The sequence below is a fragment of the Eleutherodactylus coqui genome, chromosome 10, assembly GCF_035609145.1.
Source record: "Eleutherodactylus coqui strain aEleCoq1 chromosome 10, aEleCoq1.hap1, whole genome shotgun sequence".
NCBI lineage: Eukaryota > Metazoa > Chordata > Amphibia > Anura > Eleutherodactylidae > Eleutherodactylus > Eleutherodactylus coqui.
In genome coordinates, this window is record NC_089846.1 from 73517549 (window position 1) to 73589637 (window position 72089).

General features: G+C 52.9%; 1 protein-coding gene across 3 annotated transcripts; it reads left to right on the top strand.

The window, feature by feature from the left end:
• Positions 1-8680: 8680 nt before the first annotated feature.
• Positions 8681-57235, top strand: LOC136580590 (zinc finger protein 569-like). 3 transcript variants are annotated; one of them, XM_066581251.1, is made up of 10 exons: positions 8681-8732; positions 43208-43260; positions 43502-43634; positions 44714-44812; positions 46861-46929; positions 48438-48530; positions 49844-49939; positions 51889-51981; positions 52302-52391; positions 55112-57234. In XM_066581251.1, exons 2-10 carry the CDS (start codon positions 43258-43260, stop codon positions 57082-57084), a joined length of 2649 nt encoding a protein of 882 aa, XP_066437348.1. In that variant the 5' UTR covers positions 8681-8732; positions 43208-43257; the 3' UTR covers positions 57085-57234. The 3 variants fall into 3 exon arrangements, with proteins under 3 accessions (XP_066437348.1, XP_066437350.1, XP_066437349.1); XM_066581252.1 differs by lacking the exon at positions 8681-8732 and adding an exon at positions 40913-41240; XM_066581253.1 differs by lacking the exon at positions 52302-52391 and having other exon boundaries at positions 55112-57235.
• The last annotated feature ends 14854 nt before the right edge of the window (positions 57236-72089 follow it).

The window sequence follows — 72089 nt, forward strand, 5'->3', positions numbered from 1 at the left end:
GAATCTGGAGGCGAACGCCCGCTTAGGATTCCATGATGCAAATCTAACATAATATTGAATTTTCCTGAACTTATTAACGTCAAATGGGTTTTCACTGCTGACATGGTGCTGCTCACTTAAAAGAGAAACATGTACAATTGTTATTCAGGTCTTTTTTGAAAAGACACAAAATACAAGTAAATATTTGGATTTGGGACAAAAATCAGAACCTTGTAATATTTTAAAGGCCCGTTTAGACAACGATTAGCGCTCAAAATCTTTTAAGCGATAATTGTTGTGTCTGAACGTGTTGCCATCGTGAACTGTTCGTTCATCGCTCCTTTCTAGCCAGCTAGAAATTAGCAATGAGATTTATCAGCGCAGCATGCTGATTTTCTCAGCGGGCGGCGCTGATAGCATTCTTTCAGCTGCTATGGCGTTGGGACATTCATTCAGCTGCTGTCACTTTGGGACTTCCCAGACGGATACCAGCTGAAAGCGCTCCTGCTGTTTCTCAGAGCTATCAGCTCAGCAGGACACTGCTGATAACTGCGTGAACTAAGCAGCCGTTTGCATATACAAAACAGCCGCTGTTCTCTGAGCTCTATCCCAGGCAGTATACCACTCCATCTGCATAACACTTTAAATAGCTAATTAGCTACTTACAAGTTATGCGAAGATGATCATTCAAAACTGTCACTCAAACTGCCGTTTGAGCAATAATCTTTCAGTCTAAATGCACCTTTACATAAAATCCACATATATTGCTGTTAAGGGAGGGATGAGCCGGATGCTCTGACAGCAAATGTTAATATTTGGCTTGTTAGTGAGGTATCGTCTCACTTCGCCACCTCCAGTGATTTGCAAGCAATTTCTTCTTGTCATGAGAAGGTTGGCACCGCGCTAAAACCCCTTTCCACAAGGTATGAAGATGGAAAAGCTTGCGATAGTCCATAATGCAGGATAAGCAGCAGGTGCGCATGTGATGTGTTGCTGCCGGTATGAAAACTTGTAAAAGCTTACATATGAACATAGCGAACCCCAACAGATGGGTAGAGTTCGCACAAAACCTTTTGGGCTCTGACGAAGCACGTGAAAACGATGTGCAGTAGAAACGTTCTAGGTAAGTTATCTACCGCGCAGGTCTGTTGTGTCTATCGCCAGAGCCCAAGAGTTTTGTGTGAAATCTACATAAATGATTTTAGGAAATATCAAAGAGGTCAGTCATTTCTGTGTCTATTATAAGTATTATGTATAAATCTGTGTGAGGTGTATTATGTCATTTACAGAACATCTAAATATTGATGAGGATTTACCTACATGGGGTCCGCTCACATGGACCCCAATTTATCTCTTGCTGACATGGACCCTCAGCAAGTCAAAAATTGAGCCCTAGGTGTCCATATAGACCACTTTGGGAACCACTGATGTAGATTTGTTATAACAGCGGTCAGCGGGGATGTTGGGCAAGAGCCCCGGGTGAGCCCGTCTGTATGGCAGCACTGCCGCCACCGCTCAGGAACAGTATAATTAGTACAAAGTAAATCAAATCTAAAGGCCCATTTAGACACAACGATTATCGCTCAAAATTCGCTCAAAGCTGTCTTTTAAACGATAATCGTTGTGCGTAACTGCAGTCACATCGTGCAGTTTTCTTTTTCCTATCGCTCATGGTTGTCTCAGCGTGCTGAAAGACGAACAGCCTTAACAGGGAGTCACAGCGGGATACAGATGATACTATTGTTTCAGCTGTATCCCGCTCCCTGATAACGGGTTGAGTATGAAGAACAGAGCAGTCCAGCTCTGTTCTTCATACCTGGCACGGAGCGCTCGGCTGTATAACAGCCGGGCGCTCCGTGCAGAAGACATCTGGATGCCCCGCTTGTCTTCTGCATTCTCCACTCCAAGCGCTCGGCTGTATAACAGCTGGGCGCTCGGAGCGGGAAAGCAGCTGGATGCAGAAGACAAGCTGGAACACCCCGCTTGTCTTCTGCATCCTCCGCTGGCAGTGCATGGTGATCGCTCATCTAGAGCGATCATCTTGCGCTGTAAATGACACAACGATGATTGCTTAAGCGTCATCTTTTGAGCGATTATCGTTGCGTCTAAACCAGCCTTAACTTGGGTCTCCTGCTAGTCATGTAGACAGAGAGGAGCCGGCATTTAGACCGCCAGGTCAGCGCCGCAGGCTTGTTGTAAAGCATTACTGTAACCTGCTCCACCCAGATACATCCCTTGTACCGATAGCGGCCATCTACACCGCCAGGTCAGCACCGTGGGGCTTGTAAAGCATTACTGTAACCTGCTCCACTAAGATACATCCCTTGTAGCCAGAGCTGCCATCTACACCGCCAGGTCAGCGCCGTGGGACTTGTTCTAAAGCATTACTGTAACCTGCACCACCCAAATACATCCCTTGTACCGAGAGCAGCCATCCAAACCACCAGGTTAGCACTGTGGGGCTTGTTGTAAAGCATTACTGTAAGCTGCTCCACCCAAATACATCCCTTGTACCGAAAGCCGCCATCTACACCACTAGGTCAGCACCGTGGGGCTTGTTGTAAAGTATTACTAAAAGCTGCCCCACCCAAATACATCCCTTCTACCGAGAGCCGCCATCTACACTGCCAAGTCAGCACTGCGGGGCTTGTTGTAAAACATTACTGTAACCTGCTCCACCCGATACATCCCTTGTACCGAGAGCCGCCATCTATATCGCCAGGTCAGCACCGCGGGGCTTGTTGTAAAGCATTACTGTAATATGCTCCACCCAGACACATCCCTTGTACCGAGGGCCGCTATCTACACCGCCAGGTCAGTGCTGCGGGGCTTGTTGTAAAGCATTACTATAACCTGCTCCACCCGGTACATCCCTTGTACCAAGAGCCGCCATCTAGACCACCCCGTCAGCGCCGTGTGGCTGGTAAAACATTACTGCAAACTGCTCCACCTAGATACATCCCTTGTACCAAGACTGGCAATCTAGACCACCAGGTCAGCGCCATAGGCCTTGTTGTAAAGAATTACTGTAACCTACTCCACTCGAATACATCCCCTGTACCAAGAGCCACCATCTACACCGCCAGGTCAGCGCCACGGGGCTTGTAAAGCATAACTGTAACCTGCTCTACTAAGATACATCCCTTGTACCGAGAGCGGCCAGCTGCAGCACCAGGTCAGCGCTGCGGGTCTTGTTGTGAAGCATTACTATAACCTGCACCACCCAAATATATCCCTTGTACCGAGAGCCGCCATCTACACCGCTAGGTCAGTGCCGCGGGGCTTGTAAAGCATAACTTACCTGCTCCTCTAAGATACATCCCTTGTACCGAGAGCGGCCAGCTGCAGCACCAGGTCAGCGCTGCAGGGCTTGTTGTGAAGCATTGCTATAACCTGCACCACCCAAATATATCCCTTGTACCGAGAGCCGCCATCTACACCGCTAGGTCAGCGCCACGGGGCTTGTAAAGCATTACTCTAACCTGCTTCACCCAGATACATCCCTTGTACCGAAAGTGGCCAGCTGCATCGCCAGGGGGCTTGTAAAGAATTACTGTAACCTGCTCCACCCGAATACATCCCCTGTACCGAGAGTGGCCATCTACACAGCGAGGTCAGCGCCACAGGGTTTGTAAAGCATTACTGTAACCTGCTCCACACAGATACCGAGAGCCGCCACTTACATCGCCAGGTCAGCGCCGCAAGGCTTGTTGTAAAGTATTACTGTAATCTGCTCCACAATTAAAGATAACTACATTACCCAACTTGTGCGGGAGCCAACTATAGGGAGGGCCATCCTGGACTTCTTATAAACTAACAAACCGGACCGTTTAACCCCTTGAGTGGCATGCCCGGAAATTTTCCGGGACGAGCTCCACTGCTCATAGCGACATAGCCTGGAAGATTTCCGGGCTATGTATCACTATGGGAGCTGCAGAGCACAATGCCACAAGCTGTGACAGTGTGCTCTGCCTGCACAGACCCACAGAGAACAAAGCAAGGGCTTTGAAAAACCAGCAGAAGATATTGCCGATATGCCGTCAATCTCCTGCTTTGTTTACAGGTTGCCATGGAGACCATCGGCTTGTCAGAAGCAAGCCGATGGTCTCTGTGGCAGGGAGAGCTTGGTGCTTGGCTGTGAGAGGACAGCTAGGTACCTGCTCTTACAGCAGAGATCAGAGAAAACCTCCGATCTCTGCTGTGTTACATGCGGCAGTCTATGTGACTGCAGCATGTAAAGGGCTGTCACTGCAGCATGTAAAGGGCTGTCACCATCGGACCCCCAGAATGTGATATGGGGGTCCTGATGGGTCCCTGTGGAAGTCCCCTAAAGGGACAAAAAAATAAATAAATTAAAATTAAAAAAAAAAAAAAGTTAAAAAATTATTTAAAAAAATAATAAAAACACTTGTCTCCCTTTACTTTGTAAAAAATCTAAAATACAATCACACATGTGGTATCCATGCGTCGTAATGACCCAGAGAAGGAAGTTAATGCATTATTTAACCCTTTAATGACATGGCCCCTTTTTTTCTTTTTTCCCCATTTCTTTTTTTCTTCCCCCGTTTAAAACAAATCACAACTTGTCCCGCAAAAAACAAGCCCTTATATGGCCGTGTCAATGGAAAAATGAAAAAGTTATGGCTCTTGAGACGCAACTGCAAAATTAGTTGAAATTGAATGATTAGACCATTTTAAAAAACCTGCCCTGGTGGGCACGACAGGGTGGTAGGAAACCCGCCACTCAAGGGGTTAATGGGGGTGCAGGTTGAGGGACGCTTGGGTAATAGGGACTACAATATAATTAACTTCCAGCTGTCATTCAATAAGAAGCCTTATCAGGGAGCGACAAAAAAAACTTGACTTTAGTAAAGCAAAATTTGATCAGCTCAGAACTGTTATCGGTAACATTAATTGGGATGATGTCCTCATAAATAACAGTACAGATGGCAAATGGGAAGTTTAAAAACATCCTAATTACCTCATGTGAAAGGTACATACCCTTTAAAAATAAAAGAACCACAAGTAGAAGGAAACCAAAGTGGCTCGACAAGACTAAGGGGGGCAATAAACAAAAAAAAGAAGGCGTTTAAACTACTCAAACAAGAAGGCAGCGAAGAAGCAAATCATGTAAAGATCAAAATTCCTAAGGAGGAGGCAGAGAGGCTGACTGCGAAAGAGAGCAAAATTAACCCTAAAATATTCTTCAATTATATAAACAGTAAAAGGTTTTGCACTTAGAGCACTAGCCCTTTAACAAATAATGCAGGAGAAACCATAGAAGACGATGGGGAGGAAAATCTATTAAATAGTTTTTTCTCTAGTGTATTCACAAATGAAAATGAAATGTCACATGAGATGCAGGGAACATTCCCCTTCCCCCTGCTAAATATTGCATGCCTAACACAGGAGGACGTGCAGAGCCGGTTAAAGAGGATCAAAATTGATAAATCGACGGGCCCGGATAAAATACACCCAAGGGTCCTAAGTAGAGATGAGCGAACGTACTCGGATAAGCACTACTCGTCCGAGTAATGTGCCTTATCCGAGTACCGCTGTACTCGTGCTGAAAGATTCGGGACGCGCTGCGGAGCGGGGAGCTGCAGGGGAGAGCGGGGAAGAACGGAGGGGAGATCTTTCTCTCCTTCTCTCCCGCCCGCTCTGCCCCGCTCCGACTCACCTGTCAGCAGCGGAGCGTCCCGAATCTTTCAGCACGAGTACAGCGGTACTCGGATAAGGCACATTACTCGGACGAGTAGTGCTTATCCGAGTACGTTCGCTCATCTCTAGTCCTAAGGGAATTGAAGGGGTTGTCCCGCCGCCCGAACTGAATTTTTTTCCCCTATTAATGCCCTGTAGAGTAAAAGCATCACACACTACAGCATTACACATAAAAATCAATATTTTGCTAACCTTTTTATTCCTTTTCTTCCCCTTATAAAGCTGGCCTAAAGAACTTTTTTAAAGATGGCGCTGCTGGGTAGTTCCCATGATGCACTGCTGTCTCTCTCTCCTCAGCGTGTGCGCTCCCGACTGGAGGACCGGCGTCATAATGGAGACGCATGCTTCACTGCTTTGAATGGAGCTGGCAGCCGGCCGGCCCCATTCAAAGAAATGAGAGAGCAGTGAGAGCAGTGCACCCTACCTACAGGACCAGTAACAGCCCGCCCCGGACCCCAGTGACAGCACCCACATTCTCCCCCTCTCCCCCGCACGGCCAGTGACAGCCCCACACAAACAACACCCCCCCCCCCCCCCCCCCGAGACCAGTGGCAGCGCGGCACTCCACCCCCCTTTTCCCAGATCAGTGACATGCCAGCACCCCCACCCCGACCAGTGACAGTCCAGCACCCGCAAGACACCCCCCCCGACCAGTGACATGCCGGACAATCTGCCGGGGGAAGCTACTCCTCTTCTTCTGCGGGAGCCAGGTGGTGAAGCCATTGCCATGGAGTGAGAAGACTCCGTATGCACCTGCACCGGGCACCTTCACGAGGACCCGACCAGCCGGCAAGAGCTACTGCGCATGTACAACTATTGGATGAGGAGACACCGCTGGAAGAGTCTGGTCCAAGGACAACGGACACGTAAATATAGGGGGGCACCTGATCAGGTAAGTAGTATATATCTTCTGTATCGCGTATTTACAAAGCACATATTTTATTACAAAGTGCTTTGTTATGGCCATACAGAAGTATATAGATCCAATTCGCACGGTGGGACAACCCCTTTAAGGAACGTTATAGACAGAGCACTATTTCTTATATTTATGAACACTATTGAGACTGGGGTTGTACCACTGGATTGGCGCATTGCCAATGTGGTTCCAATATACAAAAAGGGGTCTAAGAGAGAGCCTGGTAACTACAGGCCAATAAGTCTCACTTCAATAACTGGAAAACTATTTACGGGGGTTTCTGAGAGACGCCATCCTAGAATACCTCAAGAAGAACAACGAAATAACTCCTCACCAGAATGGGTTTATGAGGGGTCGCTCATGTCAGACCAATCTGATCAGCTTCTACGACTGAGTAAGCTCTAGGCTGGACCTGGGAGTCTATTGATCTCGTATATCTGGACTTCTCTAAAGCATCTGACACCATGCCGAATAATAGGTTGATATATAAAATGAGGCAGCTCAGATTGGGTGAAAACGTGTGTAATTGGGTCAAGAATTGGCTCAGAGATAGAAAGCAGAGGGTGGTAATAAATGGTTCGTACTCTGATTGGGCCACCGTTGCTAGCGGGGTGCCACAGGGTTCAGTATTAAGTCTCATTCTGTTCAATATATTTATCAACGACCCGATAGAGGGGCTGCACAGCAAAATATCAATATTTGCAGATGACACAAAATTATACAAGATAATTAATGCAACGGAGGACAATGTGCGGCTACAAACGGACCTAGATAAGCTGGGGACTTGGGCAGAAAAATGGCAAATGAAGTTCAGTGTTGATAAATGTAAGGTTATGCACATGGGCAGGAGAAACGGATGTCACCAATATACACTAAGGCCACCTGCAGACGGCCGGGTCGGTTCCGGCTGCGAGAATTCTCGCAGCAGGACCCAACCCGAGCGTCTGCAAAGAGCAGCGCGGGCACTCACCTCTCCCACAGCCCCGGCTCTTTCATGTGTCGGCTGACGGGCGGCCAGTGAGAAAATTCCACGGCGGGATTTCCCGTGGAATTTCCGCCCCTGGAAGCTGCCATAGGATTGCGTTAACAAACGTAATCCTATACAGACGGCTGTGATTTGGCCACGCTAAATATTGCGCGGCATGCTCTATTTCTGTGCGGGTCTCCAAGAGCCCCGCACAGAAACGTCACTCGCCGGCCACCGGCTCCACTCTGCGCATGCGGCGGCTGCCAGCACATAAAAGAGCCGGGCCGCGGTGAGTGCCCGCGCTGCTCTCTGCAGACACTCGGGTCGGGTCCCGCTGTGAGAATTCTCGCAGCCAGATCCGACCTGGCTGTGTGCATGTGGCCTAAGGGGCGACCAAATAACTATGTATAAATATAATAGGGGACAATACAAGGATCTCTCCCAGGATCTGTTTATACCCAGGACTGCGACGGTAACAAGAGGGCATCCGCTGCACCTAGAAGAAAGCAGGTTTCATCACCAACACAGAAGGGGGTTCTTTACTGTAACAACAGTGAGACTGTGGAACTCTCTGCCTGAGGACGTGGTGATGGCAAAATCCATAGAGGAGTTTAAGAGGGGACTAGATGTCTGCACACGATATAGACATTATGTGACCAGAGTAGTTGATCTCAAATTTGCTCTCCTCTGGACAAACAAGGGGGTTGATACAGGCTTAACTCAATGGACATTGTATTCATTCAGCCCAACATACTATGTAACACCTCCCTCACACCACCACAGCCACCAATAGGGCGGCCTACATCTCCCCCTCACAACACCACAGCCACCAACAGGATAGCCCACGTCTTCCCCCATCATCAAGCACACCGCCAGGGAGTACTGCGGCTCTGACTGCTGCCCACCAAAACAGATCAACCGCCGAGAACAGAAGCGCCAGCGCTGATTGGCTCCTAAAAGTCATCTGATCGCTAACTCGATTGGGGTTTCTGGGAAGTGTAGTCTATGTAGCGATCTTTAATTACAGAGTCTTCCGTGACTTCAACTACCTTTCCCAGAGTTCCGTGCGGCCATGGTGTCGTCACGGGATGGCGAGCCAACCGGGAGGCCCCGGAATCACGTGACGCAGTGATTTGCGGCAGCAGTAAGGTATGGCCTCACCGCTGGTATGATTGTGTGTGTGCGCCGCGTGCCGTGCAGCATGTGACCGCCGCGCTGATGGCTGCCCTGCCAGTGAGCCCAGCGGTCCCCGCTAGTATACGAGGAAGTCTGCAGGTCTCGCCGCAGTCCTCACACTGCAAACTTGGTGGTGGAGGCGAGAAACTGCCCCCTGCATTACATGGCCACAGGATGGCTGCTGCAAGTTGTAGTCCTCCTGATTGAGTTGCTCGGATGCTGTAGAGGCGGCTTGTCTCACTGCCAGGTTCTGGTCCGGCGACGCTGCTGCCGACTGGGAGTTGTAGTCCTCCTGGTCCGGTGGCATTGCTGCCTGCTGGAAGTTGTAGTGCTCCTGGTCCGGTGGCATTGCCTGCTGGGAGTTGTAGAGCTCCTGGTCCGGTGGCATTGCTGCCTGCTGGGAGTTGTAGAGCTCCTGGTCCGGTGGCATTGCTGCCTGCTGGGAGTTGTAGAGCTCCTGGTCCGGTGGCATTGCTGCCTGCTGGGAGTTGTAGAGCTCCTGGTCCGGTGGCACTGCTGCCTGCTGGGAGTTGTAGAGCTCCTGGTCCGGTGGCACTGCTGCCTGCTGGGAGTTGTAGAGCTCCTGGTCCGGTGGCACTGCTGCCTGCTGGGAGTTGTAGCGCTCCTGGTCCGGTGGCACTGCTGCCTGCTGGGAGTTGTAGCGCTCCTGGTCCGGTGGCACTGCTGCCTGCTGGGAGTTGTAGCGCTCCTGGTCCGGTGGCACTGCTGCCTGCTGGGAGTTGCAGCGCTCCTGGTCCGGTGGCACTGCTGCCTGCTGGGAGTTGCAGCGCTCCTGGTCCGGTGGCACTGCTGCCTGCTGGGAGTTGCAGCGCTCCTGGTCCGGTGGCACTGCTGCCTGCTGGGAGTTGCAGCGCTCCTGGTCCGGTGGCACTGCTGCCTGCTGGGAGTTGCAGCGCTCCTGGTCCGGTGGCACTGCTGCCTGCTGGGAGTTGCAGTCCTCTCCGTCACCAGAGTGTAAAGCGGGAAGCAGTGTAGTAAGTAGTCTTGGATGTCTTGCTGCTTGGTGTATACAGCCCCTGTGCGGAGCGGTGTGTCGTCACAGTTCCTGTTGTCCACCTCACCTGTCTCTGGGCTGCCGGTGGTAAGAGCCTACCGGAGCTGTTCCTTTTTTGCGCCAGAGCCGCAAGCATAAATACATTGTCACCAGAACTGGCTCATCACCTGTTTCATGGAAGACGTGTTGAGAGCGAGACCCCCAGAGAACGGGGCCCCCAGTGGGGAGGAGAGGTTAACAGAGTAACAGGCACACAGCGGCCCCATCATCTTCAGCGGCGCTGCCGGGGACCTCCAAGCGCTTGTACGCCGATGTTCCTGTCGGCACTGTTGAAAGGAAAGGTGCCGCGCGGCCGTCGCTTTAATCTCACGAGGGAGGGGTACATGGGGCCCCCGTTCTGAGGACATTAGCCATGAGACCTCCACCCATCAGACGGATCGGGGGTAATATTCTGGGGGCGCCCTCTATTGTGTGCAGGTGACGTTACATGGACAACTCTCCTTTAGTTAGCTGGGAGTCGTCTCTGCGGCGTTTAGATGTCTGTTCACACAGCGGTCCTCTGCTCAGTCTGACGGCCGCTGGAAGACCAACGATGGCAGTTCGCACTAACGAGAATCAATTGAGCAGAAACTGGTCACGGGACCTTTACCCGTCACCCGGTTTGTGGGAGTGTTCGCGGGGGGCCGCTCGGGCTGTAACCCCCTCTTATAACGTCACATACTGTGACGCGTCTGACGCTTTGTTAGGCGCCGGGGCTGAGACCCCACTAAGACGGGGCAGGCACACTCAGGCGAGCGCCGGGGGCTGAGACCCCACTAAGAGGGGGCAGACATACGTGCGAGCGCTGGGGGCTGAGACCCCACTAAGAGGAGGGAAGACACACTCAGGCGAGCACCGGGGGCTGAGACCCCACTGAGAGGAGGGGCAGAGACACACATGCGAGCGCTGGGGGCTGAGACCCCACTGAGAGGAGGGGCAGACACACTCATGCGAGTGCTGGGGGCTGAGACCTCACTGAGAGGAGGGGCAGACACACTCATGCGAGCGCCTCGGGCTGAGACCCCACTGAGAGGAGGGGCAGACACACTCATGCGAGCGCCTTGGGCTGAGACCCCACTGAGAGGAGGGGCAGACACACTCATGCGAACGCTGGGGGCTGAGACCCCACTGAAAGGAGGGGCAGACACTCATGCGAACGCTGGGGGCTGAGACCCCACTGAGAAGAGGGGCAGACACACTCATGCGAGCGCCTCGGGCTGAGACCCCACTGAGAGGAGGGGCAGACACACTCATGCGAGCGCCTTGGGCTGAGACCCCACTGAGAGGAGGGGCAGACACACTCATGCGAACGCTGGGGGCTGAGACCCCACTGAGAGGAGGGGCAGACACTCATGCGAACGCTGGGGGCTGAGACCCCACTGAGAGGAGGGGCAGACACACTCATGCGAGCGCCTCGGGCTGAGACCCCACTGAGAGGAGGGGCAGACACACTCATGGGAGCGCCTCGGGCTGAGACCCCACTGAGAGGAGGGGCAGACACACTCATGCGAGCGCCTCGGGCTGAGACCCCACTGAGAGGAGGGGCAGACACACTCATGCGAGCGCCTCGGGCTGAGACCCCACTGAGAGGAGGGGCAGACACACTCATGCGAGCGCCTCGGGCTGAGACCCCACTGAGAGGAGGGGCAGACACACTCATGCGAGCGCTGGGAGCTGAGACCCCACTGAGAGGAGGGGCAGACACACTCATGCGAGCGCTGGGGGCTGAGACCCCACTGAGAGGAGGGGCAGACACACTCATGCGAGCGCTGGGGGCTGAGACCCCACTGAGAGGAGGGGCAGACACACTCATGCGAGCGCTGGGGGCTGAGACCCCACTGAGAGGAGGGGCAGACACACTCATGCGAGCGCTGGGGGCAGAGACCCCACTGAGAGGAGGGGCAGAGACCCCACTGAGAGGAGGGGCAGAGACCCCACTGAGAGGAGGGGCAGAGACCCCACTGAGAGGAGGGGCAGAGACCCCACTGAGAGGAGGGGCAGAGACCCCACTGAGAGGAGGGGCAGAGACCCCACTGAGAGGAGGGGCAGAGACCCCACTGAGAGGAGGGGCAGACATACTCAGGCAAGCGCTGTGCACTTAGATTCCGTGGTCGTCTCTTCTCGCGAGCGTTGAGAGGAGGGGCAGAGACACACATGCGAGCGCTGGGGGCTGAGACCCCACTAAGAGGAGGGGCAGACACACTCAGGCAAGCGCTGTGTACTTAGATTCCGTGGTCGTTTCTTCTCGCGAGCGCCAGGGGCTGAGACCCCACTGAGAGGAGGGGCAGACACACTCATGCAAACGCTGGGGGCTGAGACCCCACTGAGAGGAGGGGCAGACACACTCATGCGAGCGCCGGGGGCTGAGACCCCACTGAGAGGAGGGGCAGACACACTCATGCGAGCGCCGGGGGCTGAGACCCTACTGAGAGGAGGGGCAGACACACTCATGCGAGCGCCGGGGGCTGAGACCCCACTGAGAGGAGGGGCAGACATACTCATGCAAGCGCTGTGCACTTAGATTCCGTGGTCGTTTCTTCTCGCGAGCGTCAGGGGCTGAGACCCCACTGAGAGGAGGGGCAGACACACTCATGCGAGCGCTGGGGGCTGAGACCCCACTGAGAGGAGGGGCAGACACACTCATGCGAGCGCTGGGGGCTGAGACCCCACTGAGAGGAGGGGCAGACACACTCATGCAAACGCTGGGGGCTGAGACCCCACTGAGAGGAGGGGCAGACACACTCATGCAAACGCTGGGGGCTGAGACCCCACTGAGAGGAGGGGCTGACACACTCATGCGAGCGCTGGGGGCTGAGACCCCACTGAGAGGAGGGGCAGACACACTCATGCGAGCGCTGGGGGCTGAGACCCCACTGAGAGGAGGGGCAGACACACTCATGCGAGCGCTGGGGGCTGAGACCCCACTGAGAGGAGGGGCAGACACACTCATGCGAGCGCTGGGGGCTGAGACCCCACTGAGTGGAGGGGCAGACACACTCATGTGATCGCTGGGGGCTGAGACCCCACTGAGATGAGGGGCAGACACACTCATGCGATCGCTGGGGGCTGAGACCCCACTGAGAGGAGGGGCAGACACACTCATGCGAGCGCTGGGGGCTGAGACCCCACTGAGAGGAGGGGCAGACATACTCAGGCAAGCGCTGTGCACTTAGATTCCGTGGTCGTCTCTTCTCGCGAGCGTTGAGAGGAGGGGCAGAGACACACATGCGAGCGCTGGGGGCTGAGACCCCACTAAGAGGAGGGGCAGACACACTCAGGCAAGCGCTGTGTACTTAGATTCCGTAGTCGTTTCTTCTCGCGAGCGCCAGGGGCTGAGACCCCACTGAGAGGAGGGGCAGACACACTCATGCAAACGCTGGGGGCTGAGACCCCACTGAGAGGAGGGGCAGACACACTCATGCGAGCGCCGGGGGCTGAGACCCCACTGAGAGGAGGGGCAGACACACTCATGCGAGCGCCGGGGGCTGAGACCCTACTGAGAGGAGGGGCAGACACACTCATGCGAGCGCCGGGGGCTGAGACCCCACTGAGAGGAGGGGCAGACATACTCATGCAAGCGCTGGGGGCTGAGACCCCACTAAGAGGAGGGGCAGACACACTCATGCGAGCGCTGGGGGCTGAGACCCCACTGAGTGGAGGGGCAGACACACTCATGCGATCGCTGGGGGCTGAGACCCCACTGAGATGAGGGGCAGACACACTCATGCGATCGCTGGGGGCTGAGACCCCACTGAGAGGAGGGGCAGACACACTCATGCGAGCGCTGGGGGCTGAGACCCCACTGAGAGGAGGGGCAGACACACTCATGCGAGCGCTGGGGGCTGAGACCCCACTGAGAGGAGGGGCAGACACACTCATGCAAACGCTGGGGGCTGAGACCCCACTGAGAGGAGGGGCAGACACACTCATGCAAACGCTGGGGGCTGAGACCCCACTGAGAGGAGGGGCTGACACACTCATGCGAGCGCTGGGGGCTGAGACCCCACTGAGAGGAGGGGCAGACACACTCATGCGAGCGCTGGGGGCTGAGACCCCACTGAGAGGAGGGGCAGACACACTCATGCGAGCGCTGGGGGCTGAGACCCCACTGAGTGGAGGGGCAGACACACTCATGTGATCGCTGGGGGCTGAGACCCCACTGAGATGAGGGGCAGACACACTCATGCGATCGCTGGGGGCTGAGACCCCACTGAGAGGAGGGGCAGACACACTCATGCGAGCGCTGGGGGCTGAGACCCCACTGAGAGGAGGGGCAGACATACTCAGGCAAGCGCTGTGCACTTAGATTCCGTGGTCGTCTCTTCTCGCGAGCGTTGAGAGGAGGGGCAGAGACACACATGCGAGCGCTGGGGGCTGAGACCCCACTAAGAGGAGGGGCAGACACACTCAGGCAAGCGCTGTGTACTTAGATTCCGTAGTCGTTTCTTCTCGCGAGCGCCAGGGGCTGAGACCCCACTGAGAGGAGGGGCAGACACACTCATGCAAACGCTGGGGGCTGAGACCCCACTGAGAGGAGGGGCAGACACACTCATGCGAGCGCCGGGGGCTGAGACCCCACTGAGAGGAGGGGCAGACACACTCATGCGAGCGCCGGGGGCTGAGACCCTACTGAGAGGAGGGGCAGACACACTCATGCGAGCGCCGGGGGCTGAGACCCCACTGAGAGGAGGGGCAGACATACTCATGCAAGCGCTGGGGGCTGAGACCCCACTAAGAGGAGGGGCAGACACACTCATGCGAGCGCTGGGGGCTGAGACCCCACTGAGTGGAGGGGCAGACACACTCATGCGATCGCTGGGGGCTGAGACCCCACTGAGATGAGGGGCAGACACACTCATGCGATCGCTGGGGGCTGAGACCCCACTGAGAGGAGGGGCAGACACACTCATGCGAGCGCTGGGGGCTGAGACCCCACTGAGTGGAGGGGCAGACACACTCATGCGATCGCTGGGGGCTGAGACCCCACTGAGAGGAGGGGCAGACACACTCATGCGATCGCTGGGGGCTGAGACCCCACTGAGAGGAGGGGCAGACACACTCATGCGAGCGCTGGGGGCTGAGACCCCACTGAGAGGAGGGGCAGACACAGTCATGCGAGCGCTGGGGGCTGAGACCCCACTGAGAGGAGGGGCAGACACAGTCATGCGAGCGCTGGGGGCTGAGACCCCACTGAGAGGAGGGGCAGACACAGTCATGCGAGCGCTGGGGGCTGAGACCCCACTGAGAGGAGGGGCAGACACAGTCATGCGAGCGCTGGGGGCTGAGACCCCACTGAGAGGAGGGGCAGACACACTCATGCGAGCGCTGGGGGCTGAGACCCCACTGAGAGGAGGGGCAGACACACTCATGCGAGCGCTGGGGGCTGAGACCCCACTGAGAGGAGGGGCAGACACACTCATGCGAGCACTGGGGGCTGAGACCCCACTGAGTGGAGGGGCAGACACACTCATGCGATCGCTGGGGGCTGAGACCCCACTGAGAGGAGGGGCAGACACACTCATGCGATCGCTGAGGGCTGAGACCCCACTGAGAGGAGGGGCAGACACACTCATGCGAGCGCTGGGGGCTGAGACCCCACTGAGAGGAGGGGCAGACACAGTCATGCGAGCGCTGGGGGCTGAGACCCCACTGAGAGGAGGGGCAGACACAGTCATGCGAGTGCTGGGGGCTGAGACCCCACTGAGAGGAGGGGCAGACACACTCATGCGAGCGCTGGGGGCTGAGACCCCACTGAGAGGAGGGGCAGACACACTCATGCGAGCGCTGGGGGCTGAGACCCCACTGAGAGAAGGGGCAGACACACTCATGCGAGCGCTGGGGGCTGAGACCCCACTGAGAGGAGGGGCAGACACACTCATGCGAGCGCTGGGGGCTGAGACCCCACTGAGAGGAGGGGCAGACACACTCATGCGAGCGCTGGGGGCTGAGACCCCACTGAGAGGAGGGGCAGACACACTCATGCGAGCGCTGGGGGCTGAGACCCCACTGAGAGGAAGGGCAGACACACTCATGCGAGCGCTGGGGGCTGAGACCCCACTGAGAGGAGGGGCAGACACACTCATGCGAGCGCTGGGGGCTGAGACCCCACTGAGAGGAGGGGCAGACACACTCATGCGAGCGCTGGGGGCTGAGACCCCACTGAGAGGAGGGGCAGACACACTCATGCGAGCGCTGGGGGCTGAGACCCCACTGAGAGGAGGGGCAGACACACTCATGCGAGCGCTGGGGGCTGAGACCCCACTGAGAGGAGGGGCACACACACTCATGCGAGCGCTGGGGGCTGAGACCCCACTGAGAGGAGGGGCAGACACACTCATGCGAGCGCTGGGGCCTGAGACCCCACTGAGAGGAGGGGCAGACACACTCATGCGAGCGCCGGGGGCTGAGACCCCACTGAGAGGAGGGGCAGAGACATACATGCGAGCACCGGGGGCTGAGACCCCACTGAGAGGAGGGGCAGACATACTCAGGCAAGCGCTGTGCACTTAGATTCCGTGGTCGTCTCTTCTTGCGAGCGTTGAGAGGAGGGGCAGAGACACACATGCGAGCGCTGGGGGCTGAGATCCCACTGAGAGGAGGGGCAGACACACTCATGCGAGCGCTGGGGGCTGAGACCCCACTGAGTGGAGGGGCAGACACACTCATGCGAGTGCTGGGGGCTGAGACCCCACTGAGAGGAGGGGCAGACACACTCATGCGAGCGCTGGGGGCTGAGACCCCACTGAGAGGAGGGGCAGACACACTCATGCGAGCGCTGGGGGCTGAGACCCCACTGAGAGGAGGGGCAGACACACTCATGCGAGCGCTGAGGGCTGAGACCCCACTGAGAGGAGGGGCAGACACACTCATGCGAGCGCTGGGGGCTGAGACCCCACTGAGAGGAGGGGCAGACACACTCATGCGAGCGCCGGGGGCTGAGACCCCACTGAGAGGAGGGGCAGACACACTCATGCGAACGCCGGGGGCTGAGACCCCACTGAGAGGAGGGGCAGAGACACACATGCGAGTGACGGGGGCTGACACCCCACTGAGAGGAGGGGCAGACATACTCAGGCGAGCGAAGGGGGCTGAGACCCCACTGAGAGGAGGGGCAGACACACTCATGCGAGCGCTGGGGGCTGAGACCCCACTGAGAGGAGGGGCAGACACAGTCATGCGAGTGCTGGGGGCTGAGACCCCACTGAGAGGAGGGGCAGACACACTCATGCGAGCGCTGGGGGCTGAGACCCCACTGAGAGGAGGGGCAGACACACTCATGCGAGCTCTGGGAGCTGAGACCCCACTGAGAGAAGGGGCAGACACACTCATGCGAGCGCTGGGGGCTGAGACCCCACTGAGAGGAGGGGCAGACACACTCATGCGAGCGCTGGGGGCTGAGACCCCACTGAGAGGAGGGGCAGACACACTCATGCGAGCGCTGGGGGCTGAGACCCCACTGAGAGGAGGGGCAGACACACTCATGCGAGCGCTGGGGGCTGAGACCCCACTGAGAGGAGGGGCAGACACACTCATGCGAGCTCTGCGAGCTGAGACCCCACTGAGAGGAGGGGCAGACACACTCATGCGAGCGCTGGGGGCTGAGACCCCACTGAGAGGAGGGGCAGACACACTCATGCGAGCGCTGGGGGCTGAGACCCCACTGAGAGGAGGGGCAGACACACTCATGCGAGCGCTGGGGGCTGAGACCCCACTGAGAGGAGGGGCAGACACACTCATGCGAGCGCTGGGGGCTGAGACCCCACTGAGAGGAGGGGCAGACACACTCATGCGAGCGCTGGGGGCTGAGACCCCACTGAGAGGAGGGGCAGACACACTCATGCGAGCGCTGGGGGCTGAGACCCCACTGAGAGGAGGGGCAGACACACTCATGCGAGCGCTGGGGGCTGAGACCCCACTGAGAGGAGGGGCAGACACACTCATGCGAGCGCTGGGGGCTGAGACCCCACTGAGAGGCGGGGCAGACACACTCATGCGAGCGCTGGGGGCTGAGACCCCACTGAGAGGAGGGGCAGACACACTCATGCGAGCGCTGGGGGCTGAGACCCCACTGAGAGGAGGGGCAGACACACTCATGCGAGCGCCAGGGGCTGAGACCCCACTGAGAGGAGGGGCAGACACACTCATGCGAGCGCCGGGGGCTGAGACCCCACTGAGAGGAGGGGCAGACACACTCATGCGAGCGCCGGGGGCTGAGACCCCACTGAGAGGAGGGGCAGACACACTCATGCGAGCGCCGGGGGCTGAGACCCCACTGAGAGGAGGGGCAGACACACTCATGCGAGCGCCGGGGGCTGAGACCCCACTGAGAGGAGGGGCAGACACACTCATGCGAGCGCCGGGGGCTGAGACCCCACTGAGAGGAGGGGCAGACACACTCATGCGAGCGCCGGGGGCTGAGACCCCACTGAGAGGAGGGGCAGAGACATACATGCGAGCACCGGGGGCTGAGACCCCACTGAGAGGAGGGGCAGACACTCATGCGAACGCTGGGGGCTGAGACCCCACTGAGAGGAGGGGCAGACACACTCATGCGAGCGCCTCGGGCTGAGACCCCACTGAGAGGAGGGGCAGACACACTCATGCGAGCGCCTCGGGCTGAGACCCCACTGAGAGGAGGGGCAGACACACTCATGCGAGCGCCTTGGGCTGAGACCCCACTGAGAGGAGGGGCAGACACACTCATGCGAACGCTGGGGGCTGAGACCCCACTGAGAGGAGGGGCAGACACTCATGCGAACGGTGGGGGCTGAGACCCCACTGAGAGGAGGGGCAGACACACTCATGCGAGCGCCTCGGGCTGAGACCCCACTGAGAGGAGGGGCAGACACACTCATGGGAGCGCCTCGGGCTGAGACCCCACTGAGAGGAGGGGCAGACACACTCATGCGAGCGCCTCGGGCTGAGACCCCACTGAGAGGAGGGGCAGACACACTCATGCGAGCGCCTCGGGCTGAGACCCCACTGAGAGGAGGGGCAGACACACTCATGCGAGCGCCTCGGGCTGAGACCCCACTGAGAGGAGGGGCAGACACACTCATGCGAGCGCTGGGAGCTGAGACCCCACTGAGAGGAGGGGCAGACACACTCATGCGAGCGCTGGGGGCTGAGACCCCACTGAGAGGAGGGGCAGACACACTCATGCGAGCGCTGGGGGCTGAGACCCCACTGAGAGGAGGGGCAGACACACTCATGCGAGCGCTGGGGGCTGAGACCCCACTGAGAGGAGGGGCAGACACACTCATGCGAGCTCTGGGGGCAGAGACCCCACTGAGAGGAGGGGCAGAGACCCCACTGAGAGGAGGGGCAGAGACCCCACTGAGAGGAGGGGCAGAGACCCCACTGAGAGGAGGGGCAGAGACCCCACTGAGAGGAGGGGCAGAGACCCCACTGAGAGGAGGGGCAGAGACCCCACTGAGAGGAGGGGCAGAGACCCCACTGAGAGGAGGGGCAGAGACCCCACTGAGAGGAGGGGCAGAGACCCCACTGAGAGGAGGGGCAGAGACCCCACTGAGAGGAGGGGCAGAGACCCCACTGAGAGGAGGGGCAGACATACTCAGGCAAGCGCTGTGCACTTAGATTCCGTGGTCGTCTCTTCTCGCGAGCGTTGAGAGGAGGGGCAGAGACACACATGCGAGCGCTGGGGGCTGAGACCCCACTAAGAGGAGGGGCAGACACACTCAGGCAAGCGCTGTGTACTTAGATTCCGTGGTCGTTTCTTCTCGCGAGCGCCAGGGGCTGAGACCCCACTGAGAGGAGGGGCAGACACACTCATGCGAGCGCCGGGGGCTGAGACCCCACTGAGAGGAGGGGCAGACATACTCATGCAAGCGCTGGGGGCTGAGACCCCACTAAGAGGAGGGGCAGACACACTCATGCGAGCGCTGGGGGCTGAGACCCCACTGAGTGGAGGGGCAGACACACTCATGCGATCGCTGGGGGCTGAGACCCCACTGAGATGAGGGGCAGACACACTCATGCGATCGCTGGGGGCTGAGACCCCACTGAGAGGAGGGGCAGACACACTCATGCGAGCGCTGGGGGCTGAGACCCCACTGAGAGGAGGGGCAGACACACTCATGCGAGCGCTGGGGGCTGAGACCCCACTGAGTGGAGGGGCAGACACACTCATGCGATCGCTGGGGGCTGAGACCCCACTGAGAGGAGGGGCAGACACACTCATGCGATCGCTGGGGGCTGAGACCCCACTGAGAGGAGGGGCAGACACAGTCATGCGAGCGCTGGGGGCTGAGACCCCACTAAGAGGAGGGGCAGACACACTCAGGCAAGCGCTGTGTACTTAGATTCCGTAGTCGTTTCTTCTCGCGAGCGCCAGGGGCTGAGACCCCACTGAGAGGAGGGGCAGACACACTCATGCAAACGCTGGGGGCTGAGACCCCACTGAGAGGAGGGGCAGACACACTCATGCGAGCGCCGGGGGCTGAGACCCCACTGAGAGGAGGGGCAGACACACTCATGCGAGCGCCGGGGGCTGAGACCCTACTGAGAGGAGGGGCAGACACACTCATGCGAGCGCCGGGGGCTGAGACCCCACTGAGAGGAGGGGCAGACATACTCATGCAAGCGCTGGGGGCTGAGACCCCACTAAGAGGAGGGGCAGACACACTCATGCGAGCGCTGGGGGCTGAGACCCCACTGAGTGGAGGGGCAGACACACTCATGCGATCGCTGGGGGCTGAGACCCCACTGAGATGAGGGGCAGACACACTCATGCGATCGCTGGGGGCTGAGACCCCACTGAGAGGAGGGGCAGACACACTCATGCGAGCGCTGGGGGCTGAGACCCCACTGAGAGGAGGGGCAGACACACTCATGCGAGCGCTGGGGGCTGAGACCCCACTGAGTGGAGGGGCAGACACACTCATGCGATCGCTGGGGGCTGAGACCCCACTGAGAGGAGGGGCAGACACACTCATGCGATCGCTGGGGGCTGAGACCCCACTGAGAGGAGGGGCAGACACAGTCATGCGAGCGCTGGGGGCTGAGACCCCACTGAGAGGAGGGGCAGACACAGTCATGCGAGCGCTGGGGGCTGAGACCCCACTGAGAGGAGGGGCAGACACAGTCATGCGAGCGCTGGGGGCTGAGACCCCACTGAGAGGAGGGGCAGACACACTCATGCGAGCGCCGGGGGCTGAGACCCCACTGAGAGGAGGGGCAGACACACTCATGCGAGCTCTGGGAGCTGAGACCCCACTGAGAGAAGGGGCAGACACACTCATGCGAGCGCTGGGGGCTGAGACCCCACTGAGAGGAGGGGCAGACACACTCATGCGAGCGCTGGGGGCTGAGACCCCACTGAGAGGAGGGGCAGACACACTCATGCGAGCGCTGGGGGCTGAGACCCCACTGAGTGGAGGGGCAGACACACTCATGCGATCGCTGGGGGCTGAGACCCCACTGAGAGGAGGGGCAGACACACTCATGCGATCGCTGGGGGCTGAGACCCCACTGAGAGGAGGGGCAGACACAGTCATGCGAGCGCTGGGGGCTGAGACCCCACTGAGAGGAGGGGCAGACACAGTCATGCGAGCGCTGGGGGCTGAGACCCCACTGAGAGGAGGGGCAGACACAGTCATGCGAGTGCTGGGGGCTGAGACCCCACTGAGAGGAGGGGCAGACACACTCATGCGAGCGCTGGGGGCTGAGACCCCACTGAGAGGAGGGGCAGACACACTCATGCGAGCTCTGGGAGCTGAGACCCCACTGAGAGAAGGGGCAGACACACTCATGCGAGCGCTGGGGGCTGAGACCCCACTGAGAGGAGGGGCAGACACACTCATGCGAGCGCTGGGGGCTGAGACCCCACTGAGAGGAGGGGCAGACACACTCATGCGAGCGCTGGGGGCTGAGACCCCACTGAGAGGAGGGGCAGACACACTCATGCGAGCGCTGGGGGCTGAGACCCCACTGAGAGGAAGGGCAGACACACTCATGCGAGCGCTGGGGGCTGAGACCCCACTGAGAGGAGGGGCAGACACACTCATGCGAGCGCTGGGGGCTGAGACCCCACTGAGAGGAGGGGCAGACACACTCATGCGAGCGCTGGGGGCTGAGACCCCACTGAGAGGAGGGGCAGACACACTCATGCGAGCGCTGGGGGCTGAGACCCCACTGAGAGGAGGGGCAGGCACAATCATGCGAGCGCTGGGGGCTGAGACCCCACTGAGAGGAGGGGCACACACACTCATGCGAGCGCTGGGGGCTGAGACCCCACTGAGAGGAGGGGCAGACACACTCATGCGAGCGCTGGGGCCTGAGACCCCACTGAGAGGAGGGGCAGACACACTCATGCGAGCGCCGGGGGCTGAGACCCCACTGAGAGGAGGGGCAGAGACATACATGCGAGCACCGGGGGCTGAGACCCCACTGAGAGGAGGGGCAGACATACTCAGGCAAGCGCTGTGCACTTAGATTCCGTGGTCGTCTCTTCTTGCGAGCGTTGAGAGGAGGGGCAGAGACACACATGCGAGCGCTGGGGGCTGAGATCCCACTGAGAGGAGGGGCAGACACACTCATGCGAGCGCTGGGGGCTGAGACCCCACTGAGTGGAGGGGCAGACACACTCATGCGAGCGCTGGGGGCTGAGACCCCACTGAGAGGAGGGGCAGACACACTCATGCGAGCGCTGGGGGCTGAGACCCCACTGAGAGGAGGGGCAGGCACACTCATGCGAGCGCTGGGGGCTGAGACCCCACTGAGAGGAGGGGCAGACACACTCATGCGAGCGCTGGGGGCTGAGACCCCACTGAGAGGAGGGGCAGACACACTCATGCGAGCGCCGGGGGCTGAGACCCCACTGAGAGGAGGGGCAGACACACTCATGCGAACGCCGGGGGCTGAGACCCTACTGAGAGGAGGGGCAGAGACACACATGCGAGTGACGGGGGCTGACACCCCACTGAGAGGAGGGGCAGACATACTCAGGCGAGCGAAGGGGGCTGAGACCCCACTGAGAGGAGGGGCAGACACACTCATGCGAGCGCTGGGGGCTGAGACCCCACTGAGAGGAGGGGCAGACACAGTCATGCGAGCGCTGGGGGCTGAGACCCCACTGAGAGGAGGGGCAGACACAGTCATGCAAGTGCTGGGGGCTGAGACCCCACTGAGAGGAGGGGCAGACACACTCATGCGAGCGCTGGGGGCTGAGACCCCACTGAGAGGAGGGGCAGACACACTCATGCGAGCTCTGGGAGCTGAGACCCCACTGAGAGAAGGGGCAGACACACTCATGCGAGCGCTGGGGGCTGAGACCCCACTGAGAGGAGGGGCAGACACACTCATGCGAGCGCTGGGGGCTGAGACCCCACTGAGAGGAGGGGCAGACACACTCATGCGAGCGCTGGGGGCTGAGACCCCACTGAGAGGAGGGGCAGACACACTCATGCGAGCGCTGGGGGCTGAGACCCCACTGAGAGGAGGGGCAGACACACTCATGCGAGCGCTGGGGGCTGAGACCCCACTGAGAGGAGGGGCAGACACACTCATGCGAGCTCTGCGAGCTGAGACCCCACTGAGAGGAGGGGCAGACACACTCATGCGAGCGCTGGGGGCTGAGACCCCACTGAGAGGAGGGGCAGACACACTCATGCGAGCGCTGGGGGCTGAGACCCCACTGAGAGGAGGGGCAGACACACTCATGCGAGCGCTGGGGGCTGAGACCCCACTGAGAGGAGGGGCAGACACACTCATGCGAGCGCTGGGGGCTGAGACCCCACTGAGAGGAGGGGCAGACACACTCATGCGAGCGCTGGGGGCTGAGACCCCACTGAGAGGAGGGGCAGACACACTCATGCGAGCGCTGGGGGCTGAGACCCCACTGAGAGGAGGGGCAGACACACTCATGCGAGCGCTGGGGGCTGAGACCCCACTGAGAGGAGGGGCAGACACACTCATGCGAGCGCTGGGGGCTGAGACCCCACTGAGAGGAGGGGCAGACACACTCATGCGAGCGCTGGGGGCTGAGACCCCACTGAGAGGAGGGGCAGACACACTCATGCGAGCGCTGGGGGCTGAGACCCCACTGAGAGGAGGGGCAGACACACTCATGCGAGCGCCGGGGGCTGAGACCCCACTGAGAGGAGGGGCAGACACACTCATGCGAGCGCCGGGGGCTGAGACCCCACTGAGAGGAGGGGCAGACACACTCATGCGAGCGCCGGGGGCTGAGACCCCACTGAGAGGAGGGGCAGACACACTCATGCGAGCGCCGGGGGCTGAGACCCCACTGAGAGGAGGGGCAGACACACTCATGCGAGCGCCGGGGGCTGAGACCCCACTGAGAGGAGGGGCAGACACACTCATGCGAGCGCCGGGGGCTGAGACCCCACTGAGAGGAGGGGCAGACACACTCATGCGAGCGCCGGGGGCTGAGACCCCACTGAGAGGAGGGGCAGACACACTCATGCGAGCGCCGGGGGCTGAGACCCCACTGAGAGGAGGGGCAGACACACTCATGCGAGCGCCGGGGCCTGAGACCCCACTGAGAGGAGGGGCAGACACACTCATGCGAGCGCCGGGGGCTGAGACCCCACTGAGAGGAGGGGCAGACACACTCATGCGAGCGCCGGGGGCTGAGACCCCACTGAGAGGAGGGGCAGACACACTCATGCGAGCGCCGGGGGCTGAGACCCCACTGAGAGGAGGGGCAGAGACATACATGCGAGCACCGGGGGCTGAGACCCCACTGAGAGGAGGGGCAGACATACTCAGGCAAGCGCCGTGCACTTAAATTCCGTGGTCGTCTCTTCTTGCGAGCGTTGAGAGGAGGGGCAGGGACACACATGCGAGCGCTGGGGGCTGAGATCCCACTGAGAGGAGGAGCAGACACACTCATGCGAGCGCTGGGGCTGAGATCCCACTGAGAGGAGGGCCAGACATACTCATACGAGCGCTGGGGGCTGAGACCCCACTGAGAGGAGGGGCAGACACACTCATGCGAGCGCTGGGGGCTGAGACCCCACTGAGAGGAGGGGCAGACACACTCATGCGAGCGCTGGGGGCTGAGACCCCACTGAGAGGAGGGGCCGACACACTCATGCGAGCGCTGGGGGCTGAGACCCCACTGAGAGGAGGGGCAGACACACTCATGCGAGCGCTGGGGGCTGAGACCCCACTGAGAGGAGGGGCAGACACACTCATGCGAGCGCTGGGGGCTGAGACCCCACTGAGAGGAGGGGCAGACACACTCATGCGAGCGCTGGGGGCTGAGACCCCACTGAGAGGAGGGGCAGACACACTCATGCGAGCGCTGGGGGCTGAGACCCCACTGAGAGGAGGGGCAGACACACTCATGCGAGCGCTGGGGGCTGAGACCCCACTGAGAGGAGGGGCAGACACACTCATGCGAGCGCTGGGGGCTGAGACCCCACTGAGAGGAGGGGCAGACACACTCATGCGAGCGCTGGGGGCTGAGACCCCACTGAGAGGAGGGGCAGACACACTCATGCGAGCGCTGGGGGCTGAGACCCCACTGAGAGGAGGGGCAGACACACTCATGCGAGCGCCGGGGGCTGAGACCCCACTGAGAGGAGGGGCAGACACACTCATGCGAGCGCCGGGGGCTGAGACCCCACTGAGAGGAGGGGCAGACACACTCATGCGAGCGCCGGGGGCTGACACCCCACTGAGAGGAGGGGCAGACACACTCATGCGAGCGCTGGGGGCTGAGACCCCACTGAGAGGAGGGGCAGACACACTCATGCGAGCGCTGGGGGCTGAGACCCCACTGAGAGGAGGGGCAGACACACTCATGCGAGCGCTGGGGGCTGAGACCCCACTGAGAGGAGGGGCAGACACACTCATGCGAGCGCTGGGGGCTGAGACCCCACTGAGAGGAGGGGCAGACACACTCATGCGAGCGCTGGGGGCTGAGACCCCACTGAGAGGAGGGGCAGACACACTCATGCGAGCGCTGGGGGATGAGACCCCACTGAGAGGAGGGGCAGACACACTCATGCGAGCGCTGGGGGCTGAGACCCCACTGAGAGGAGGGGCAGACACAGTCATGCGAGCGCTGGGGGCTGAGACCCCACTGAGAGGAGGGGCAGACACACTCATGCGAGCGCTGGGGGCTGAGACCCCACTGAGTGGAGGGGCAGACACACTCATGCGAGCGCCGGGGCCTGAGACCCCACTGAGAGGAGGGGCAGACACACTCATGCGAGCGCCGGGGGCTGAGACCCCACTGAGAGGAGGGGCAGACACACTCATGCGAGCGCCGGGGGCTGAGACCCCACTGAGAGGAGGGGCAGACACACTCATGCGAGCGCCGGGGGCTGAGACCCCACTGAGAGGAGGGGCAGAGACATACATGCGAGCACCGGGGGCTGAGACCCCACTGAGAGGAGGGGCAGACATACTCAGGCAAGCGCCGTGCACTTAAATTCCGTGGTCGTCTCTTCTTGCGAGCGTTGAGAGGAGGGGCAGGGACACACATGCGAGCGCTGGGGGCTGAGATCCCACTGAGAGGAGGAGCAGACACACTCATGCGAGCGCTGGGGCTGAGATCCCACTGAGAGGAGGGCCAGACATACTCATACGAGCGCTGGGGGCTGAGACCCCACTGAGAGGAGGGGCAGACACACTCATGCGAGCGCTGGGGGCTGAGACCCCACTGAGAGGAGGGGCAGACACACTCATGCGAGCGCTGGGGGCTGAGACCCCACTGAGAGGAGGGGCCGACACACTCATGCGAGCGCTGGGGGCTGAGAGCCCACTGAGAGGAGGGGCAGACACACTCATGCGAGCGCTGGGGGCTGAGACCCCACTGAGAGGAGGGGCAGACACACTCATGCGAGCGCTGGGGGCTGAGACCCCACTGAGAGGAGGGGCAGACACACTCATGCGAGCGCTGGGGGCTGAGACCCCACTGAGAGGAGGGGCAGACACACTCATGCGAGCGCTGGGGGCTGAGACCCCACTGAGAGGAGGGGCAGACACACTCATGCGAGCGCTGGGGGCTGAGACCCCACTGAGAGGAGGGGCAGACACACTCATGCGAGCGCTGGGGGCTGAGACCCCACTGAGAGGAGGGGCAGACACACTCATGCGAGCGCCGGGGGCTGAGACCCCACTGAGAGGAGGGGCAGACACACTCATGCGAGCGCCGGGGGCTGAGACCCCACTGAGAGGAGGGGCAGACACACTCATGCGAGCGCCGGGGGCTGACACCCCACTGAGAGGAGGGGCAGACACACTCATGCGAGCGCTGGGGGCTGAGACCCCACTGAGAGGAGGGGCAGACACACTCATGCGAGCGCTGGGGGCTGAGACCCCACTGAGAGGAGGGGCAGACACACTCATGCGAGCGCTGGGGGCTGAGACCCCACTGAGAGGAGGGGCAGACACACTCATGCGAGCGCTGGGGGCTGAGACCCCACTGAGAGGAGGGGCAGACACACTCATGCGAGCGCTGGGGGCTGAGACCCCACTGAGAGGAGGGGCAGACACACTCATGCGAGCGCTGGGGGCTGAGACCCCACTGAGAGGAGGGGCAGACACAGTCATGCGAGCGCTGGGGGCTGAGACCCCACTGAGAGGAGGGGCAGACACACTCATGCGAGCGCTGGGGGCTGAGACCCCACTGAGTGGAGGGGCAGACACACTCATGCGATCGCTGGGGGCTGAGACCCCACTGAGAGGAGGGGCAGACACACTCATGCGATCGCTGGGGGCTGAGACCCCACTGAGAGGAGGGGCAGACACACTCATGCGAGCGCTGGGGGCTGAGACCCCACTGAGAGGAGGGGCAGACACACTCATGCGAGCGCTGGGGGCTGAGACCCCACTGAGAGGAGGGGCAGACACAGTCATGCGAGCGCTGGGGGCTGAGACCCCACTGAGAGGAGGGGCAGACACACTCATGCGAGCGCTGGGGGCTGAGACCCCACTGAGAGGAGGGGCAGACACACTCATGCGAGCGCTGGGGGCTGAGACCCCACTGAGAGGAGGGGCAGACACACTCATGCGAGCGCTGGGGGCTGAGACCCCACTGAGAGGAGGGGCAGACACACTCATGCGAGCGCTGGGGGCTGAGACCCCACTGAGAGGAGGGGCAGACACACTCATGCGAGCGCTGGGGGCTGAGACCCCACTGAGAGGAGGGGCAGACACACTCATGCGAGCGCTGGGGGCTGAGACCCCACTGAGAGGAGGGGCAGACACACTCATGCGAGCGCTGGGGGCTGAGACCCCACTGAGAGGAGGGGCAGACACACTCATGCGAGCGCTGGGGGCTGAGACCCCACTGAGAGGAGGGGCAGACACACTCATGCGAGCGCTGGGGGCTGAGACCCCACTGAGAGGAGGGGCAGACACACTCATGCGAGCGCTGGGGGCTGAGACCCCACTGAGAGGAGGGGCAGACACACTCATGCGAGCGCTGGGGGCTGAGACCCCACTGAATGGAGGGGCAGACACACTCATGCGAGCGCTGGGGGCTGAGACCCCACTGAGAGGAGGGGCAGACACACTTATGCGAGCGCTGGGGGCTGAGACCCCACTGAGAGGAGGGGCAGACACACTCATGCGAGCGCTGGGGGCTGAGACCCCACTGAGAGGAGGGGCAGACACACTCATGCGAGCGCTGGGGGCTGAGACCCCACTGAGAGGAGGGGCAGACACACTCATGCGAGCGCTGGGGCCTGAGACCCCACTGAGAGGAGGGGCAGACACACTCATGCGAGCGCCGGGGGCTGAGACCCCACTGAGAGGAGGGGCAGAGACATACATGCGAGCACCGGGGGCTGAGACCCCACTGAGAGGAGGGGCAGACATACTCAGGCAAGCGCTGTGCACTTAGATTCTGTGGCCTACTCTTCTTGCGAGCGTTGAGAGGAGGGGCAGAGACACACATGCGAGCGCTGGGGGCTGAGATCCCACTGAGAGGAGGGGCAGACACACTCATGCGAGCGCTGGGGGCTGAGACCCCACTGAGTGGAGGGGCAGACACACTCATGCGAGCGCTGGGGGCTGAGACCCCACTGAGAGGAGGGGCAGACACACTCATGCGAGCGCTGGGGGCTGAGACCCCACTGAGAGGAGGGGCAGACACACTCATGCGAGCGCTGGGGGCTGAGACTCCACTGAGAGGAGGGGCAGACACACTCATGCGAGCGCTGAGGGCTGAGACCCCACTGAGAGGAGGGGCAGACACACTCATGCGAGCGCTGGGGGCTGAGACCCCACTGAGAGGAGGGGCAGACACACTCATGCGAGCGCCGGGGGCTGAGACCCCACTGAGAGGAGGGGCAGACACACTCATGCGAACGCCGGGGGCTGAGACCCCACTGAGAGGAGGGGCAGAGACACACATGCGAGTGACGGGGGCTGACACCCCACTGAGAGGAGGGGCAGACATACTCAGGCGAGCGAAGGGGGCTGAGACCCCACTGAGAGGAGGGGCAGACACACTCATGTGAGCGCTGGGGGCTGAGACCCCACTGAGAGGAGGGGCAGACACAGTCATGCGAGCGCTGGGGGCTGAGACCCCACTGAGAGGAGGGGCAGACACACTCATGCAAGTGCTGGGGGCTGAGACCCCACTGAGAGGATGGGCAGACACACTCATGCGAGCGCTGGGGGCTGAGACCCCACTGAGAGGAGGGGCAGACACACTCATGCGAGCTCTGGGAGCTGAGACCCCACTGAGAGAAGGGGCAGACACACTCATGCGAGCGCTGGGGGCTGAGACCCCACTGAGAGGAGGGGCAGACACACTCATGTGAGCGCTGGGGGCTGAGACCCCACTGAGAGGAGGGGCAGACACACTCATGCGAGCGCTGGGGGCTGAGACCCCACTGAGAGGAGGGGCAGACACACTCATGCGAGCGCTGGGGGCTGAGACCCCACTGAGAGGAGGGGCAGACACACTCATGCGAGCGCTGGGGGCTGAGACCCCACTGAGAGGAGGGGCAGACACACTCATGCGAGCGCTGGGGGCTGAGACCCCACTGAGAGGAGGGGCAGACACACTCATGCGAGCTCTGCGAGCTGAGACCCCACTGAGAGAAGGGGCAGACACACTCATGCGAGCGCTGGGGGCTGAGACCCCACTGAGAGGAGGGGCAGACACACTCATGCGAGCGCTGGGGGCTGAGACCCCACTGAGAGGAGGGGCAGACATACTCAGGCAAGCGCTGTGCACTTAGATTCCGTGGTCGTCTCTTCTTGCGAGCGTTGAGAGGAGGGGCAGAGACACACATGCGAGCGCTGTGGGCTGAGATCCCACTGAGAGGAGGGGCAGACACACTCATGCGAGCGCTGGGGCTGAGATCCCACTGAGAGGAGGGCCAGACATACTCATACGAGCGCTGGGGGCTGAGACCCCACTGAGAGGAGGGGCAGACACACTCATGCGAGCGCTGGGGGCTGAGACCCCACTGAGAGGAGGGGCAGACACACTCATGCGAGCGCTGGGGGCTGAGACCCCACTGAGAGGAGGGGCAGACACACTCATGCGAGCGCTGGGGGCTGAGACCCCACTGAGAGGAGGGGCAGAGACATACATGCGAGCACCGGGGGCTGAGACCCCACTGAGAGGAGGGGCAGACATACTCATGCAAGCGCTGTGCACTTAGATTCCGTGGTCGTCTCTTCTCGCGAGCGTTGAGAGGAGGGGCAGAGACACACATGCGAGCGCTGGGGGCTGAGACCCCACTGAGAGGAAGGACAGACACACTCATGCGAGCGCTGGCGGCTGAGACCCCACTGAGAGGAGGGGCAGACACACTCATGCGAGCGCTGGGGGCTGAGACCCCACTGAGAGGAGGGACAGACACACTCATGCGAGCGCTGGCGGCTGAGACCCCACTGAGAGGACGGGCAGACACACTCATGCGAGCGCCGGGGGCTGAGACCCCACTGAGAGGAGGGGCAGAGACACACATGCGAGTGCCGGGGGCTGACACCCCACTGAGAGGAGGGGCAGACATACTCAGGCGAGCGCCGGGGGCTGAGACCCCACTGAGAGGACGGGCAGACACACTCATGCGAGCGCCGGGGGCTGAGACCCCACTGAGAGGAGGGGCAGAGACACATGCGAGCGCTGGGGGCTGAGACCCCACTGAGAGGAGGGGCAGACACACTCATGCGAGCGCTGGGGGCTGAGACCCCACTGAGAGGAGGGGCAGACATACTCAGGCAAGCGCTGTGCACTTAGATTCCGTGGTCGTCTCTTCTTGCGAGCGTTGAGAGGAGGGGCAGAGACACACATGCGAGCGCTGGGGGCTGAGATCCCACTGAGAGGAGGGGCAGACACACTCATGCGAGCGCTGGGGCTGAGATCCCACTGAGAGGAGGGCCAGACATACTCATACTAGCGCTGGGGGCTGAGACCCCACTGAGAGGAGGGGCAGACACACTCATGCGAGCGCTGGGGGCTGAGACCCCACTGAGAGGAGGGGCAGACACACTCATGCGAGTGCCGGGGGCTGACACCCCACTGAGAGGAGGGGCAGACATACTCAGGCGAGCGCCGGGGGCTGAGACCCCACTGAGAGGACGGGCAGACACACTCATGCGAGCGCCGGGGGCTGAGACCCCACTGAGAGGAGGGGCAGAGACACATGCGAGTGCCGGGGGCTGACACCCCACTGAGAGGAGGGGCAGACACACTCATGCGAGCGCTGGGGGCTGAGACCCCACTAAGAGGAGGGGCAGACACACTCATGCGAGCGCTGGGGCTGAGATCCCACTGAGAGGAGGGCCAGACATACTCATACGAGCGCTGGGGGCTGAGACCCCACTGAGAGGAGGGGCAGACACACTCATGCGAGCGCCGGGGGCTGAGACCCCACTGAGAGGAGGGGCAGAGACACACATGCGAGTGCCGGGGCTGACACCCCACTGAGAGGAGGGGCAGACATACTCAGGCGAGCACCGGGGGCTGAGACCCCACTGAGAGGACGGGCAGACACACTCATGCGAGCGCCGGGGGCTGAGACCCCACTGAGAGGAGGGGCAGAGACACATGCGAGTGCCGGGGGCTGACACCCCACTGAGAGGAGGGGCAGACACACTCATGCGAGCGCTGGGGCCTGAGACCCCACTGAGAGGAGGGGCAGACACACTCATGCGAGCGCTGGGGGCTGAGACCCCACTGAGAGGAGGGGCAGACATACTCAGGCAAGCGCTGTGCACTTAGATTCCGTGGTCGTCTCTTCTTGCGAGCGTTGAGAGGAGGGGCAGAGACACACATGCGAGCGCTGGGGGCTGAGATCCCACTGAGAGGAGGGGCAGACACACTCATGCGAGCGCTGGGGCTGAGATCCCACTGAGAGGAGGGCCAGACATACTCATACGAGCGCTGGGGGCTGAGACCCCACTGAGAGGAGGGGCAGACACACTCATGCGAGCGCTGGGGGCTGAGACCCCACTGAGAGGAGGGGCAGACACACTCATGCGAGCGCTGGGGGCTGAGACCCCACTGAGAGGAGGGGCAGACACACTCATGCGAGCGCTGGGGGCTGAGACCCCACTGAGAGGAGGGGCAGACACACTCATGCGAGCGCTGTGGGCTGAGACCCCACTGAGAGGAGGGGCAGACACACTCATGCGAGCGCTGGGGGCTGAGACCCCACTGAGAGGAGGGGCAGACACACTCATGCGAGCGCTGGGGGCTGAGACCCCACTGAGAGGAGGGGCAGACACACTCATGCGAGCGCTGGGGGCTGAGACCCCACTGAGAGGAGGGACAGACACACTCATGCGAGCGCTGGCGGCTGAGACCCCACTGAGAGGAGGGGCAGACACACTCATGCGAGCGCCGAGGGCTGAGACCCCACTGAAAGGAGGGGCAGACACACTCATGCGAGCGCCGGGGGCTGAGACCCCACTGAGAGGAGGGGCAGACACACTCATGCGAGCGCCGGGGGCTGAGACCCCACTGAGAGGAGGGGCAGACACACTCATGCGAGCGCCGGGGGCTGAGACCCCACTGAGAGGAGGGGCTGACACACTCATGCGAGCGCCGGGGGCTGAGACCCCACTGAGAGGAGGGGCTGACACACTCATGCGAGCGCCGGGGGCTGAGACCCCACTGAGAGGAGGGGCAGACACACTCATGCGAGCGCCGGGGGCTGAGACCCCACTGAGAGGAGGGGCTGACACACTCATGCGAGCGCCGGGGGCTGAGACCCCACTGAGAGGAGGGGCAGACACACTCATGCGAGCGCCGGGGGCTGAGACCCCACTGAGAGGAGGGGCAGACACAGTCATGCGAGCGCCGGGGGCTGAGACCCCACTGAGAGGAGGGGCAGACACAGTCATGCGAGCGCCGGGGGCTGAGACCCCACTGAGAGGAGGGGCAGACACAGTCATGCGAGCGCCGGGGGCTGAGACCCCACTGAGAGGAGGGGCAGACTTAGTCATGCGAGCGCCGGGGGCTGAGACCCCACTGAGAGGAGGGCCAGACACACTCATGCGAGCACCTCGGGCTGAGACCCCACTGAGAGGAGGGCCAGACACACTCAAGCGAGCGCCGGGGGCTGAGATCCCACTGAGAGGAGGGGCAGACATACTCAGGCAAGCGTTGTGTACTTAGGTTCCATGGTCGTCTCTTCTCTGGGTGGGGCTATGCTTGTTACGGGCTCACAGGCCTTTGGGGAGAGACAGTCTGAAACAAGAAGCTCAGCAGCGCACTTCTGTCCCTTTCTCTTAGCCATCAGTGGGATCTCGGGCCGCAACCCCTTACCGACCAAAACATCTGATGTGTGAAAAGTTCTATAAAATGTGATTGTTCTCAGAAAGAGAAACCAAGTAATCTTGTAGATATGATACCTTTTAATGGCTAACAAAAATACATGATGTTACAGCGAGCTTTGGGGTTCTTCTTATCGACCCTTCATCAGGCTAAAATGAAAGTGGTTTGGACGGGACAAAATTATAACACGTGGATGCAGAGAGGAGCTGGAACAACCCTCTTGATTTAAGTATTTTGCACACACAGAAATTTGAGACTTAAAATGACACCAGTCTGAGCAAAGAGATAAATACTTAATCAGTCCACTGAGCTGGGGAATGTGATAGGATTATGATGTTTAGTATCTTTTTTTTTTTGTTGTTGCACATAGAAAGAGCTGGAAACACTACCTCTGCAGCACCACCTATTGGATGGCAACATTCTTACAATCAATTTTTTGAAGTTTTATGGAAAACAATAATTGGGAAGAGGACACTCGTTTTGACCTCCTTCAGACCTTTCATATTCTTCGCTTATGCAAGAATCCTGATCTGAGGTTCATTCCATTCTTGAGGGCCTCAAACATGGCCATAAACTTATACTCCCAAATTCTTCTTTGACGCTGTGATTTGAAGTTGCTCTTCAGTATGATAACTCTCATCTGCTCTATGCTGTGTCCATGACCACAAAATGCTCAGCCACAGGTAATTCCGTCTTTGCCTCTCCAATTGAGTGGCGATGAGATCTCATCCTCCCTTTCAGTTTTTGTCCAATTTCTCCAACGTAACGGCCCCCAAGAGGACACTTCCTGCACATGATCAGGTACACAACATCAGACATGGAACATGTGACTGTCCCAGGGCTCTTATAGTCCGGCTGTGTATTAGGGATTTCTATCCTGTCCGCGGTCCGTACATGTCAGCAGGTCTTGCAGCTCCTTACATTACAGGGATAAGTTCCTTTTTGTGTGTCCAAGGGCAGTGCACTGCTGACTATAAAGTTCCTCAGACTTGGAGGTTGCCTGTAACATAGGAGCGAAGGGTCTGGGAATATAGTGTTCAGACGGTCATCCTTGTGTAGAGTATGATGGAGTTTCTTTGCGGTTTTTCCTTTGTACCTCTAGCTGAGGATTGTAGGTCACTACTAGAGGTACACGACCGTTTCCTTCCTTCTGTGTGTATTGGAGTAGTTGATTTCTGGGTATCCCGGTGGCTCTGCTGATTTGGTCATCAGCTGAGGTGGGATGGTAGCCCTGATTTATAAACGTCCTTTTAAGGGTTAACACCCACTGGCGATACCATATCCTTGCGATGTGAGAGTGAGTGAAAACTCTTGATAATGAAACCAATCATTTTCAATGGTTTCATTCTCATTAGCGATGTTTTCACTGTAACCTCACATCGCAAAGCAGTGCTAGCCCCATTAAAAAAATGGGGAGTACATTGCGCTCCCCTGACACAGCTGTGACAGCTATGGCAGGGGATTCTTTCATCTCCGCGGCAATAATTTTCGGCAAAGGGTTTGAAATATAAACCTTTCTTGAAAATCACGTCTAGCTGTAAAAAAAAAAACCTTGCCTAGAAGAGCCGTCCGGCTCTTCTCTCCGGCCTCGGCAGTTGTCTTTTGTGTTCTGGAGGCCGACGATTAAAAAATTCCCGCCTACAGAAAGTGCTGCCTCTGATTGGCCACAGCGCTCAGCGAATCAGAGGCAGCACTCAGCTGTCATGCAATGAGGGGGGGGGCATCCCCGCCCCCAAAAAGCGCTGCCTCTGATTGGCTGAGCGCTGTGGCCAATCAGAGGCAGCACTTTCTGTAGGCGGGGATTTTTCAATCCCTGGCTCCCAGAAGATAACGGCCGGGGCTGGAGTAGCTTAAAGGGGTTCTGTCAGAAAACTAAAAAAAAAAAAATACTCCTCTGGGCCTTACGGGGCCGTTCACCGGGAAGCTGCTGCTCTTCTCCTGTCCCTCCGGCAGCCATCCAATTGCAGGGCAGAAGCTGGCAAAGTTTCAGCTTCCGCCCCTGCTTCGACCAAAGCAGGACAGCAAGTCCTGCCGCCTGGGTCAGTGGTTGACACGTCACAAGTGATGTGTTGCACACCGATTGGCCTGGCTGCGTCTAAACTTCGACGTCCTTGGAGAGTCGACGGCCAGTGCCCATGCATCCCCTTTCACTGCACGCTTGCGCACTCGCCGTCGACTCTCTGAGAACGTCGGAGGTCCGATGCGGCCAGGTCAACGAGAGCGCGCAGGAGCGCACTGGAGCCGCTGGGAGATGACCGCTCGCGCCAAATAAACAAGGGAGGAAAGAAGTACAATGGGATTAGGTGAGTTTGATTTGTTTTTTTTTTGTTTGTTTTTTTTTTTTACTCTTTTCTTTTCACAGGTTAGACTCTACAGGGATGCTGGTGAGTATAATATTTTTTTTTATTTTACTGGCAGAACCCCTTGGGCCTCATGTCCATGGGAACAGATCCGCAGCGGATCACCCGCACGCGTGATCCGCTCCCCATAGGGATGCATTGGACACCCGCAGGTAGTTAAATACCTGCGAATGTCCTTTTCCCCTGAGGCGCGGTTTGCGTGTGCGGGAAAACACCCGCAGCATGCTCCATTTTAGCGAGGGAGAGCAGGAGTTTAAAAAAAGAGTGCACGACGCATGCGCGCGGCCGAAGAAGGCAGATCCGCAGCTCCGGACAGGTAAGTAATTCTTATTTTTAGGCCTCATGTCTGCGGGAAAAGAGGGACCCGCTGCAGGATTCTGCATGAAGAATCCGCGGCGGGCCTGATTTTCCCATGGACGTGAGGCCTTAGTGACGAAGCCTGTTTGCGCCTTAGTGACGGAGCCAAATTTTGGAAATCTGACGTGTCACTTAACATAGCATAACTCCGTAAAGCTTTTTGATATCCAAGTGATTCTGACATTGTTTTTTCGCCACATGTTGTACTTCATTTAGGTGGTGAAAAGAGACTGATTGAATTTGTGTATATTTCTTAAAAGTGCCAATATTGGGAAAATTTTGAAAAAATTGTCATTTTTTTCCACATTTTCAACTGTAATATCTCAAATATGTCCAAACATACTGTACAAATTTTTGATAAGATATATATTTCCATCTGTTTACTTTATTCTGAATGCACATTTGAAAAACTTTCCTGTTTTTTTTTAACCATTTAGGAGACATACAATTTTAACATTACTTTTCAGCATTTTGAGGAACACTTTGTTTTCCTACACCAAGCCAAGTTTGCCAAGGCTCATTGGTTTCATAATGATAGATACCCCCACAAATGACGTTAGTTTAAAAACTACACCCCTTAGGCCTCATGTCCACGGGGAAAATCAGATCCGCTGCAGATTCTCAATGGAGAATCTGCAGCGGGTCCCTCCTGCCCCGCGGACATGAGCGCCGAAAATAGCAATTTAAAAGCATTTACCTATCCGGCGCGGGCGGGGAAGGTCAGCTGTTCCTCACGGCCGGATCTTCATTTTCGGCCGGCGGATGAATTCCTGACGCCGGCGGCACGTCGTCGACGTGCCGCGCGCATGCGCCGGGCACATCCGCCGAGCCGAAGCAAGGGAGATGCGGCCGTGAGGAAGAGCAGAGCTTCGCGGTCCGCTGCGGGTGAGTAAATGCTTTAAATTCCTATTTTAGGTCTCCCGCGGATCCGGACGGCTTCCATAGGCTTCAATAGAAGCCCGCGGGAGCCGTCCCCGCGGGAGACCCGCATGAAAATGGAGCATGGTCCAGATTTTTTCATGCTCCATTTTTTTTAAAATCACTTTTATTGACGATCCGCGGGTATTTATGGACCCGCGGGTGGTCAATGCATCCCTATGGGATGCGGATCCGCATGCGGGAGATCCGCTGCGGATCCTAAATCATATTTTCCCCGTGGACATGAGCCCTAAATGTATTCACTGAGGGGTGTCATGAGTATTTTAACCCCACTGTTTTTTTCAGGAATTAATTCAATTTAGAGGAGAAAAAATAACATTTCATATTTTTTCAAACATGTCATTTTAGAGACATATTTTTTTCCCTATAGCTCTCATAAAAATGAGGATTGACACCCCCAAATGTGGATACCCCTGTTTCTCCCGTGTTCAGAGACATACATACCCATTGTTGCCCTAATCTTATCTTTGGATGCACAACAGGGACCAAAATGAATGGAGTAGTCGGTGTTTTTCAGAACTGAAATTTTGCTTGAAGGCCTTTTAGGCCCCATTTGAAAACTAGACCCCTAAACGAATTTATCTAGGTGTTTACTGTGTATTGTTGCCCTACAATTTTTGAATACATCTAAGCAAAGCAGTAGGAAAAAAATTACGTTTTTCATTTTTTTTGGCAATTGTGTCAATTTAAAAACAGATTTTTGTTTTGTACAGCACACATTTGAATTAAGACTTTTACCGCCAAATGGATACCCCTGTTTGTCCCGTGTTCAGAAACATACCCATTGTGACCCTAATCTGCTTAAAGGACACATGGCTAGGCCTATAATGGAAGGCGCACCCGTTGGATTTCAGGGTACAACTGAATAAATTCCAGTCCCCATCGCCCACTTTAGAGCCATTGAGCATCCAAAACGATAAAGAACCCCCACAAATGACCCCATTTTGAAAACTAGACCCCTTAACCGAATTCCTCTAGGGGTGTACTGCGTATTTTGACCCCACAGTATTTAAATGAATCTAAGCAAAGCAGAAGGAAAAAAATTACGATTTTCATTTTTTGGCAATTGTGTCAATTTAAAAACTGTTTTTTTTTGTACAGTGTACATAGGAATGAAGACGTTCACCCCAAAATGGATACCCCCGTTTGTCCCGTGTTCAGAAACATACCAGCTGTGTCCCTAATCTACTTACAGGACACATGGCAAGGCCTGTAATGGAGGGAACACCCGTTGGATTGAAGGGCACAATAGAAAAAATTCCAGGTCCCATTGCAGACTTGCACGGAATAAAAATTGATTCCCTGAAAATAATCCCCCCCACACACACACACAACCCACTAGGGAGGGGGAGGAGTAGGCGTGCGCTGATGCTGGAGAAGCATGAAGTAACCGCCATCAGCTGCGCGCCGGCTCACCGAGCGGTGCTCGGGGTCATGGAGCGGTCGGCACCCTTATCTGAGAAATGCAACTTTATTTGAGGGACCGCCGCTGCCCTGACACATCGACTTTAGTTGAAAACAGTGTTACTTAAGAGCAATGCTACTCAAGGGTTTACCGTAATGTGAACTGTGTGGTATTTCCGAAGACAGGGGTAACTACGGAGGCCAGATTGGGATGGGCACATGGGGCAATAAAACCGGGTATCCCCCCTCCTCTCATGCTTTTTGAGGGGTATTTCTTGACCAGCAGGGATGGAGTGTAAAAAGTGGCGCTCTGTGAGTCTCCATAATGTTGCTGAGGTGCGGCGGTCTCACACAGAAGGCGCTCAACAAGCTGCTCCTAGAACTGTAGGAAGGCGAGCGTTCCCGGGGCTTCTTGTAAATTACATATTACAGGTCGCGGTCTGAATAATACCTGGGCTCACACGGCCGTATGTGTAATCCACTTGCGAGGCCGTATCGGATCCCAGCTGTGAGCCCGGCCGTGCAGCTGCGTACGGCCGCGTGATGTACTGCGCATAACTGCGTACTCGCATAGGCAGTAATGTACAGTACACCTTTTTTTTTGTGTGTGTTTCCCGCACAGTCGCTTAGCGATGACACGGTACCTGCAGCCTGTACACAATGTAGTTGCGTATGGGCTGCGGATATGTCCGCGACCATGCAGCACAATAAGCTCTATGTCACGGATATCCGCAGTAAAATAGAACCTGCTGCGTTCTCTTTTCTTGCGAGTGGATTACACAATTCCGGCCCATTAATGTGAGCGGAATTGTGTAATCCAATGCGATTGATCTGTGTATTACCGCGGATCAGACGCATGCGGAATCCAAAATTCCTATTCGGTCATGCGAGTCCGGCCAAAGGTAGAACGCTAACCTTTTTATCACGTGAACGGGGACCACAGAACGAGGTCATTGCTCTGGGCTCCCCGTTTCCTACGCGTATGTCCGGCATTTTGCTGGTGGTCGCATGTGCAGAATCTGGGAAAGTTCACGGAGGAGGATCACATTGGGCTACAAATACGGAGGCCTCCGGTAAAAAGTTTCATTTCCTCTCACCGATCGCATTGGTAAGGGGAGATGAAACTTCAACTTTTTTTTGGATAACAGCAAGAATGTGATCAGGAACCGCTCACCACGGCCCCCCATTAAATCTCCAGGCTCTCGGCTAAGTTTTATAGCCAGGAGCAGGGAGATTTTAAATTACCCTGGCAAGCCATGGCTTTTGCGCATGCGTCTGCAATTTTGGCGACGGGCGCGTATGCAGAAGCTGGGGTAAGGTCCGCGCATAAATCCGTGGGCCTTAGGTACGTCATTTCATCCTCCCTCTCCAGTTCTGCCATGAAAAGGTTGGCATATTGCAGAGCCATTTTACTGCCCACGGTGGTTCCGGTGAGTTGTAGGTATATCTTTTTGTCAAAGGAGAAAAAATTTCGTGTGAGGTTGAACTTTATAGTCAGCAGTGCATTGCCCTTGGGCACACAAAAAAAACTTATCCCTGTAATCTAAGGAGGTGTAAGACCTGCTGACATGTATGGACCCCGGACAGGATACAAATCCCCAACACACAGCAGGACTAAAAGATCCCGGGGACATTCGCATGTTCCACGTCTGATGTTGTGTACCTGATCATGTGCAGGAAGTGTCCTCTTGGGGGCCGTTACATTGGAGAAATTGGACAAAAACTGAAAGGGAGGATGAGATCTCATTACCACTCAATTGGAGAGGAAAAAAACGGAATTACCTGTGCAAAACATTTTTGTGGTCACGGACATAGCATTGAGCAGATGAGAGTTATATTGAAGGGCAACTTCAAATCACAGCGTCACAAAAGAATTTGGGAGTATAAGTTTATGGCCATGTTTGAGGCCCTCAAGAATGGAATGAACCTTAGCCCGGGATTCTTGCATAAGCGAATAATATGAACGGTCTGAAGGAGGTCAAGATGGATGTCCTCTTCCTAATTATTGTTTTCCACAAAAATTCAAACAATTGATTGTAAGAATGTTGCCATCCAATAGGTGAAGCTGCAGAGGTAGTGTTTCCAGCTCTTTCCATGAGCAACTAAAAAAAAGATACCAGACATCATAAAACTAGCACATTCCCCAGCTCAGTGGACTGATTTAGTATTTATCTCTTTGCTCAGATTAGTGTTATTTTAAAGGGGTTGTCTCGCGGCAGCAAGTGGGGTTATACACTTCTGTATGGCCGTATTAATGCACTTTGTAATATACATCGTGCATTAAATATGAGCCATACAGAAGTTATTCACTTACCTGCTCCGTTGCTAGCGTCCCCGTCGCCATGTATCCGTCTAATTCTGATGTCTTCTTGCTTTTTTAGACGCGCTTGCGCTGTGCGGTCTTCTACCTGGTGAATGGGGCCGCTCGTGCCGGAGAGCTGGTCCTCGTATCTCCGCCCCGTCACGTGTGCCAATTCCAGCCAATCAGGAGGCTGGAATCAGCAATGGACCGCACAGAGCCCACGGTGCACCATGGGAGAAGACCCGCGGTGCATCGTGGGTGAAGATCCCGGTGGCCATCTTGGTGAAGGAAAGAAGAAGGAAGACGTCGCAGAGCGGGGATTCGGGTAAGTAATAAAAAAATTTTTTTTTAACACATCCTTTGGGGTTGTCCTGCGCTGAACGGGGGGCCTATGGAAAAAAAAAAAACCGTTTCGGCGCGAGACAACCCCTTTAAGTCTCAAATTTCTGTGTGTGCAAAATACTTAAATCAAGAGGGTTGTTTCCGCTTTCCTCTCCATCCGCGTGTTATAATTGTGTCCCATCCAAACCACTTTCATTTTAGCCTGATGAAGGGTCGATAAGAAGAACCCCAAAGCTCGCTGCAACATCATGTATTTTTGTTAGCCATTAAAAGGTATCATATCTACAAGATTACTTGGTTTCTCTTTCTGAGAACAATCACACTTGACTCTACTGGCTAAGGGTGACTACCCACTACAGTTTTTTTTTAACTGCAAAATTCGCGGGTTTTTTTTCTGCAGGGGTCTATGGGACGTGTAATGTTAAAATCGCGATTTTGCGGTAAATTTTTTTTTTTCATAAAAGTTCTATAAAGTGACATTCAGGCTCTAAGGGACATCTGTCATCATGATCTAACCCTATATAACTGTCCTAAGCCTGGTTGGCACTAAAAAGATTAAATACAGCTTCCTCTTGGTGTAGAACCCCCATAGTTCTGATTTGTGCGCTGTATGTAAGCTATCGAGTGCGCTCCGCTGCACACTTTCCTCCCATCGCACACCACCGCAGGGATAACGATAGACGTCTGCAGCGTCCTGGAAGGGGTTGTACAAGAATAGACTAAGAGTCTGATTGGCGGGGGCTCACTGCTAAAGCCCCATTTACACGGGACAACTGTTGGGCAAACGGTACCCGACACTCATCCCCGCATGTACTGGCTCCCATGTTGTTGCACAGAAGTGAGTATTGTTGGCTTGCAGCGGGCGAATGGAGGAGATTTCACTCCTCGCTCTCCCCTGTCCCTCTCCATTCCCTTAACGCAGCAGCTGTTCAGTACTGACTGCCTGCTTTTTACACTCAGCGATCATCGTTCAGTATAAGCAGCAGCGATCAGTACTGAACGGCCGCTGTTTTACGTGAATGGAGAGGGGCGGGGGAGAGCGAGAAGTGAAATCTCCAGCCGCCCCGCTGAGAGCCAACGTTACTTGCTCCTGTGCAACAGCACGGGAGCGAGTATATGCGGGGGACTAGTGTCGGGGATCATTTGTCCGACAGTCATCCTGTGTAAATGGGGCTTAAGATCCCCACTGATTTTGAGAACTGGGGTCTTGAGTCCGCTTCTCTTCAGGCTCACTGCACCCCTACAGGGCAAAGGAGATTGCACGACAGTCACACAATTGCGCTATCGCTCTATTGGTCTCCCAGAGACAGCTGACACTTGTACTCTACTAGTTCTGTCTGCGCTGTTGCATGGAGGAGCGCCACGCTCATATGACTGCTGCTTCATTCAGTTTCCACACCACCGTGGGTGGGAGCAGTGAGCTTGCAGTAACGAGAGGGACACACGACCCCTGTTCATGGGATTGGTGGAGGTCTTGGCCATGAGAACCCAGCTGATTGGACTTCTATCACCTATCCTGTCAATAGGTGGTAAAAGTCAACCCTGCTGCAACCCCTTTAAGCCGCAGACACCATATGTTGTACATACTGTACGTTTTGGGCAAGGGGAGTGTACAGTCCCTTGCCGCTCTGACAGCCTCCTAGTCCAGGTTGTGCGGTGACACCTGTACTCCAGTGTAGCAACTGCTAGTTACGTCTGATTTCCGCTCGTCTAAATGATGGGGTTCTGGGGGTTTCAGCCTCCTCTGATGGTGCCGGATGACCCAGCAGTTATGATAATTGATATGATCATAATCAGATATATGAATGTAGAGTTATTACATGTGGCACGTACACCGGGTAGATATTCCCGTAGAGATGCCCCACCTTCCCCCTGGCCGCGGTATTTAGGTACATTACTTTTGAATACAGAAACTTTCCGCCAGTAACCCAACAATGCTGTATCTTGCAGAGAAGCGTATCGCGGGTGATCCCGGCACTGCAGCGGTCCTGTGCTGAGGGATGGTGAGTGTCTTTTATCCTCCTGAGTAATATTACTGATGCTGACAGATCCTACCTGCAGCTGACGCTTCTCGTGACTTCGCTGCCTTGTATTTGGGGCTTTTCTTACCCCATAAATTCATATAGAATCTACGAGCGTCTGTGGTTGTCCTGCATTATAGACATACGGCTCCATGATGAGGTTCAGCTGTTGGCACGGTTCTGTAGGTGACCTGTCTTCAGCGATCGGCTTGTTCTCCTGCAGGATGTAGGCGTTAAAGATTTTGAAGATATTGCGGTGTATTTTTCTAAAGAGGAATGGAGGTGCCTGGGAGAAGAGCAGAAGCGGCTCTACAAAGAAGTGATGATGGAGAACTATACAGACCTGTGCTCCCAAGGTGAGGAAACCACAATATTATCTGACGCAGTCACATGACACAGCCGCTTCGCTCTCCGCTTCCCACCAATCTGACATGAAACCTCCGTCTTTCTTTACAAGTGAGAAGCATGTGACAGCAGCGATCTCGTGCTGCACTACATCGCTGCTCAGCTATGGCGGTGCCATGGGTGGCCACTACTCTGTTTACATCTATGGGATTGAGGAAGCAGGGTGTAGTGCTCAGCTATCTCCATAGAGAAGGGGATGGTGGTCAAGCATGCTGACCATTGCAGCATTAAAGGAGATGTCCCGCGCCGAAACGGGTTTTTTTTTTTTTTAAACCCCCCCCCCGTTCGGCGCGAGACAACCCCGATGCAGGGGTTAAAAAACCCACCCGCACAGCGCTTACCTGAATCCCGGCGGTCCGGCGTCTTCATACTCACCTGCTGAAGATGGCCGCCGGGATCCTCTGTCTTCATGGACCGCAGGGCTTCTGTGCGGTCCGTTGCCGATTCCAGCCTCCTGATTGGCTGGAATCGGCACGTGACGGGGCGGAGCTACACGGAGCCCCATAGAGAAGAGGAGAAGACCCGGACTGCGCAAGCGCGGCTAATTTGGCCATCGGAGGGCGAAAATTAGTCGGCACCATGGAGACGAGGACGCCAGCAACGGAGCAGGTAAGTATAAAACTTTTTATAACTTCTGTATGGCTCATAATTAATGCACAATGTACATTACAAAGTGCATTATTATGGCCATGCAGAAGTGTATAGACCCACTTGCTGCCTCGGGACAACCCCTTTAACCAGGGGTGTGACGTTTGTGATCCCTGGAGGTTGGACGCCCCAGCAATCCTACATCGATCATTTAACCTGTGGATTGGTGATCAGGGTTTATGGTAGGGTAGCCTCTTTAAGACCGGGGCTGCACAAGAAGACATAACTCATGCCAGCTCCAGTAAAAGGGATTGTACGGCTATCACATCATCTGACGCGGTTGGTTTTTGCACTTGGTCAGAGTTCTACCCATTTGCAGAGCCGCTAGTTGGGTACAATGGTACTTGTCTCCTAACTCATTCTAACTCTTCATTGATCTTAGGTAGCTTTTATTTGAAACCAGAATTAATTTTCAAGATTGAAAGAGGAAAGGAGCCGTGTGTGATGGATCGGGCATTGTATGACGGAGAGATCCCCATAGGTAAGTTTAAAGGAGTTGTTCAGCTTTAAACTATTTATAGCCTCACCTGAGAATAGCGATCAGATGGGATCTATCGCCCAGGACCCCCGTCAATCAGCAGTTTGCTGAGTCATAGCTCCATTCCCACTACAGTGGCCCAACTTGGTATTATAGGCAAAAGTCCTATTAACTTTAATGGGAACTTTGCTGGGAGTACCAATCACATAGTGAAAGTGAAACTTTTTGGTTTTATATTTTGGTGCTTTTTCTATAAACTTATATCAGCAGCTGTCCTACCGACTGCAATCCCTGCTAGCCCTAATCAACCAACCTCTGCGGTCATAACGATGCAGCCACATACGTCCCAATTTGACCATTGTTTATGTATATAGCATCCCACACTCTCAACCCCGCCATACAGTGCACATCTCCATCCCTTTACCTTCTGTATCCCCCCCATTATTTGTAGTATGTAAGCTTATTGGAGCCCCTCACCCCTACTGTCTCCATCAACTCATCACTACGTGGAACCGGGGTTTTATTTCTGTTCCCCCATCTTGCAAGGGCTGTGGAATATGTTGGCGTTATATAAATAAATAATTATTATTATTCAAAGTTTATTTATTGGAGGTGTTAAGAAAATCCAGTCGTTCCTCAGTCATCCTGCACACACCAATATTGCTTGCATACGAGGTGTGATACAGGTGGGCATGGAGGCTCTAGTATCCTGTTGTACCACTTCTAGCTTGGATACAGGATGTCATACGGGGGGGGGGAGCATGGAGGCTCTAGTACCCTGTTGTGCCACCTCTAGCTTGGATAAAAGATGTGATACGGGCATGGAGGCTCTAGTACCCCGTTGTACTGTCTCTAGCTTGTATACAAGCTGTGATACGGGTGGGAATGGAGGCTGTAGTACTCTGTTGTACCTCCTAACAGTCTGGTCAGACGGTCCTCTCTACTGGTGGTCTGTAGGGGGCATCCTGAGCCTATTCACCTTGTGTGCCATCACACATCTACTGGTCCCAACACCCCCTAACAGTCTGGTCAGACGCCCCTCTCTACTGGTGGTCTGTTGGAGGGTCCTTAGCCCGGTCACCTTGTGTGCCCCTATCCACTGGTCCCAACACTTCCTAACAGTCTGGTCAGATGCTCCTCTCTACTGGTGTTCTGTAGGGGGTGTCCTGAGCCTGGTCACCTTGGGTGCCCTCACACATCTACTGGTCCTAACACCTACTAACAATATGGTCAGATGCTCCTGTCTACTGGTGGTACTGTAGGGGGCATCCTGAGTCCGGTCACCTTGTGTGCCCCCATCCACTGGTCCTATCATCTCCTAACAGTCTGGTCAGATGCTCCTCTCTACTGGTGTTCTGTAGGGGGTGTCCTGAGCCCGGTCACCTTGGGTGCCCTCACACATCTACTGGTCCTAACACCTACTAACAATCTGGTCAGATGCTCTTCTCTACTGGTGTTCTGTAGGGGGCGTCCTGAGCCCGGTCACCTTGTGTGCCCTCATCCACTGGTCCCAACACCTCCTCACAATCTGGTCAGAACGGCCGTTGGGGAACAATTCCTCGATACGACCATCCAGCTTCTCACACCCCAATAATGCGCCCCTCTCAGACTCTGGTAACAGGATGACATCTCTTCTCTGCGTTGTAGAGGCGTCTAGTGGTCAGCAAGCTCCACACAAGCGGAAGAAGAGGTCACTACACACAAGGGGCCTCCGGGAGCCTTTTATAGGCCAAGAGGGGAACCACTTTCAGGGCCTCAGATGACAAGACCGTCCATCTAATCACCACAACTCTCATCATTTACAAATCTGCCTGAGATGGAGCTGCAGGACGAGTTTACAGAAAAACAACAACTTCTTCTTGGGCCGGATTGTGTTTTTTTTTTTTTTTTTTCAAAGAGTGTATAATAACATATAGAGAAGAGTGGGTAGTAGAAGGATGGTAAACTGTAATGCAGAGATCCCCAGATAATAACTTCTGATGGTTCCCACAGTCACATTTAGTATTGCTACTTACGACATGAATGCTTAATATTGCCCTTTATCTCTCCAGTCTATGTCATTGTAACACCAGACATTCTATCAAAGCTTCCAGAAGTGCTGCATGACGATGACGAATCAGGTTGGTATCCTTAAAATGCTAAACATAGTGGGCCCTTTTACAAGAGCCGTTAATTGCTCAGATTCTCGAAACTCAGCGAGACTAAACGATTATCGGTCAATGTAAATGCTGCCCCGACTGCACAACGAACGAGAATTTGTTCGCTTCTCGTTCGTCGCTCAGTTTCTGCATGCAAATAACTAAACAATGGTCCGGCCGTTTAAACGGACAGTTGTTCACTTCTGAATGACTGCCTGTTCACTGTGGATGGAGGCGGCTGGAATGATCCCCGCCCACTCCGCTTCTATTTACTAGTGATGATTGTTCCTATATAAACGCACGGAGATGATTATCAATGCGATGACCTGTCGGGCGTCTGCGTTCGGCGGATTGTCCCGTGTAAAGGGTTGTGATGACGCAGAATAGGTGCTGAGCACTCCGCTGGTGCGCACTGTTCGCTCGCCGCTAAAAGGCGGTTTACAATGCCGATTTAGCTGTAAATTTCATGCAGATTCTACATCCATTCCGCAGTAAAATGCGCATCATAAAGTCCATTAACTGCTAGAAATGCACCACAGTCTGGACGGCACTGAAGTTTCCTCATGTTGTGGAATAAAAAAGAGGTGACCCGTCGCTTCTTGGTGTGGATTCCAGATCTGTAAATCTGCGCACACATGTGCCCAATGGGGCCGTGTACATCCGCGTGTGGATCCACGGCTGCAACAAATGCCAGTCCGCAGCAGGAATCTGCAAAAAACGTGTATTCCTGCCACGGTTTTCTTATAAATCTGCATTGGATATTCTCTGGCGGATGTCGCTGTGTAAATACATATGAGTGCTGGGCGAAGCTGGCCAATCGTCTGACACACCAGAAGTAGTTGTGTTGTCCCCCCCCCCCCCCCCCCCGCCACACACACACACCTTCCCCAGACAACTGCCGTTAGTGAACGTCTGTGTCCCCCCTTAATGTCATTCATATATAATGTTTTTAAAGGCCCATGTACACGGAGAGATGATCACTCAAACGACAGTTTGAGTGACAGCTTTGAGCGATCATTTTGCAGAAACTATTAAGTACCTACTCAGCTACCTACTAGCTTATTAGTGTGCAAATGAAGCCTTAGCTGAAAGTAGTTAATATCCGAAGGGCTCTTATCTGCTTTCAGTTCCTTTTTTTTCCAAGGGGAAACAATGCTATCAACACTACCCATGCAGAACTACTGATAAGGCCCGATGACGATTTTTAGGTTGACCTGAATTTTAACCATCAGCTAGCATTTAGACGCAATGATGAGCATTCAAACGACCGCTTTTTATTGATTTTTTTGAGCGATCATCGCTCCATTTAAATGGGCCTTTAAGCTTCTCCAAATTAGAAATAGATGCAACTTCCTGTCCGTCATCTCAGTGAAAGACACTACTGGCTAATAACATGGGGACAATAGCTTGTATTTCTGCAACAAAATGATTATTAGTCAGTGCGTGTGTCATGTGATAATCTGTGGCTCGTTATTCTGTTGTATTTGCAGACTGTATCTACCTAGAGATTGATTCTGACTCTGAGACGGAAGAGGAAGCGTATAGGAGCGATGCTCTGGAGGTGGAAGATGAGAAGCTCTCAGGTCAGTCAGATGTATTCATTATATAGTTGTTAGGTGGATTGGGGAGATATCGTTCATGTGTACAGACTGTGTCGCGGCTCTGCAGTGTTGTCATTACCCCAACCACATGAGGGGGTGCCACTATGTAAGGATGGTTCAAGCAGAACCAGACGAGAGCAGGAGCACCTATATGGCTTCTTTATGCTGCTATCCGCTATGGCCGTAGTAATATACCTGGGGAGGTATAGAAACTAGTCATTATATTTCTGCATTGTCCTGCCAGTGAGGTCATGCGGACTGCTGCATGCGGGGGAGGATGACGAGGGGGCTGTGCGGACTGCTGCATGCGAGGGAGGATGACGAGGGGGCCGTGCGGACTGCTGCATGCGGGGGAGGATGACGAGGGGGCCGTGTGGACTGCTGCATGCGGGGGAGGATGACGAGGGGGCCGTGTGGACTGCCATCTGCAGGGAAGAACGACAAGGGGGCCGTGTGAACTGCCGTCTGCGGGGGAGAATGACGAGAGGGCCGTGCAGACTGCCACCTGTGGAGGAGGATGACGAGGAGGCCATGCGGACTGCCACCTGCGGAGGAGGATGACAAGGAGGCCATGCAGACTGCCGCCTGCGGGGGAGAATGACGAGGGGGCTGTGCGGCTCTGGTTTTCTCCATTCACTTTTATTAGAAACCGTCCAGCAAACATGCCCTCAGAGAAGTGAATGGATGAGCTGCGGACATGAGCTGCCTTCTCTCCATGCACTCTTCACCTGGCAGTGCCCCCTAAGCCTGGGCTAGCTGTCAGAGGTAGATGCAGTCTCCAGATCTGTAGATATAACCCTTTAAGTGCTGCAGCATTCAACAATAATGAGCAAAAATCCACTTGCTGCAATAAGTTACGCAAGCAGCGGAGGAGATCTTCATTGGTCAAAGGAAATGTATTTGGCATCACAGACAGGATGGAGGGACTTTAGGTTACTCTAGTGGGACGCCATCACTCGTACGGTATGCTGCTAGTTAGCGTCGAGCATTAAGCTTTAACAGCAGGATTGTGGCTTTATCCTGAGACCTTATAGTCTGCAGCAAACAGGACCTCATTAGTTATCAATATTGTGGGCCGCGTGTTGCACCTGTCAGACGCAGACAGTGTTTCTGTGTTTTACATGGAGACTATGTAACTGGCTTATAAGAGTCCTTTGGGCACATTTCCTGTTGATGCTGGGGTGGCCTGGTTTCCCTGGGGTCCTGTAATTATTGTAGTGGAACATGACTTCTAGGATTTGCTGCAGGTTTGAGATAAGCACTGATTAAACTAAACTGTTGTATGGTTTGTATAGAACGCATATATGTGGAGTCCGAGGATGAGACAACCGGTGAACAAGATCTAGAGGACGAGGAAGATGATGATGAGGAGGATGGTGAAAGCCCATCTGGTAAGTAGTGTGGCTCTAAGTGTCTTGGTGACTATAATCATTGATCGGAACCCTAAGCTTCACCTAAAAAACATAGAAGGCAAAAAAAAGTACTGTCCGTCAGGATGGGCTTGTAGACACCCACAGAGCCTTGTCAAACATCGGAGGGGAGACATCAAGCAAGATGATCCTTCCTGTCCATTCTCTTGTGTTCCCTGATGTCTGACTTCTGTTATTTCCCTTCTCCATAGAACCAGCTTTAGTCTTGTTAGATGTTTGTCAGACAGACGTGGATCTGCCTTGCCAGACGCCGATGTGACTTTGGGCTACTAAAACTCGCAGCACTTGCAGAACCACAGGTTTCCCTCTTTTGGCCTTTGCTGTGGAGTCTCCGTTGCCCACAAAGAACCTTTTGGTTGTGTGGCCACTGACTCTGCATAATACCTGATGGTGTGAACTGTGACTTGTCTGTATAGTGGTCAGCACTGGCATTACAACTTCAGTCATATCCAGGCAGGCAAATAACAAAGTTAGGAGAGCAGACAGAAGTGGAGTAAATGCAGGCTGGGGCTTTGTCACAAATGGGTTGGGAACCAGTTGCTTGGGCATCCTCCTTAAGAGAGGGGTGGCAGTGTGTGCTCTCTGGGCAGACACTTGGAGGTGAGGATTATAGCGCCCCACAGCAGGTGAGCGTAGTAGGCAGCGATGGAGCGCCGTGACAATGTTAACACTCATGTTAAACAGCTCTTCCAAAGTCCAAGAGGTTTTCTGATTTGTTGATCTGTCTCTCTGCACTTTTTGTAACTCTCATTCACTTTGGTGAAGAGAAGACGCAGTCTGGGCTGAGACTGCCTGATCTTTGCAGGTACCAGGGCATCAGAAGACGGTGGAAATACCTCTTTGAAGGGGTTTTCTGGGACGTTTCATTCCTTATCCTCATTAACATCCGCTTGGGATGCCTGTCGAACAGCAGGGCCTGCTGTCATTGTAAGTGGAGCCAGAAGCAGACAGCTCTGTCATAGTGGAGGGGCCCGGTTTGGTAATACAGGCGCCGTTCCAATTGAAACCATGTGGGAGCTGCTCCTGCAATACCAACCTGGGCCACTGCACTATGACAGAGTTGTCTGCTACCAGGCTCTGTCCGCAGTGACAGTGAGCCCAACGAACATCTGATTGGTGCGGGTCTGGAGCGGCGGACCCTTGACGATCAACTATTGATGACCTATCCTGAGTATAGGTCATTGATATCGTCATGGATAGTAAACTCCTGGACCGCCCCTTCAGTGTCTTGCCTGGCGTTAGACACGGGTCCTTCAATAAAGTTGATATGCTGAAAGAGGGAACCCGCATTGGGGGAGGGGAATGCGGTGCAGTTAGGGGACTGAATGAGTGAGAACATAAGACTGGTCAGAGCCTGGTAGCAGCACCAAGCAAAATCACCCCTTTACAGGTGTGGAGGAATCACTGATACTCGCCGTGCTCGCCTTCCGGATCCTGGACACAAAGAATCCAAAGGAAAATGCAGAGTAGATGATTTGTGGATGACAGCACAGGCTCCCGGGATAAAGCAGAAGAGCAAGTAGATTTACTTGAATTCCATTTCTTTATTCATGTCAAACAGTCTAGTAGATGTAATAGCATGGCGACGTTTCGACAGCCAACGCTGTAGCTTGACAAAGACAGCGTTGGCTGTCGAAACGTCGCCATGCTATTACATCTACTAGACTGTTTGACATGAATAAAGAAATGGAATTCAAGTAAATCTACTTGCTCTTCTGCTTTATCCCGGGAGCCTGTGCTGTCATCCACAAATCATCTACTGAGAACATAAGACCTTCAGCAGGGATTTTAAAATGGTTTGATTGATTTCCACCCCATTTGCTTGCCTGGTCACTGTTAATAGATATCACACGTTTCCCGGGCCCAAGTCGTGTTTCACACTGTAAAATGTTATGTTTTCCTTTCTGAAGATTGTGTCTATGTGGAAACCGACGCAACGCCTACGACTGCAATCGTAAGACAAGCATCAGTGAAGTCTGGTGAAGTCCTGGGAACCGATGTGGGTGAGTGTCATAGATTACTGGTTTTGTGACTTTGGGTTAATAAGTCTTCAGTATATCCTATCCGCAATAATTGTACATAAGAGGGGTGATAAAGCTGACATGGACCTTGTCCTTCATATCTCTTAGCTGGTTTAACAAGTTGGCACAAAACAGCGTGAGCCAAGTAGCTTGTCGCCAAGGTGCTGTAACAATTCTCAGCAGTCAGACTGGTTCTTGAGGACCTGGGAAGTGTCCGACTCCTCACACTGTTTAGTCCGGGTTATCCGTTTGCAAGCGCCATCTTTTCTACCATTTTTTTTTTTTTTTTTACATTTTTGCAGAGGATGACCAGATTATACCACACAGCAATCCCCCTAAGACCGCTCACCGTCACCCCTGGGAGTCTAAGACAGTCAACGGAATTAATCGTGGTAAGGGAAGAAGGTTGACTATCGTGAGGGAAGGCAGCGGTGACGGAACTGTATGCTGCAGCACTTCTGTAGTCCGCACTTCTGTGAGACAGCTGACAATGGAGGCCAATGTGCAGGGCGCCAGGCGTTTTCATACCTTCTATACATCATGTGTGCACTGATGCTGCAGTATAGAAGTGTGCTGGGAAGTATGATGTGTTATAGGTCTGTACAGCTGGAAGGAGCCGTTATATACATGTAGGCATGAGGCTGTAGTCTGAAATCCACTATATCATTCAGACTGCAACCATGTCTTTATGTTTAGATTAGTTGTATATTACATTAGGTCTCCAGAAGTTTGATGTAGAGCCGACATTCACTGAAACTGACAAAAAGTGCAATACCTGAAAGGCCGCAGAGCAGGCGCAATCGCCACAGAGTAGGTACATTCGCCACAGGCGCAATCGCCGTAGGGCAGGCACAATCGCCTTAAGGTAGGCACGATTGCCGTATACCCTAATAGAATGCAGTCAGCCAGACTATGATATAGAGGAGCTACTTATTCAGTGCAGACTATTATGCAGTCACCCACTCAACCCAGCCCAGATTGGGGAGGAGCGACTGCTAACTACCGTAGCCCGCACATGTGAACGATACCAAAGAGGCCAGCCAAGGATGGGTGTGCCCCACCATACAGGATAGCAACTTTCACTGATACAGCAGTGGGTTGCCCTGTATCTCCAAAGTGGGCAACACTGGCTGACATCTTGGGCTCCCCCAAATCTCCAGCAAAGTGCATACAAAAAATACTGCTACATACTAATAAATGCATGTGTTAGTTCTGCATTTTGGCCAAAACGAATAGTATGTAACAGTATGTTTTGTATGCAGTTTGCCGGAGATTTGGGGGAGCCCAAGATGTCAGCCAGTGTGACCCACTTTGGAGATACAGAGCAACCCACTGCTATATCAGTGATAGTTACTATCCTGTATGGTGGGGCACACCCATCCTTGGCTGGCCTCTTTGGTATCATTTACATGTGCGGGCTATGGTAGTTAGCAGTCGCTCCTCCCCAATCTGGGCTGGGTTAAGTGGGTGACTGCATAATAGTCTGCACTGAAGAAGTAGCTCCTCCATATCATAGTCTGGCTGACTGCATTCTATTAGGGTATACGGCGATTGCGTCTGTGGCAGATATGCCTGCTCTATGGCGATTGCGCCTGCTCTACAGCCTTTCGGGTATTGCATTTTTTGGCTTTTTCAGTAAATGTTTTTTTTTGTTTTCCTCTCACCTCTGTGATTTCATTAGAGAGGAGACTTAAAAATTGTTTTACAGGGCCACTGGCATAATAAAAAATATTTTTTCATCCCTGACACCTCACCTAATTGTCAAACTCTGGTGGTCTCCTATGTATCTTGCAGTCACTACCATGCGGTGCAGCATCATTTCTGATGCTTAACAGGATGGTGGGCACCATCCTGATGTTGAGATTTGTCCTTGCTTTCTCTTTCATTATTCTTGGCTGTCAAACCCATGATGAATCAGCACTTCATCACATGAGCAGCTAGAGCCAGTACCATCTCTGCCTGCTGGAAGGACACTGTAATTATTAGTACTTCCTCCTACATAAGCTAGAGTCCATAAGTATACAGTCAGGAGGATGAACTGTGATCTCCTCTATTATAATTGCGTGACAGGAGCCTGTACTTATCAGCAGTAACTGAGTGTCTGTGTCCCTTCTAAAGCGATGTAAACAATAGAACAATAAAAGTAACCATTGCTCCAAAGTGTAATGGATAGAGATGAGAAAGAGAGAGAAAATGCAAGGTACAACGTACTTCACAGGGGTGCCTGGTCCTCGGCACCCCTGATCCCAGATGGCGTGTATTATCAACGACGTCAGTGGAAAGGTTCAGTATAGGAACTATCTATTTTTTTTAATAATAACAATGCATTGTTATTAATGAAATAGATAGTTCTTATACTGAACCTCTCCACTGACGCCGTTGATAATACACGCCATCTGGGATCAGGGGTGCCGAGGACCAGGCACCCCTGTAAAGTACGTTGTACCTTGTATTTTCTCTCTCTTTCTCATCTCTATCCATTACACTTTGGAGCGCTGGTTACTTTTATTGTTCTATTGTTTATTTCCATTTTTCCGGTGCGCCCGCGCCTACTGGGTTTATACCACAACGCTATCCCGAAGGGATCCTGCATCTGATTGGCACATTTTCTAGCGTCCTGACAGACGCTAGCTTTACAAGCTTTCCTGGACTGTGACGTACTGGCACCATCTGCCAGGGGTTGATCCGGTTATGTCTGGTAAGTCCTATTATCTTAACAACCTCTTTCTCGATCACTAAAATATCTGGAGCACTAATATCCTCTGGAGCGCCACTTACTGATAACTGTTTTTTCTTCTAAAGCGATGTGGTAGTGTCCATCACATAGGAATTATGCTGACTGAAAATCTGACTTTTTGAGAGGAACATAAAGCTAAGTAATTCGCAGGCGGTCAGAATGAGATCACATGACCCGTAAGAGGAAGAGAATTGCAAACCTTTTCAGACAGGAATAACTAACGAAGGTTATGCTGGCTGACTTCTATATACTGAGGGACTAGTTGCATAATGAATGAAAACAATGTGACTGCAGTGGCTCTTTAATGCAAAATACTGCGGGAAAAGATGCGGTTGTGCAGCTCAACATTTACATGTTTTTCCTTTTACTCTGTAGATCGGATTATTGAAGATGCTGTTAGCCCAAAAAGTCATACTAGCACCAAAAATCCGGAATCCCCAAACAATCTGTTAAATGTATGGTACGTGAAGACGGTAGAAAACGGCTCAAATTCACGCAAAGAAATGATAGTGCCGGGATCTTGTATTGAAGAGCGGAAAGAAGACGACCAAGCTGAAGATCGAGCGGAACCTGACCAGCTTACCGACTTAGAGTTCCTGTGCCCTTTGTGTCCTGAACTCTTCACAAATGTCTCCAAGTTCTTTGAACATCAGAAGGTTCATGAGCCAAAAACTCCGGTTTGCCCTGAATGTGGCGCACGTTTCAGTGATAGCTTGGCTTTAGAGCGACATCTATTACTTCACGTAGAAGAGAAGATCCAGGTGTGTCAGGAGTGCGGAGAGTGTTTTACTACCCGGTCAGCGCTGGAAACGCATATGAAAACCCACAAAGGAGATAAGCAGTGGCCGTGCCCGGACTGTGGCAAGTTCCTATATTCAAAGTCAGGACTTGATAGACATCAACTAATACATGTAAGAGACAAGCCTGTTCCGTGTCCTCAATGTGGCAAATGTTTTATCAAGCAGACAAACTTTGAGATGCACCTGCGGCTACACGCTGGAGAAGAGTTCTACCCGTGCACCGAATGCGAAAAATTGTTTAGCTCCAAGGCTGCCTGTGAAAGACACATAAAAGCCCATACAATGGAGAGACCCCACGGCTGCCCGCAGTGCGGCAAACGCTTTCTGTATAATGGTTGTCTGGTTAAACACATGAGGGTGCACACGGGAGAAAAACCTTATGTCTGCCTCGACTGCGGTAGACGTTTTGCTCAAAGTTCCACCCTTAACTCTCACAGGCAACTTCACGAAGACGAGAAACCTTATGTTTGTCCCGAATGTAAAAAATGCTTTGCTAAGAAACTTAGTTTCGACACACATTTGAAAATTCATGCAAAGAGTAAATTGCTGTCTGAAATAGCCCAAATGCAGTGTGAAAACACCCCCAATCTACTACCATCTGTTGAGAACACCAAGAGCAAGGACCTTATCATGGATGTACTAGCTAGTGGAAAACCAGATATTCATCAGCTTGGTGATGGCGGCTCATTCAGCGAAGTGCTACTGAAGAATGGACACTATGGAGATGTTACTGTTAACGAGAGGCCGGCTCTAGAGCGCTCTCTCAATGATAAGCTTGTGGAAGATATCCCTTCAAAGGTGATGCATGCTGAAGACGTCATTATCAATGGTGGGCTCCTTGGAGTTGCCCCATTAAAGGAGAGGCCAATTAAAGAATTCCCATTTAACGGGAGGCCATTTATCAATGGTAAACCTGCTGGTGGTGTGACGTTGAAAGACAGTGTTACAGATCTGTTCCGGAATAGCTGGCCTGTTGAAGATCTCTCATTTATTGAGGAGCCTTTTATAGATATTTCATCTAGTGTACAGTCTATTAGAGAGAACTCGTTTTTACAGCTTCCTTCAAGAGATGTCTATTATAACGAGGATCTTCTAGACCTGTCCCATAGCAATGACCCCGATAATGATGTCTTGTTTACAATGAGGCCGATGTTAGATGTATCATTTTGCAGTCACCCTGTAAACTATAAACCTGAAGAGAAGCAGCATGTTTGCCCGGAGTGTGGGAAACGTTTCCCGTATAATGGTTGTTTGGTGAAACATCTTCGGACTCACACAGGGGAGAAGCCGTACGCTTGCAATGAGTGCGGAAAGTGTTTCGCTCAAACATCGACCCTCAACTGTCACAAAAGGACTCACACAGGAGAGCGGCCTTACGTTTGTCCCCAGTGCGGTAAAGGCTTCACGAGTCAGTCTCATGTCGTCCGCCATCAGGCGATTCACAACGTAAACAGATCTTTTTTATGTAACGGGTGCGGGAAAGAATTTTCGCAGCGTGCCTACCTTTTAAAGCATCAGAAGAGGACGACTTGTTCACAAATACTCTGATAATAGATTGTACTATTTTTATAAATATATATTATATTTGCGTTATCACAGAATTGTTTTTAATACTTTTTAATGAATGCTAAAAATTTATACGTTTTATTTTTTATACGTGCTGAAGATTTGCATTCAAAAAGTTGAAATGTGTTGACAAATGCAGGGACATAAAGGGCGTGCTGCGGATATGAAATTATGTAGCACTCCCTAAAATCTGTTTATTTTTCTTGTTAAAGGGGTTGTCTAAGACTTTGTGAATGTTTTTTATCGATGACCTGTCCTCACGAAGCTCAGCTCATGCATAGATTGTCGTGAGGGATCCCCTCGCTCAGCTGATTCCAGATGCTGCTGTCACTACTGACAGCGCAGGAAACATATGGTAATGACCATAGTGCAGCAGTTGGTATAGCAGATGCAGCTCAGATTCATGACGCATACTTCCCAGGATCTGGAATCCATAAGACCCAATATCAAAATGAAAAACGAATCAATACATGACAGCATTCCAGGTGCAAGAAACTGCAAAAGGAAGGTTTTGGTCAGACAGGTGGATTGGATCCACCTTGCCACACACTGGTTTGGCTGTGAGCTGAGGTGGCAGCACCTGGGTAACCTCAATTTTTAGGCTGGTAATAGGTGGGAGTCCAAGGTATAAAGGTTAACTGTTCATTAACCAAAATGTAGTGAGCCAGAGCACAGAACAGTAGGGTTTATGACAGATTTATCTCACCAACAGCAACATTTCGATCACAATGGTCTTTATCAAGCACACCTCATCGTCAAAATGTTGCTGTTGATGATGAGGGAAATAAAGCCTTAATTTTTTTGCACGTGCCATGCTCCATATATTGATTTTTTTTAACCTGTCCCAAGGGCAGGTTATCAATAGACAAAATTCAAAAAGTCCTGGAAAATCTCTTTAAGTGTGTTTTTGGAGCTCCGTACAACCCCATTCACTATCATTATACTGTATTTACATCGAATTGCCCCTTTAATTGAGCCCCCTACCCTTTTACAATTGGAGCTTCCCTATATCAAAATTCTCCCTGTGACCCCCAAGTGCTGTGAAAATTACACAAGTTTTCTGTGGAACAGTTTGAGTCTCAATCCACATTAGATTGGAAAATCCAGGGATTTGAGCAACTTCCAATGAGGTGCGGTCATCGGTGCAATACTAGCCGGAGCCAGTATCTCAAAAACTGCCAATTGTGGTGGGTATTATCAAGCAACAGTGTAGAAAGAATACAGAGAATGCTATGAGGAAAACTGTGGGCATAAAAAAAAAAACTCGACAAAAGGGGTCAGGGGAGGATGTCAGGAATTGCTCTGATGACGCGGCACTGTACGGTCAAGAAGATTGCAGCTGAATACAACACTGGTGCTCCGGCTAACATGTCTAAACATACAACTATTCCTTGCTCAGCACAGATGGGCTATAACAGCAGACGACCAGTTCCAGTGCCATTGTGTTTAAGAGAAACAGAAAGATGAGACTCCAGCAGGCAAAAGCGCAGAACTTGTATCACTGAGCAGCTGAAAAACATCTGGTCAGACGGATCCAGATTTCTGTTGCTGATGGGAGGTCACACTTTGGTGCAAGCAGCATGAATCGATGACCCCCCCCCCCTGTCAGCCAATCAGAACATGTCAGCACTTCCATCTAATCTGCAGCAACTACAAGACGCTTCCTGTCCACAGGGGCCGATATTCCTGCAGGATGATTTCACTACCCAGTGGAGTCTACGCCACAACAAATTGCTGCTGTTCTAAAGTACAAAGGAGTCCAGTGCTACCAAATGGGGTCCGTCTGTGTGGGTCAGTGACAGGCTGGTCTTACATCAACCGGTAATAATGTATTCCCAGGGACTGCTATAAAACATCCACACAGCTGCCCTCCAGAAACTGGATGAGCGATAATCCCCGAGTTTAGCAGCGTTCAGTAGGTCACAATGTGGGAGCATTTTAATATCTATATTATGTCTGCAGTCCTGACCGTCCACGGATGACATTAACCAGATTTACACCACCGGTGATGAGTCCAGTTCAGCTGTCCACGGGAGGTCAGGGCGGCCAGCGCACCATGCAGGGGATTGGCTTGACCGAACATCGGGGATTATTTCTGCAGCCTATATTCAGATGAGCAACATCAGTGAAAATTTCTGCAACAAATGTGTTCCATGTGAAGAAAGCCTAATATGAATGCGGGGCCAGCCTTATCCTGACCTCAAGATGATGGAAACTCTGTAAAAATCAGACTGCGTCGATAAGTGGGTGGGATTTAGCAAAAGGGGTTGGGCTTCCCATGGCTCAGCAGATTTTACTAGAATTTATGCCAAAAATTAGCGGAAATTATAGCACAAATCTACACCAGCTGATTCTGGTGCATGGACAACCAAAGATGCGACAAATTTATTATGAGCTGTGCTTCTTAGACTAATTGATGTGGCACTCACCAAACATGCAATGTGCCCTGTGGATGCGAGGTGTTTTTGTGTTAAAACCACCTTGCATCCCTTTGGAGAAGTGGCGATCATGGAGTGTTGCATTCTTTTCAATGGTAAACATCGCACTCCCATGCATTTTGTGCGATGCTGTTCCGGCCAAGTTGAAAATAGGTGAAGCTAGGGCATGCCCAAAGATAGGACAGGCCATTGATTTAATTTTTTTTTACTACATTGCAGTGCAGGAAAAAAAAATCGCTCGTGTATGACCCCATTCAAAAAAATTGTTACTGCTGCCGGCAACAAGCTCCGCTCATCACACTGTTTCCCAGCCTCCGGCTCATTGCACTGCGCTCCTCTTCTCCCGCGCTCACCACCGCTCAAGGCCGCTCGCAAGTGTAGTCCACCGGCTGGCAGATGTGGCACAGCAGTGCTCACCACTACCGACCGCCGGCTCTGCCCTTCCTGCGTGGGCACCGCTGAGAAATGCCAACCCCCGCCTATCACATTCCTTCACCGTGGACCAGTTACTGAGAACGGAGGGCCCATGATGCCAGGGACAGTCACCACGGGACCGCTGCAAAGGAGCGGAGGCCATCAGGTTCTGCGCTGCAGGGAGGCCACCGCCTACAGGACCTGTGAGGCCGATGACAGGGAGACACGTGAAGACTGAGGGGTACAGCAGCACTCACCAACCATATAGGGGGACCCTTCCAAAGGAAATAGCTGCTCGCCTGAAAAAGGGATTGAATCCACAAAAATCCCAATGTGTCAAGTCCAAAAAGAAGCAGGGTCAGGCAGCAGGTTAGGTGCTTAAAGATTTTAATGCATAAGCATCAGTTATAAACACCTCATAGCCATAAAAATAGCGACGTTTCGACCCTAAACAAAACGGGTCTTTGTCAAGCCTACAACAACTTAAAACAGAGTGCCATATATATACACACCCACCAATCACTGTGAACAGACATTAACATAAGTGATAACATAAAAATGCAGCAGGTGTGGGACCCGTCATGAGCACTGAATTTCAATCAATGACAGACCTTGAGAGTAAATCATCCCCATCAGCACATGTCAGTAAATAACAGGTAGTAAACAAAAGGGGCTTATTCACATATCATAAATCTAAGCTTACTGTATAGTGAATCTGCAATCGGCAGGTCACCCAGCAACCATTGAAACAAACGGCCGTGTATTCCTATATTCTACGCATGAGCGAGAACAGTTAGTCTCGCAAGACTCCCACATCATCAATGACGTAAGTCAGCCAGCGAAAAAAAATTTTTTGAACGGAGTTCACAATGCTGTGCAAGCGCATAGGCTCTGCAACGGGAATTCCGAGATCTTTGCATAGTATCATCAATGAGCTTATTGCATGTGCGCAATAGGCACATACAAAAAAACAAGATACCGATGTAGCTGTAATAACCAAAGAAGGGGCTTTTATTCATAACCATCATACGGATTACAAGTGTATCTATAATGTCTGTGATTCAACAGTGTTGTCTTAAAGGTGCAGTAACATTGCATCAGAAAATGAAATGTTCCCATAACGAAATCTGAGGTATTAATACACTTTATCCTGATAGCGTAAAAAGCACTGTCCGCATGTGTTTTTAAACTAAATGGTCACATCATGTGTGTCCATAAAGACTAAAAAATGTCTGGGGTTTCGATATAAATATTACCCAGGTAATTGAATGACTCCATGGACTTTTAGAGTAAGTATAAGACACAGCCTCTCAAAGGAAGAAAATATTGGGATACCACAACCACAGCCACTCCAAGTTGAATGCTCAGAAAAACCATTTATTATTTTATTCTTTTACAATTTGGCCCAATAGAGGGAATATTTATGTATATAGTAGCGCAAAATTTATGAATATATGAGAAACTCAAAGAAAGGGGGACATCCCCCAATCAAAATTATATAGGGTCAAACATTGGTAGAAAAATCAGGCTTCAAGGTCCACTTTATATTCAGAAATCCACCTGCAATACAAAACACAGCAATTAGGGTGCTGATCAAGTACAAGCAACATTACAGTGTTATTGAAAAGAAAATGTATTATACTCAAGATTCAAACCACGGGGAGCCAAAGTATCGAGAGTATGTATCCAAAAGGCTTCTTTTTTCTTGAGAGATTTGATGCGGTCTCCACCGCGAATATTGACAGGGACATGATCTATAACCTTAAATTTAAGCTGGCTGATGTTGTGGCCAGCATGTAGGAAGTGTTTCGGAATGGGTAACTGTACGCTTTCTGTGCGTATGGTACTATTGTGTTTGGTGATTCTCGAACGAATCTCCTGGATTGTTTCACCGACATAATAAAGCCCACAGGGGCATGATATTAAGTATACCACAAAGTTGGATTTGCACGAATACCGATGTCTGATCTGATAGGTTTTACCAGTCCTGGGGTGGTTGAAAGTGCTGCCCCTGCTCATATTGCCACAACACGTGCAATTAAGACAGGGGAAGTTGCCCATTTTAGTGGGAAAGAAAACACGTTGTGTTAAAGAAGTCGTGTCAGATAAATATGACTGGACCAACTGGTCCTTCAAATTCCGATCACGGCGATAGGCCATAAGGGGAAAGTTCTTGAACTCAGGAATATCAGGACTGCCTCTCGATAACAATGGCCAGTGTCTACGAATTATTTTTGCTGTATAATTGCTACAAGGACTATAAGTAGACACAAACGGGATCCTGGATGTAGTAATAGCAGCCCTATCCTTCTCCTGTAATAAATCATTACGTGAAACCTGTCTGGCTTTATCTACCAGTGGTACAACTAGTTTAGCAGGATAACCTCTGGATAAAAATTTAGAGCACATCTGGTCTAGGCGAACGTCAATTTTATCATCGTTTACAATGCGTCTAACTCGTAACATTTGACTCCATGGTAAAGATTCCAATGTCCTTTTAGGGTGAAAACTGCTGAATAACAATAAATTGTTTCTATCGGTAGTTTTGACAAAGATGTCTGTGTTAAGTAGATTATCCTTTTTAGAAATCAATACGTCAAAAAATTGCAGTTCGGTATAAGACCACGCCATTGTGAATTTGAGTTCTGGGAGGATCTCATTCAATTCACTATGAAAGTTTGTTAATTCCATCTCTGAGCCCTCCCAAATCATAAAAATGTCGTCTATATACCTCCACCATCCGCGTACATGTCGCCAGAATGGGGAGGTATATATTCGAGACTTCTCAATAAAGTTCATAAATATAACGGCGTAAGTCGGGGCCACGTTAGAGCCCATTGCCGTTCCGCGGCATTGGCGGTAAAAAACGTTATCGAACAGAAAAAAATTATTAGAATAAATTCCAATAGGGACAAAACGAACTGAATCGTCTTGTTGGCCCAATCAGAATTACAAAGATGGTCTCGTACAGCCTCCAACCCTTTATTATGTGCAATAATGGTATATAATGAAACCACCTCCAAGGTCACTAGAATTGTTTTCTCATTAGTCGTAATTGTCTTGATCTTATTCAAAAAATCGCTAGTGTCACGAATATATGATTGTGCGTTTACAGCAAAATCCCTTAAGATTTGATCCAGAAAACGGGCTATGTTGCTAAAAAGCGAATCCCTCCCGGAGATAATAGGTTGCTGCCGGCAACAAGCTCCGCTCATCACACTGCTTCCCAGCCTCCGGCTCATTGCACTGCGCTCCTCTTCTCCCGCGCTCACCACCGCTCAAGGCCGCTCGCAAGTGTAGTCCACCGGCTGGCAGATGTGGCACAGCAGTGCTCACGACTACCGACCGCCGGCTCTGCCCTTCCTGCGTGGGCACCGCTGAGAAATGCCAACCCCCGCCTATCACATTCCTTCACCGTGGACCAGTTACTGAGAACGGAGGGCCCATGATGCCAGGGACAGTCACCACGGGACCGCTGCAAAGGAGCGGAGGCCATCAGGTTCTGCGCTGCAGGGAGGCCACCGCCTACAGGACCTGTGAGGCCGATGACAGGGAGACAGGCGGTGACAACCACCTGTCAAAAACACTGTATCTTGGCTCCACCAGTACTTCCGGTGGAGTCAAGATACATTAATACCTAAAGCTCCATAGCCAAGGCCTGGGGAAGGCTAATCTAATCAGGACGGAGCAGGAATCCTTAATGGTTAATCTCTGCCACATGGTCAGAGAAATGGTTCAGGTATTAAAGCAGAACCGATCTCTAAACCCCAGCCGGGTCCCTCTAGACTAGCAAAAAAGGACCTGAATTCATGAGCACCCTGAGGGAATGCTGCACGGTATCTTAGCTGGATTAAAGGGCATGTCCAGTAAACAGGAGATCCTGAGTTCACCTCTCAACAGTTCCTTGCTCTCTATACAAAAAGGTGAGTGGCGGTAAACATCCAACAGCTAAAGCCGGAAAGGAGCAACCTTGTAGAAGGCTGGCTATCTTTCATAAAATTTGAACTGTGGAGTGAAGTGCCCAAAAATTAATTTATTCGAGCCCAGCTGAAAGACCCCATGAAATCACATGAGACTACATCTAGTCTTCCAGAAACAATTGTAGCAGCCACATCAGTGACACGTTCAATGTGCCTGTGGCTCTCATATCTAGGAAACCATCTGAAGCTGGCAGGCGCCGCAGCAGAGGCATACGCTTTCAGCTAAAAAATGCCCCTACTCTGCAAGGCGTGCCCTATGGACTAAGGCTTCGTCGGGAAACAGGGTCTCAAAAATAAGCCATGTTTTATTTCAGTCTCAGGGAGAGTAGTTATTTGGAATTTTTTTTTTCGAAAAAAGGAGGCAAATGGCAAAATGTGTAGATAAACCTACCCAAAAGATAGCTAGGGTAAGAAACTCTCTTTACTCCAGAACAACTGTATCTCTGGATCCAAAATAGAATTTTTATCCTTTTTCTCTAAAAAGGTTATAGTTACACCAAACCCAGTCCCCTCTTCTCCAAAAGGAAGATTGGAGCAGGGAGTTTGAACTTAATACATTTAGAACAGTTATCTCAGTTTCTTTAACCCCTTGAGTGGCACGCCCGGAAATTTTCCGGGACGAGCTCCACTGCCGATAGTGATATAGCCCGGAAGATTTCTGGGCTATGTATCACTATGGGATCTGCAAAGCACAATGCCACAAGCTGTGGCATTGTGCTCTGCCTGCATAGACCCAAAGAGAACAAAGCAACGGCTTTGAACAACAGAAGCAGAAGATATTGCCGATATGCAGGCAATCTCCTGCTTCTAAGTCTCCTGCTTTGTTTATAGGTTGCCATAGAGACCATCGGCTTGTCAGAAGCAAGCCGATAGTCTCTGTGGCAGAGAGAGCTGGTGCTTGGCTGTCAGAGGACAGCCAGGCACCAGCTCTTACAGCAGAGATCAGAGAAAACCTCCGATCTCTGCTGTGTTAACCCTTTACATGCTGCAGTCTATGTGACTGCAGCATGTAAAGGGCTGTCACCATCGGACCCCCGGCATGTGATCAGGGGGTCCTGATGGGTCCCTGTGGAAGTCCCCTACAAGGACAAAAATAAAAAAAAGTAAAAAAAAAAAAAAACAAAAGTAAAAAAATAATAAAAAAAAATAAAAACACTTGTCTCCCTTTACTTTGAAAAAATAAAAAATAAAAATCACACATGTGGTATCCGTGCGTTGTAATGACCCAGAGAAGGAAGTTGGTAAATTATTTAACCTCTTAATGACATGGCAGCTTCCCCCCCCCCATTTCTTTTTTTCCTCCCCCGTTTAAAAAATCATAACTCCTTTATTTATCCATCGACGTCACTGTATGAGGGCTTGTTTTTTGCGGGACAAGTTGTATTTTTCAATGGTGCTATTTAAAGTACCATTTAATGTACTGAAAAACTTTAACAAAATTGTAAGTGGAGTAAAATGAAAAAGAAAAATGACATTCCGCCACCTTTCAGTGCGTCTTGTTCCTACGGCGCACAAACTGCAACAAAAATGACCTGATAACTTTATTCTATGGGTTGGTATGATTACTACGATACCAAACTTATATAGTTTTTTTTTTGGCTGTAGTACTTGTATTTTTTCTCAAAGACATTTCATTTTTTAAAAGTATTTTCTGCTGCATCTTCTGCGCGCAATAACTTTTTGTTTTTCCGTTGACGTCGTTAAGTGAGGGCTCATTATTTGCGAGATGTGCTGTAGTTTACATTGGTATCAATTCGGAATACATACGACTTTGTTTGCTTTTTATTGCATTTTTTCTGGAAAACAGGGTGACTGAAAAAGTGCATTTGGGGCGTTCTTTTTTTTTTTCGGACTACGTTCACAGTGTGGGGTAAATAATGCACTACTTTGATAGATCGGACATTTACGGATGCGGTGATACCAAATGTGTATTTTTCTTTTAGGATTTAGATTTTTTTATTATAGATATGGCAAAGAGGGGGAGATGATTTCAACTTCTATTACTTTTTTTTGTTAAAGTGTGAAAAAGTCATGAAAAAGAAAAATAACTATTACAATTTGGTATTGGCATAACCGTATCGGCCTGTAGAATTACTTTAATATACCGTATATACCGGCGTATAAGGCGACGGGGCGTATAAGACGACCCCCCCAACTGTCACCTTATATGCCGGTATTCAGTGGAGAAAAAAAAAAAAATTTTATTACTCACCTCCCCCGGCGTCCTGTCGCGCTCCGGCAGGATGTCGCTCGCTCCGGCAGGCTGTCGCTCGCTCCTCGTCCCCGCCGCAGCATAGCTTTCTGAATGTGGGGCTTGAAATCCCCGCTTCCAGAAAGCTAATACACACGCCGGCAGCCATGACATCATTGAATGGCTGTGATTGGCTAAAGCACACGTGGCTTCAGCCAATCACACTATTCAATGACATCATTGAATGGGTGTGATTGCTAACACGTGCGCCTTCAGCCAATCACAGCCATTCAATGATGTCATTGAATAGTGTGATTGGCTGAAGCCACGTGTGCTTTAGCCAATCACAGCCATTCAATGCTGTCATGGCTGCCGGCGTGTGTATTAGCTTTCTGGAAGCGGGGATTTCAAGCCCCGCATTCAGAAAGCTATGCTGCGGCGGGGACGAGGAGCGAGCGACAGCCTGCCGGAGCGAGCGACATCCTGCCGGAGCGCGACAGGACGCCGTGGGAGGTGAGTAATAAAATTTTTTTTTTTTACACTTTTTTTTTTTTGTATTACCGGCGCATAAGACGACCCCCGACTGCAGAGCAGATTTTTCGGGGTTCAAAAGTCGTCTTATACGCCGGTATATACGGTATTATTTATACTGCTCAGAGAATGCAGTGGGAAAAAAACATGCCAGAATTACTGATTTTGTTAATCTTGCCACTAGAAAAAATGGAATAAAAAGCGATCAAAATTTTACATGTTCCAAAAAATCAGATAAATGAAGACTGTTCATCCCACAAAAAAGCCCTTCTAGAGCTCTGGCAATGGAAAAAAAATTAATACGGCTCTTGGAATGTGGCGACACAAAAGCAAACCTTTAAGAAAAAAAATGCTTAAAATGTACAAAAATAGCAAAACTTAAAAACTGTATAAACTTGGTATCGCTGGGATCATGTGACTCAGAGAATAATGTTATCACACTATTTATTCTGCACGCTGAACGCCGTAAAAATGAAATCCAAAAAACAAATGGCAGAATTTCTTTTTTCCCCCAATCTCCCTACAAATGTTTTTAGAAAAGTTATGCAATACATTATATATACCCAAAAATCATGCCATCAAAAAGTACAACTTGTCCTGCAAAAAACAAGCCCTCATATGGCTGTGTCAATGGAAAAATGAAAAAGTTATGGCTCTTGGAACACGACTGGAAAATTAGTTGAAATTAAATGATTAGACCATTTAAAAAACCTGCCCTGGTGGGTCTGACTGGGTGGTAGGAAACCCGACACTCAAGAGGTTAATGAAACAGCTTTTTTGGTTATTACTCCTCTTTGGTTGGGCTACTAACCTAATAGTCCCTTTTGAACCATACTTAATTTAAAGTGTCTTAATCAGTATATTTCTGAATTAAGTTTAAAATAGAGATTGTTAAATCTACGATTCCCCAGGTCAATCAGGGCAGCGTACTTTGCACATTGAACTCAAAGACGCACGCTACATATTCCATCTACCTGGTGTACCAAAAAAAATAAAATATTAGATTTGCAGTTAAAATAGGTTCAAAATAATTTATTTACAGTTGTTTGTCTGCCCTTGGTAATTCCCCTGCTTCCACAGTGTTCCAAGGTAAGGTGGGGGGGGGGGGGTATGGGAATTAATGTCATTCCTTAGGGTGCCTACTCACTACTATTTTTTTCCCGCTGCGTTTTTTTTCCCAGATGTCTTAGGGACTTTCTAACATTAAAATCGCAACGCACAAAAAACACAATTTTGCGGTAAATTGCGTATATTGTCCGTTGCTATTTTAACATTAGAAAGTCTCATAGACATTTGGAAAAAACGCAGCAAAAGCGCAGCGGGAAAAAAACGGTAGTGGGTAGGCACCCTTATATAGATAATCTACTAATTGTTTTGGTCAGCGGAAACTCTGTGGTGTGTCAAATGGGAAAGACAGTTAAACTGCTATCTGAGTTAGGTTGGCTGGGAAAATTAGGAGGATCCAGCCTAAACCCAGACACTCAGTTTCCCGGGGTATTCGTCGATTTCTCTAAGGGCATTTTTTACCTCAACCAAAAAGGGAGGATATCATCCTTTCCATTAGGAGATTTAAGTGTCACCCGTAACCTTAAAAAAGGGGTACAGTGGTCCCTGTCCTCATTCGTTTCAATAAGCACTGATGCTAGTGAGTCTGGTTGGGGGAGCACAGGTGACACATGGGAAACAGTAGGGTTCGTGTCCGGCTTATGTCTGCTCTAAATCCTTGAGCTATAGGCAAATCAGAGCAGTTTGGGAAATGTTAATTCAAGCTGAAGATATAATTCATGAGAAACACGTAAAAATATTGTATGGCACAGTCTTTTATTCAGCACTAGACACTCCCATCTTCAGCGTTTATCAAAAAGAATATTCTCCTGGGCGGAGAACTAAAGTCCCTATCGGCTATTCACCTAAAAGGCTCCCAAAACATTATTGTAGACTTTCGAAAAAGGTTAAATCCAGGGGAATGGTCCCTAAAATTGGACATATATCTTTATATTCTTTATTTATATATTCAATCTGCTGACGTCTCAGTGGGGTTTCCCCCAGACTGACCTTTTTGCGTCAAAGACCATTTCAAAATCCCAAAATTTTTCTCCTTAAATCCAGCAGACAATCCCCTGGCCCTGGATGCACTCTCACAGGAATATAACATGGATCTGGCGTATGCTTTTTCCCACCTTCCCCTATTTTCTTGGACTCTGCATAAAATCCAGAACTGCCGGACCAGGGTTATATTCATTCCCCAGCATGGCCAAAAGACCCTGGTTCCTGTTGTTGTCTTCTCTAGGTGATACAGACTCCTATTCCGCTGTTCCTCGAGCAGGGCCTTCTGTTCTGAGGTCCAGTGTTCTGTTAGAAGATCCACTGGATTAAGCGGATGGCCTGTTTACTGAGCAGCAGAGATTGAGAGATCAAGGACCATCATCTAAGGTAATAAACACGCTCTTAAAGAGTCAAAAGAACTCTACCTGCAATATATACTGTAGGGTATGGAGGAAATTTCTGCAGCGGGTGCAGATCAGATAGTCCAGCTCTCAACAGCCCGGATCTTACAATCATCTGGGATCTTAATTTGGTGCTAGACAGTCTCTGCGAACCTCTCTTTGAGCCCATACATTCGGTATCGATTAAAAAACCTATCCATCAAAGTAGCCTTACTGATAGCTATTACAACGGCTAGACGGATTGGTGAGATACGGGCATTATCCTGTAGAGAACCCTACTTAAAGGTGCTGGATGTTAGGATAGTCATGAGACTAAATCTGTCTTTTTTTTTTTCTTTTCTCCTAAAGCAATGTCCATATTCCACATGGAACAGTGAATAATTCTGCCATCCTTTTGGCAGAATTTTAAAATGACAAAGGACAGCGCTTGCACAGCTTAGATGTCCGACGTGTAGTCCTGACCTATTCACAGGTCTCACAAACCTTTAAAAAAATCAGAACTTCCTTCAATTTCAGGGTCACAATAGGGGAAAAGCAGCATCTAAACATACCATCGCTAGATGGATTAAAACATAAATTCAGCAAACGTAAAACTGGAGATCTACCTTCTCCAGAGGGGATAAGAGCCCACTCTACCAGGGCTCTCTCTTCCTCATGGGTTGAACGTAGTAAAGCCTCTACAGAGTAGATTTGTAAAGCCACAACGTTGTCTAGTGTCCACACATTTTCTAAGCATTATGGCCTGGATCTACATTCTGACAGGGAGGTGGCCTTTGGGCGGAAAGTCCTGCAGGCTGGGGTCCCCCTTCCTAATGTCACTGTGATAATCTAGTATTACCTTCATGTATGCTGTCAGGATTGACGGAATTGTAAAACCGTAATAATTCTTACCATCATGACAGCACATACTTATCCACCCTGGTAAACTACTGTATATGGTGCATGTAACACAACAGTATGTTGTTTCAGCAGTAATAAAAGATTAGGCCACATATTTGTTGTGATAATTTGAATCCACTGGAGAATAGTGGTGGGAGGTGGCCTTTTGTACTCCTTTTCCTGTCCCAACAAGGTCAAGAGAGCAACCTCCACGTGTGCTGCCATGTTGGACTCATGGAAAAGGAATTAACTGTAATAGTAATTCAAGTTTTTGATAGCATCAACATTTTCCGCAGCACTTTACAAATCAGAGGGAACACAGACAAAGTAATACATTGTACACCGTATTGGAGCAATAAACTGATTGAACATTAGGAGTGAGGACTATGAGGAGAGAGGGCACACAGGGCAGCAGTGCTTGTTCTATACATATAAGTTACAGATTAGGGGATATGGTAGGCCTTCCTGAAAAGATGTGTTTTTAGGGCTCACTTAAAACTGGGTGTTAGGGATTACCCTGATTTTCTGGGGTAGTGCGTTCCGGAGAGCTGGTGCAACATCTTGGAGAGGATAGAGGGAGTTATGGATTAGAGTGACCCTCCGATCCTGCAGAACAAATAGTCTCACGGCTTCATTAGCTCCTGACACGCTGAACATTAGTATGCATCATTAGTCTAAAGCAGCAAATAAGGGAGATGGAATAAAACCTGCACAGTGGGGGCGTGGCTTGGCGGCAGAGGAGAACAGACGCGTGTACCAGCGCTCCTCCACAACCAGCGGCTAAAGAAGCTGATTAAAAGCGCTGCAGAGGTACAAAAGAACCGAAAACCTGGCGGTTCGCCTCCCCCAGACGAGAGGAACATTTTGAGCTGGCACTCGTCCAGATCCATGACAGCAAGATTTTCGGCCTGCAGGCGGGCCTGAAGCCGCGGGCTCGAGTGCGGGAGGCGCCGCGACCGGAAGTGAGGAGAAGGGCCCGCGAGGCGCCATCGCTGAACAGATCCCACCTGATGGAGCCCAGGGGCTCAGGAGGAGACAGGCAACCCCACTCACGAAACGGAGAGGAGAAGGAGGGAGCTTGGCGGAATCGGGAAAGGAGCCACTTGCTGCCATAGAGAGAGCCGGTAAGCAAGACCATCCGGCAGGCGGGAAAAGTGGGAAAAGACCCGGCGGTGGGGGGAAAAGAGACTGAGTCAGCGGAGGCAATAGAGGAGAGGAGGCCCCCTTTCACCCTCATCATCCCCCCCCCCCCCTGCTTCCACCACCACACGGCTACACTAGAGCCCAACAACAGGAGCTCCCAAGAACAATAAAAGCACCCAGCATGGGGGGGGAAAGATCCATCCCCTCCCCTGCCGCATATCAGAAGGGAAGGAGAAGCGGCAACGGACGCAGTTCAGCAACCCAGAGGTAGGACACCGCAGGGAGGGGGGAGAGCAATACCCCGTGCAACAGGGACAGTCGGGGACATCCGGGTGCATGCACAGGCCACAAGCGTCCCCAGACACCCCAGCTTTGCCCACTAAATACCCCAGGAGTCCCCCTGTGCCACAGCAGAGTCAAAGCCCACAATAGACCCAGAAGAACTGAGCTGGGATATATTCAGCAGCCAGGGCCACAAAAAGACTCTCACCCCCCCTCTCTGTCACGTTCTTTGCAAGGACTGATCGCATAAGGGGAAAGAGCAAAACCGGGGGGCCAACCCACTAGTAAACAAAGCCAAACAGAAAATCGCAAGCGACCCAAAGCATTACAGAAGCATTATACGCCTTAACACTCTTCAGTAGCCTCCTATACGAAACAAAACGGACCCTGACTCCCCGCCAGACCAATTACCCCCACTCAGCGCTTAAGCAGAGCTAGTCACTTCGGCAAATGAAACCCTAGCTCTTGCTCCATCGGGACATTCGCACTATGCTATAAGACAACCCGATCAAGACTCATTAGCATCCTTTGTTGACCCCAAACAGCCATTAAAAAGCATGACTAAAACCAAAGGTAAAACAACGAAGACCCCCTTCCAAAGGCACGCTCTTGAACATGTTTGCATCTCAATCCCAAGCGGACCCCCCTCCCCCACAGCGCCCAGAAGCCCATGAGAGATCGA

What these genes read in the sequence shown, in the direction of transcription:
- LOC136580590 (XM_066581251.1), top strand. An exon ending in TGACGGAGAGATCCCCATAG is followed by an intron (nt 44,813 to 46,860) that starts GTAAGTTTAAAG and finishes TTATCTCTCCAG; the next exon opens with TCTATGTCATTGTAACACCA. An exon ending in GGATGGTGAAAGCCCATCTG is followed by an intron (nt 49,940 to 51,888) that starts GTAAGTAGTGTG and finishes TCCTTTCTGAAG; the next exon opens with ATTGTGTCTATGTGGAAACC.